Source organism: Helianthus annuus, chromosome 12 (genome assembly GCF_002127325.2).
Source record: "Helianthus annuus cultivar XRQ/B chromosome 12, HanXRQr2.0-SUNRISE, whole genome shotgun sequence".
NCBI classification, from domain to species: domain Eukaryota; kingdom Viridiplantae; phylum Streptophyta; class Magnoliopsida; order Asterales; family Asteraceae; genus Helianthus; species Helianthus annuus.
The window spans coordinates 16,130,138-16,202,226 of NC_035444.2; the positions used below are offsets into that span (position 1 = coordinate 16,130,138).

The 72,089-nt window shown below is 39.5% G+C and overlaps 3 protein-coding genes across 5 annotated transcripts; 2 read left to right on the forward strand and 1 right to left on the reverse strand.

The window, feature by feature from the left end:
• Window positions 1-612: 612 nt before the first annotated feature.
• LOC110916113 lies at window positions 613-3,963 on the reverse strand. 2 transcript variants are annotated; one of them, XM_022160871.2, is made up of 3 exons: window positions 3,852-3,957; window positions 1,115-1,727; window positions 613-1,006 (listed from the first exon to the last, which is right to left on the reverse strand). In XM_022160871.2, the coding sequence occupies exons 2-3, from the start codon at window positions 1,698-1,700 to the stop codon at window positions 927-929; spliced, it is 666 nt and encodes a 221-aa protein (XP_022016563.1). In that variant the 5' UTR covers window positions 1,701-1,727; window positions 3,852-3,957; the 3' UTR covers window positions 613-926. The 2 variants fall into 2 exon arrangements, with proteins under 2 accessions (XP_022016563.1, XP_022016562.1); XM_022160870.2 differs by having other exon boundaries at window positions 613-1,727; window positions 3,852-3,963.
• A 25,316-nt stretch (window positions 3,964-29,279) lies between these two features.
• Window positions 29,280-31,676, forward strand: LOC110916707. Of its 2 annotated transcripts, none has more exons than XM_022161394.2 (2): window positions 29,280-29,421; window positions 30,891-31,676. In XM_022161394.2, exon 2 carries the CDS (start codon window positions 30,919-30,921, stop codon window positions 31,594-31,596), a length of 678 nt encoding a protein of 225 aa, XP_022017086.1. In that variant the 5' UTR covers window positions 29,280-29,421; window positions 30,891-30,918; the 3' UTR covers window positions 31,597-31,676. The 2 variants fall into 2 exon arrangements, with proteins under 2 accessions (XP_022017086.1, XP_022017087.1); XM_022161395.2 differs by having other exon boundaries at window positions 29,283-29,392.
• Window positions 31,677-50,768: 19,092 nt separating this feature from the next.
• On the forward strand, window positions 50,769-51,605 carry LOC110919047. Its single transcript, XM_022163324.1, has one exon. It carries the CDS (start codon window positions 50,769-50,771, stop codon window positions 51,603-51,605), a length of 837 nt encoding a protein of 278 aa, XP_022019016.1.
• The last annotated feature ends 20,484 nt before the right edge of the window (window positions 51,606-72,089 follow it).

Consider the following 72,089-nt stretch of genomic DNA (forward strand, 5'->3'; position numbering starts at 1 on the left):
TTTCGATTTCATTATAAAAACGTCATCTACAATTGATAATGTTAAGACTTACCAAGTATGGTGCCGTTGGTAGAGCTGTAGAGGGGTCAATGAGCCGACGGGTTATTTATTTTAAAAAAATAGCAGTAATCATTATAGTAGTAACGGAAAATTAAAATAATATACAGTGTTTATCCATTAGGGTTATTTATGTAAAATAGTTTGTAATAACTACAAATTCACTGATTAGACAATTACCTTCAGATATTAATAACCATATATTATGTAATCCTAAGAGTTACATTTATCAGATATCATGATTTATACTTGAACAAAACAATTCATCATACACATCAACATTTTTGCAGACTTGTACACAAACAATTTAGATCTTTTGTACGCGACAATTCATTTTCGTGAAAACTTTAAGAAAATGAAAGACTGGGCACATGATAAGTGGTTTTCTTCTAAGAACTTTAGGCTTAGTTTCATTTCGAGTTTGACCAGGCTTGAAGTCAACTCATCAGCTTTAGACCAGCCCAACCCAAATAAAATTCGAGCTCAACAATCAGCATAAATATACATACTTACTTTAAAATGAACCCATAAAGTTCTACAAGTAAATCAAAATGAAAATCAGCGAAGAAAACAAAACTTTAAACAAAATAAAATACAAAAACAGATCATCAAAGTACCTGTATACTAGCAGCAGATCTAAAGACATCTGACATTACTTACATAGGATTCAAACAATATCTGACCCAGAATAACCCAAGAGAAATCAACATAAAAGCTAAGGCGGGTTTGAGCTAAGCTCATGGAACTCAACCAATGTAGTTACCTATTCTTGACGGTTATGTGAACTTGGTGAACTTTTTGATCTCTGTCTGACATGTGTAGGGGTTCTGCTTCTTGTGGTTCGGGCATTCTCTCTTGACATACTATATTCACGAATCACTGTCTGATTCATCTGAAGATGAACTATCCGGCATGCTATACAAAAGATGCCAAATCCGAGTGGTGTCGACTGAAGATAAATCAAACTCAGATAAAACATTTTCAAGATTTGCTTCTAAAGTACCAACAAATATCGCGTAATCAGAATCCCAACTCGGGAGAGGGAGATCAGGCTTACCAACAATGACTTCAGCGGCATCATCCGACTCCAACTGCATACTGAGCAGGTCTTGTTGCACCATATCCTCTTCCAACCTTCTCCACTCAAGTTCGCGTTCAGGGTCTACATCTGTTGGCCTAACACCTGGGTGTACACAGCTGGCATGTTCTGTTAGTTGAGAATAATTTCCAACAAAATCACAGGTACCAACTGAGCAATTTCTTGTTTTCGAATCCATGAATTGCCGAGCAGGGTCAACCACAGCCCACCCGTTGATTTCACCCCTACATAAAGGGCAAGCAAGCTTAGCTTGTTGTCTCACCTTATTCACATTTGACTTGTGAAACTGGTTAAGACAATTAGAGAGTTGGGGATCCGTGTCACACATGTAGGGGCGGCATCCTTTGTCAAAAGAAGAACAAAGTAGAAGTACCGCATTGTGTGGGTGTTCCATACAAATAGGGCATCTAGCTTCTTCACATTCACTTTTATCTTCAATTTGTAGGGAGTGAGATTTGGGTTTCTTTATATCGACATTTTTGTCGTCACAGGAATAGGGAGATGCCCTACACCTACCAGACGAAGATCTTCTATCTTTGGGCATCTTCAAGGCTTCACAAATCAGAAGTGCCTGTTTATCAACAACAACATGAGGAAACCATGAGATTAAACATGAGTATTCTGAACAATCTAGAAGTATATCTACAAATGGTTCTCATCACAGCATTGATCTATAATATTGTACAATATTGTATGGTGAAAACAATGAAGCATTGTCTCAAGAGTTAAGGATAAATAAGGTATTCAATGTTTCTTTAACATCATGAATGATTAAATGTTCGACCATAGCCCAAATTCAACTATTCCACCATTCTCACTAATTTGAAAAGCGTATACACAAAGATCATTTACACTAGGATGTGGAACGATTAAAAAGTCACAAAAATATATAATTCTTTACTATAAAAATTACGGTGGAAAAACAAATCAACGTTCACAATTCACAAATAAGATAGCGAAAATGGTTCATCTAAATCACCAGTACAATATGGCAAGTTGGCAATCAATATAATTCCATCTGTAGGTATATGACATAATAGACCATAAATTCAAGGTTAAAATTAGTATCATAGCTAGTTAAGTAAGAAATCTAAACTGATTCGCACAAACTACAATACAAGGCCGGAAAAATAGAGCCGTAAAACATAAAATTAGGGTTGCAAAGCATTGATCAATTATATTGTAAAATCACGATTCAAATACTGTATAGTGAAAACAATTAGGCGCTGTCTCAAGTATTACAGATAATGTTGCATTCAATGTTTGTTTAACTTCATGAATGATTAAATGTTTGACCATAAGCCCAAATTCAACTATTTTACCATCATCATTAATATGAATTGCTTATACACAAAGATCATTAACACCAAGATGTGGATGATTAAAAAATCACATATATGTTGAAAAACAAATCAACATTCCCGATTCACAAACTAGATAGCGGAAATTTTTCATCTAAATCACCAGTACAATATGGCAACTGATATAATTCCATCTGTAGACATATTGACCATAAATTCAAGGTTCAAACCAGTATCATAGCTTATTAAGCTACAAATCTGAACTAATTCACTCAAACTAATTCAAGGTTCAAACTAGTATCATAGCATTGATCTATTATATTGTACAATCAAGATTCAAATATCTTCTCAAGTGTTATAGATGACACGGTACTCAATATTTCTTTAACTTCATTAATTATGTAGTGTTCGATCGTATCCCAAATTCAACTATTCCACCATAATCACTAGAGTATATGCCATTGTCACTAAAGATCATTAACATCAGGATGTGGGATGATTAAAAAAATCACATAACTATCCAATTACTTTCTAGAAAAAAAAGAACTATGGAAAAACAAATCTACATTCACAGTTCAAAAATCACAAACTAGATAGCAAAAAATAACCAGTACAATTTGGCAACTGATATAGACCACAAATTCCAGGTTAAAATTAGTATCATAGCTTATTAAGTTGGAAGTGTGAACTGATTTCGCAAGAGCCGTTTGTAATATTAGGGTTTCACAGCATTGATCTATTATAAATTACATATAATACAACACTGAATCTTTCTTTAACTTCACAAACGGTTAAATGTTCGGCCATACCACAAATTCAACTATTCCATCACTATCACTAACATATACACAAGGATCATTAACATCAGGATGTGGAGTGATTAAAAAATCACATAAACATCTAATTCTTCTTTACAAAGAGAAATGGTAAACGCTCAAAATTCACAAACAAGATAGCAAAAATTGTTCATCTAAATCACTAGTACAATATGGAAAGTTGGCAATTGATATAATTCCATCTGTAGGTATATAAATATATAATATAGACCAAGAATTCAAAGTTAAAATCAGTATCACAGCTTATTAAGTTAAAAAAATCTAAACTAATTCGCTCAAGCTACAATCATATCACATAAACATAATCTTAGGGCCGGTTTCACCACCTAAATTATTCATCAACCATATCACATAAACAACTTTCGTAACAACATTCACAGATTTCACATGTAACATCTAGATCAAGAAACGAATCATAAATCACCAGATCCTGTTAAAAATATCTAAACATCATCATACAAAACCTAATTCATTTCAAATACGACATATTCGAGAATTTAACCAGTCAAAACACTAATCAAAGCTTTGATTGATGAATCTAAAAGGTAGAAATGAAACCTGATTGCTAATCGAAGAACTGGATTTTGAAATTAGGTGGTTGAGTTTGTGCAGCCTCGTTGAGTCCTTACAGTGCGTTTAAGAAGGAAGATGTGTGTGATTTTATTTGTTTTTGTAAGCGCGCAGAAAAGCATGCATTGTAATGAGGGTCATCTTGGGCCGACCTCTTTTCCAAAACTTGGGCTTGATTCACCAATATGAGGAGTACAAAAACCGGTTTTGGGCCAAACCGAATCGTTTTATTAATGTGCCAAACCGGTTCGGGTTATAAGCTGATTTGAGGGTTTAAAATCCCAACCCACTAAAGCTGATTTGGATAGTCTTTTTATTGGATCGGGCCAATATCAATTCAGGTTGGATCGGTTCTCAATACAAAAGTCCTGAACCTATGCCAAACCGCTGGGTTGGGCCGTGGCTTAAACCGGTTTGGCCCAAAGTTGTTTTTTAGATTAGGCCGGGTTGAAAATCAGTGTATTGGCCCCACCCCGGGTTTTTTTACACCTCTATTTAGTATTGGGTCGGGTTTTAGTATTTCAAGCCCCAAGTTATTGAACTCACCCTTAAATTTTCATTTTTTACATGGTTATTTAGATACATATATTTTATTTAGTTATATGTTTCATGTAATTATTTATAATATTATATATGGTTAAGAGATTGTTTAGATATGTTATTTTTCCATTTCTAGTCCTATTACCTAAAATAAACTAAAAATATGTTAGCTTAGGTGTATCCGTGATAAACTAAAAGTATATCAAATGTATACAATGCTACAAAAAATTATGGTTAAGAATAAAAAGAAAAATATGCTATAAAAAAGTAAAATGAAAATATATAAACATCCATATGAAACCACTCTACTTAACATTTGATTAACAAATATTTGGAAAAATTATGGAACTCATAAAGAAATTGTGCATAACAAGAAACAAAGACATGAAAATGATGTTTAACTACTCGAAGATCTTCGAAGCTAAATACTTAATAGGGTATGCTAGATGATATTGTGTAAAAAAATATGGTAAAAAATCCAAAAAACCAATATAAGGAACATATGAGAAGACCGGGGGTTCATTTCTCACAAAATCCAAGAATTTTAGGTTACAAACCTAATATAGGTGAAGTAACCGAGATTGGGGACTCACTAATATCAAATTCCAAAAGTTTTGTTGAAGAACAACACGTGTGGGGGACGAATTAAATGAAGATGGTCAACCTAAATTCATGGTTAGGCTAGATAATTTAATAAAGGTCAACTTTAAATCCATTCAAGTGAGAGGTTAGCGTGAAGTTACAAATGTACCTTTTGGGATCATATGATATGTGATATATGTGATGACTTAGTTCAATCTTAGCCACACATGAGATTTCATTCTATACTTAACCGATATATATATTCGTTCCTCCATCCACTCAGCCCGCTCCTTCTCCCAAGCCCTCTCATTCCCTTTCAAGAAAGCCCATGCATTCTAAACAAGAAAAACAATAAGAAGGCATGCATATCTAAACAAAAAAAAAAAAAAAAAAAAGAGGGGTAGGAAGGGAGGAAGGAAAAATCATACCTCCCTCTCTAAGAGCTCCTGCTCAGCGCTCACCACCCGACACCAGACCTCATCAGCAACAGTTTGAGAAGTCTTTAGCTCACTCATCAACCCCTCATTTTCATCCCTCAAAGATTGGATCCGCTGCAGCATACCAGCACCCCTAAAAAAGCCCTCACAAATGGACAAACTGTATTGATCATCAAAGATCTCTGAGTTCAGGGCAAAATTCATGAACCTATGTGAGGGAGGGGGGCATGGATATTTGTAGATGATACTGTGTAAAAAAATATGGTAAAAAATCCAAAAAACCAATATAATGAACATACGAAGACCGGGGGTTCATTTCTCACAAAATCCAAGAATTTTAGGTTACAAACCTAATATAGGTTAAGTAACCGAGATTGGGGACTCATTAATATCAAATTCCAAAAGTTTTGTCGAATAACAACACGTGTGGGGGACAAATTAAATGAAGATGGTCAACCTAAATTCATGGTTAGGCTAGATAATTTAATGAAGGTCAACTTTAAATCCATTCAAGTGAGAGGTTAGCGTGAAGTTACAATATACACTTTTGGGATCCTATGATATGATATGTGATATATATATTATAACTTAGTTCAATCTTAGCCACATATGAGATTTCATTCTATACTTACCCGATATATAAATATATATATATATTTACACATATATATATATATATATAGGGTAAGGTTCATGCGAGAACAACCTTTATTGCGAGAACCGCGAGAACCAATGTGAACACAACCTAAAATAGCTAAAAAACCCGAGAAAAACCTAACCCCCACCCCCTCCCCCCCAAAAAAACCTAACCCCCAACCCCCCCCCCCCCCCCCAAAAAAAAAAAACCCTAACCCCCCCCCCCCAAGCTAAATGCTAAAAACTAAAACTCTCAAAAAACCTAAAAAAACCCAACCCCCCCACCCTACACCCCCCCACCCCCAAGCTAAAATGCTAAAAACTAAACCCCCCAAAAACCTAAAAAATCTAAAAAAAAATTTTGTTTTTTTTATATTTTTTATGTTAAAATCGCTACTTTTAGTAGCCAAAAAAATTTCTTTTGAGTGTTTTTTAGCTATTTTTAGGCATTTTTGGTTGTGTTCACATTGGTTCTCGCGGTTCCCGCAATAAAGGGTGGTTCCTAACGGATCTTTGTCCTATATATATATCAGGTAAGTGTAGAATGAAATCTCATATGTGGCTAAGATTGAACTAAAGTGTAGGAGTTGGCTACAAATCCATTTTTTCCTTACAAAGTGTAGGTACATGTGACAATTGGAGTTTTTAATCAAAAGGGTATTAAGGTAAGTTGATTATTATTTTAATTATGGATTATATTAATAGATTAGCTAACTAACCAGATAATTAAGGAAACTAAATATCTCATTAAATCAAATCGACGGTTTCGTTTAAATTATACAATTGATACAACATATCCAAGAGCATTCGTATTGCATCTGGTTCTTTATAACATCTTTACTGATCAAAATCATGGCGTCAAATGTTATGGCTGATTGCGGTGATGGTAAAGTTTTATGATATGCATAAACTTGAATTTTTGTTTGATGTGTTGTAGCAATTTTATGATTTATCTAACAATGATTACCATATTGAATTAATACTGAAGGATTTCTTGACATTGTGTTTTAATCGCAAGCAGATAACACCGTTGTGTTTTAGCAGCAAGCAGACTAATACCGTTGTGTTTTAGCAGTTTATCATTGGATTAAGTAGAGGATTTTTTGTCGTCGTGTTTTAAACATTCACAATGTAACATGTGTTTTACCGGCTGCAATTCTTCATGAACAATTTCTTGACGATTTGTTTTACCAGCTGCAATCCTTCATGCATAATGTAGGTCCCTCGGAGGATGAGGTTAAACCTTATCCTTGTTATGTTTAACACCCTAGCAAGTGCAGAATCCAAGCTAGAGTGCAAACCGAGATGAAACAAGCACATACAAGACACACACAATATTCACCGATTAACACCACTTGTATTAATACGAATGAAAGGTTCGGTTACAAGCTCAATGTTTACAAATCTATTTTGCAAACTCTCTCTCAATGTGTGTTCTCTCACAGAATGCTCTCTTTGTTCTGCTTGCTTCTCTAAAAAAGAAGTGAACACATTACATGGGTATATATACCCAACACAGATCGTCTGGTCGAAGGATCAGATAGATAGACTGATCGAAAGATCATCTATCGATCTGAAACCTGTCGAAGGATCTACATATACCTCGAAGGATAATCTATCGAGGTCCATCAACATCCATCGAAGTTTTATCTTTCGAGCTCATCGAAGGATCTAAACTATCCTTCGATGACTCATCCTTCGACACAAACATGTTACAATCATGTACTAACTGTTTGTCCAAGTCAAACCAGGAGGATGGTTGACTTGGTCAAACTTACAGGACTAACAAAGGACATCGTTTTCTATCATGACAAAATACAGACAAAGTACAGACACAAGTGCACCAACAAACTCCCCCTTGGCTGTAGCTTTGTCTCGATCTTCGTGTCTTCAAGTCTCTGACGTCCTTTCAAGTCTTCAATGTCGGAGGATCTTTAAAGTCTTCACGTCTTGAAAGCAGAAAGTGTATCAACAAACTACCCGTATCATGTAGGAAGTGTGTTGACAAACTCCCCCTTAACATAAGCTCCCCCTTGAGTTATGCTCGTGAATGACTTGATCTTCAATGCTTGAGATCCTTGTGGTGTTGATGATGGTCAGCGGCAACTCGATCATCTTCATCATTTGAGTGCCTTCACGTCGTGTCTTCATTCCGAAGCTTGTCGTCGACTATGTTCTCCTTGCCTTTAGAATCTGCACATGCAAGAAATCTAAACGCGTAATGAGAACAACTGCTTGGAATATAGTTAGCATAAACAAATGACACACGTATGACCATGTCTCAATCAAACACCGTCCGACAGTTTGAAAGTTTAATAAATTTGTCAGTTTTAGTTTCTAACTTTCAAAACTTGCAAATTTCAACCGTTTATGAAGATTTAGTCAATTCGGTTTTCAGTCAGGTTTCAGGTAACGAAGACTCGAGATCCAACATCGTACAATCGAAAATAAAGTAGAAATAAAATCTTTTTGGCTTTTATAAAGTTTATATTAAAACACACCTAAAATCTTTTTGGTATTATATTTTTTTTTTGAATATTTCAAATGTAAAGACTGAAAGCAGTAAATAAATATATACAGACATTCTTTTTGCGAGTTTCGAGGGTAAGAGAATCATATCAGTGTACGGTCATGCCAAAACGCTCTTGTTGTTCAATTAGTTAACATCAAGATAAGCATCCTACAACAGTTATCGGTATTGTTGTCCACTTAAGCTCAACTTATCAGATGTAATCATGGCGAGGGGATACGTTAAGGTATGATTTATACTTACCGACCGGTGTTCATCCACATCACGACACATTCCCGTATCAAGGTATGCACGAGGGTTCATCTTACCGGTGAGAATACCGATTATCATCTGTTTGACCGTATATGATGTGAGATTCTCACTTATTTTGATTTGAAAACAAGCCCTATGTGATAGAATCACTTATTGATGAGGAACTTGATTTTCATATGCATGAGGGCACAGGAGCAAGTCCGTGAACAGGTCAGTACTTCCGTACAGCAGAGAGACGAACTTGACTCCCGGATAAATGTGATATTTTATCACTTATTTGTTTGGACATGTGATTGTTGATCACTTATTGAGGTCGAATGCAATATGTACACGTATGTATAGTATCATGGAAGAACTAGACTTGCGTCCCCGTTATTTTTCGGTAAAAGATACAACCATGATACCCAGATGATAAGCAGCATAAAGACCGAATATCTCAGAACCTCGGCAATCTATCAAACGAAATTTCGGTACTAAGACCATATGCCAATGAATGGTTCCCACCTGGTCTTCAGTCGATTAAGATTTATATCACCCTGCACACTTTAAAATGATTGTGAGCTTACCGATACATCTTATATAGAGCTGCTTATCGTTTTTCATTTAAGGTTTAAAGAGGTTTGGATAGACCACTGATGTACTATCATTTTCTCTTTTGCTCGCCAGGAAACCCATTTCTGTTTTTCTATTGTTTTTGTGTTTTTGAAATTTTTCGATGTTTTTGGATTTTCAGATTTTGGATTTACTCCCCCTAAAATCAATAAACTAAGATAAAATTTAAAAACACAAAGGTATTTACAAAAATGATTTTCCGATGTTGGTTTTACTCTTGCTTGACCTTAATGCCGTTTACCAATAATAAAAAGTCAAATCTTGATTTGTCAAATGCTTTGGTAAAAAGGTCGGCACGTTGGTCATCGGTGTGGACCTTAACAACATCGATTAGCCTTTTCTCAAAGCAATCACGTATGAAGTGATATTTGATTTCGATGTGTTTGGTCTTTGAGTGCTGCACAGGATTTCTAGTGATCTGTAAAGCAGCAGAATTATCAACGTAAATAGGAGTAGTTAGGAATTCAAAACCGTAGTCGCGTAATTGTTGTTGGATCCAAAGAACTTGGGAACAACAACTCGAAGCAACAATGTATTCAGCTTCGCATGTTGATGTAGCGACGCACGTCTGCTTCTTGCACTGCCATGTGACTAGGCGATTTCCTAAAAACTGACATCCAGCCGTTGTGGATTTGCCATCGATTTTGCATCCGCCAAAATCAGAATCACTGAAAGCGACCAATTCAAAGTTATTATCCCTAGGGTACCATAGACCGGTGTCAGGGCAACCCTTCAAATAACGAAAAATCCTTTTTACAGCTGCAAGATGTGAGGCCTTCGGGTTGACTTGATATCTGGCAAGCAGGCACGTTGGGTACATTATGTCTGGCCTTGATGCTGTGAGGTACATAAGAGATCCGATCATTGCGCGATAGTATGAGGGGTTAACAGCTTCACCCTTCAAGTCTGGAGTAATTCCGTGATTTTGTGGCAGTGGGGTACCAATGGGCGTTGCATCAGACATTCTGGAACCGGCTCAAGATGTCACCAACATATTTAGTCTGATGGATGAATATCCCAGACTCAGTTTGTTGCACTTGTAGGCCCAAAAAGAAAGTCATTTCCCCCATAGCACTCATCTCAAATTTATCCTGCATAATGCGCTCGAAATTCCTACACAAGACATCATTAGTAGAACCAAAAATAATATCATCAACGTATACCTATACCAGAAGAAGATCTCCATCTTGTTCTTTGATGAAAAGAGTACAGTCAATAAGACCTCTTCGAAAACCGTTCTCCAGCAAATAGTTAGATAAGGTTGCATACCAAGCTCGCGGTGCTTGATGTAGACCATAGAGAGCTTTGTTGAGCAACCAAACCCGATCGGGATGGATAGGATCTTCAAAACCTGGGGGCTGTTCGACGTACACCTCTTCTTCAACCACACCATGTAAGAATGCACTTTTGACGTCCATCTGGTAAACCTTGAATCCTTTGAATGAGGCATAAGCCAGAAAGATCCGAATTGCTTCCAGACGTGCAACAGGTGCATAGACTTCGTTGTAGTCGATTCCTTCTATCTGACGAAAACCTTGAACGACTAAACGTGCTTTGTTCCGGATAACAACTCCGCGGTCATCCTTTTTGCATTTAAACACCCAACGGGTACCAATCTTCTTGTAGCCAGCAGGTTTCTCTACGAGTTTCCAGACACCAAGCTTCTGGAACTGTTGCAGCTCTTCCTGCATTGCTTCAACCCAAGAGTTATCTTTCATTGCTTCTTTCCAAGTTCTTGGCTCTTCCTGTGAAACATAACACGCGAAAGACCAATCGTTTTGTTGCCCGGATTCTCGAATAGCTGCATACAGGCCTGCATTGTTGTTGTTTCACAACATGTTTCTTGTTTGAATGCCACTTTGCACATTTCCGATGATGTTTTGTTGAGGATGGGTATTATGAATCCTTGTTTCTGGATTATCTGGAACTGGAATATTTATACCCAGATTGTTGAAATTGAGATCAACAACTAAATCAATGCCCGGAATTGACGAAGAGGATGATGCAGTAGCTTCAGCTGTTCTATGTGCATCCACTGGAGGAGTACCCTCTGAAGTACCATGAACTGCTGTTGTTGGAGCTTCTTGATCTGCATCTAGAAATTCATCATCCTCTGAAGATTCGTTCAATTCGGTTGCATCATGAAAATCCTCATTGTCGAGAGTATTATTGTTCACCGAAGATGGTTCTTGATTGACAAGAATTGGACGCACCACTGGTGAAACTGTTGCATTGTCACTCTCGAAAAACATCCTTGCCGCAACACTTTCTTCAACGGCTTCAACATTGATCGAATTGAAAAAGTCATCGTACTCAAACATCCAAGGCTGGCCAGGACATTTGACTGGCAAAGTGTGCCTTTGTACTCTGACCTCAGACCATTCCTCGACCCTTTTAGCCTCTAGATTCTAGACTCGTAAGTTAGGGGTGGCATACCCAAGAAAGTATCCATCAATTGCTTTTGCCCCAAACTTTCCATTAGGATCGATGATTGTACATGGAGCTCCAAACGGTTCAAGATAAGACAAATCTGGTTTCCGTTTTTGAAGAAGCTCAAAGCAGGTCTTATTGTGCCTTTTGACTGTAAGGACTCGATTCAATGTGTAACATGCAGAGGCCACAGCTTCAGTCCAGAATGGAATGGGCAACTGCGACTCTACCAACATTGTCCTAGCAGTCTCGATCAATGTGCGGTTCTTACGTTCAGCGACGCCATTCTGTTGAGGAGTATAAGCTGCACTAAACTCATGAAGAATACCCTTTGAAGTGCAAAACTCCGCCATGGCATGATTTTTAAATTCAGTACCATTATCGCTACGTATCCGCCTAACCTTCAACTTATACAAATTCTCAATCTGAATGATCAAGTTTTTGATAATACCAAAGGTTTCACTCTTGTGTGCCATGAACGCCACCCAAGAAAATCTTGAATAATCATCAGTAATCACGAGGCAGTATTGATCATTCCGAATACTCTTGTGCTTGACAGGACCGAACAAATCCATGTGCAAACGTTCAAGAGGAACTGCCACCGTGTTGATCTTCTTAGAAGGATGTCGTTTCTTCGTTTGTTTTCCTTTCTGGCACGAAACACAGACGTCTTGAAGATGGAAGTTTTTAAGAGGAACACCATTCACCAATTCATTTGAAACCAAATGATTCATTTTGCGTAAGTGAATGTGACCCATTCGTCTGTGCCAAGAGATAGAGTCTTTTTCTGTGGCTTTGGAAACGAAACAAGTTGCTTGTGCAGACGTAGTAATACAAAAGTCCTGAACCTATGCCAAACCGCCGGGTTGGGCCGTGGCTTAAATCGGTTTGGCCCAAAGTTGTTTTTCAGATTAGGACGGGTTGAAAATCAGTGTATTGGCCCCACCCCGGGTTTTTTTACACCTCTATTTAGTATTGGGTCGGGTTTTAGTATTTCAAGCCCAAAGTTATTGAATTCACCCTTAAATTTTCATTTTTTACATGGTTATTTAGATACTGATATTTTATTTAGTTATATGTTTCATGTAATTATTTATAATATTATATGGTTAAGAGATTGTTTAGATATGTTATTTTTCCATTTCTAGTCCTATTACCTAAAATAAACTAAAAATATGTTAGCTTAGGTGTATCCGTGATAAACTAAAAGTATATCAAATGTATACAATGCTACAAAAAATTATGGTTAAGAATAAAAAGAAAAATATGCTATAAAAAAGTAAAATGAAAATATATAAACATCCATATGAAACCACTCTACTTAAGATTTGATTAACAAATATTTGGAAAAATTATGGAACTCATAAAGAAATTGTGCATAACAAGAAACAAAGACATGAAAATGATGTTTAACTACTCGAAGATCTTCGAAGCTAAATACTTAATAGGGTATGCTAGATGATATTGTGTAAAAAATATGGTAAAAAATCCAAAAAACCAATGTAATGAACATACGAGAAGACCGGGGGTTCATTTCTCACAAAATCCAAGAATTTTAGGTTACAAACTTAATATAGGTGAAGTAACCGAGATTGGGGACTCATTAATATCAAATTCCAAAAGTTTTGTCGAAGAACAACATGTGTGGGGGACGTATTAAATGAAGATGGTCAACCTAAATTCATGGTTAGGCTAGATAATTTAATAAAGGTCAACTTTAAATCCATTCAAGTGAGAGGTTAGCGTGAAGTTACAAATGTACCGTTTGGGATCATATGCTATGTGAATATATGTGATGACTTAGTTCAACCTTAGCCACACATGAGATTTCATTCTATACTTAACCAATATATATATTCGTTCCTCCATCCACTTAGCCCGCTCCTTCTCCCAAGCCCTCTCATTCCGTTTCAAGAAAGCACCTGCATTCTAAACAAGAAAAACAATAAGAAGGCATGCATATCTAAACAAAAAAAAGAGAGGGGAAGGAAGGGAGGAAGGAAAAATCATACCTCCCTCTCTAAGAGCTCCTGCTCAGCGCTCACCACCCAACACCGGACCTCAGCAACAACAGTTTGAGAAGTCTTTAGCTCACTCATCAACCCCTCATTTTCATCCCTCAAAGATTGGATCCGCTACAACATACCCGCACCCCTAAAAAAGCCCTCACAAATGGACAAACTGTATTGATCATCAAATCTGGGTCAGGGTAAAATTCATGAACCTATGTGAGGGAGGGAGAGGATGGATATTTGTAGATGATAATGTGTAAAAAATATGGTAAAAAATCCAAAAAACCAATATAATGAACATACGAAGACCGGGGGTTCATTTCTCACAAAATCCAAGAATTTTAGGTTACAAACCTAATATAGGTGAAGTAAGGACTCATTAATATCAAATTACAAAAGTTTTGTCGAATAACAACACGTGTGGGGGACAAATTAAATGAAGATGGTCAACCTAAATTCATGGTTAGGCTAGATAATTTAATGATGATCAACTTTAAATCCATTCAAGTGAGACGTTAACGTGAAGTTACAAATATACTCTTTTGGGCACATATGATATGTGATATATATGATGACTTGGTTCAATCGTAGCCACATATGAGATTTCATTCTATACTTACCCGATATATATATATATATATATATATATATATATATATATATATATATATATATATATATGTAGGAGACCACTAGAATGAGAACCACCACGAGTTGTAAGAACCGCGATAACCACACCATCCGGGTCGCCGTTTACCACGATTTTTTTTCCAACTAGATGTGTGTATTATAAACACAGCCGTAAAAAAAAAAATTTTAAACGCCCCCCCCCCTAGGGGGTAGTTTTTTACACCACAAGTTTGGTGTTTTTATTTTTTTTTCTTTTTTCTTTTTTCTTTTTTCTTTTTTTTTACACCAAACTTGTGGTGTAAAAACTACCCCCTCGGGGGGGGGGGGGGGGGGCGTTTAAATTTTTTTTTACGGCTGTGTTTATAATACACACATCTAGTTGTAAAAAAAAATCGTGGTAAACAGCGACCCGGATGGTGTGGTTCTCGCGGTTCTTACAACTCGGGGTGGTTCTCATTTTAGCGCAATTCTATATATATATATATATATATACACATATAGGGTAAGGTTCATGCGAGAACCACCTTTATTGCGAGAACCAATGTGAACACAACCTAAAATAGCTAAAAAAACCTAACCTCCCCCCGGATAGTCCCTAGAGTGGATGGTGTTTAGTTTTCTCCGTTAAGTCCATTTGAAATTACAAAATTACCCTTGCTTTTATTAAAGTATAAGAAAAAATATTCACACACACATATATAGCTACATAAACACACACATACACTCACTCTCTCTAAAACACACACCGACTATCTCTACTCTCTCTAAAACACACACCGACTATCTCTACTCTCTCTCTCTCTCTCTTTCTCTCTCTCTCAGGCAAACCCCCGCCACTTGCCGCCACTAGCACCACCACCTGCCACCATGGCGCCATCCAACCCCACACCTGCACCACCACTGTCACAGCACCACAACCACTGTCCACCTCTGCAAACTCCACCATAACCGTTCGTTTTGGAAGATGCAAACTAAGATCAAGATCTGGAAGATGCAACCTCGTTTTGGAAGATGCAAACGAGGAGCCACCGGCACCGGAACAACGAGTCGGTTTATGGTCGGAGTCCCCATTTTGGAAGATGCAAACGAGGGAAACCGATGTTTTGTTGAACAAATTGGGGTTTTGTGTTGTTGTACAAATTGAATTTAGCCATTTTGGAAGATAACATGACTATTCGATTGAAGCTTTTTAAAAGTTGGGGAAACCGTATGAAATTTACATCTTAATGTGAAATCAATTGTGTGTTGCTTACGAAGAAGTGGGTGGTGTGGGGGGTGGAAGTGGGTGATGGCAGGCGGTGGTGATGATGACGGGAGATGGTGGTGGGGGTTTGACCTAGATATATGTATGATATAATATATAATTCATTTAGTAAGGGTAATTTTGTCTTTTTACATCAGCTTAACTTAACTGGGAATGCTAAAGGACATCCACTCCAGGGACCATCCGAGTAACAAAAAGTAAACCACAGGGAGCACCGGTGTAATTTCCAAAAGTTAGAGACTATAGGTGTTACTTAAACCACAGGGACTATCCGTGCATTTTACTCTTTTTAAGAGGTAAAATGTCTGCAGTCTGTGGACCATATCTACAGACATCTGTAGAAGAAGAGGTGGACCAAACCTCTACAGTCTGCAAGAAGAAGGCTGCTTGTTTTTTAACATATGTAGACTTCTAAAATAAACTGGTGGTGGTGTACAGATGGTGGTGGTGGGTGGTAGTGGTGGGTGGTGGTGGGTGGTGAACGATGGTGGTGGTGGTGATGGACGGTGGTGGGTGGTGGACGGTGGTGATGGACAGTGGTCAGTGGTGGACGATGGTGATGTTTGACCCTCTGCAGACCTTAGAAGATCTTAGAAATGGTTGGGCCAAGTCTGTACCAAAAAGAGCTCGTGCGAACGTTTTTTAATGAAACGTCTTTGGAAAAACAAACAGTCAGCAGATGGCAGTGTCTGCGCGGCGCACATAGAAAAGTCTGCGCAAATATTTTTTAGAAAAACAAACACCACCTTAGTATAGCAACCAAAAAAGAGAAAAAGGAATACTAGTATTGATACCGATGCTGTTCATATTATAGCTTATGAAACAAAAAAGATACTCTGTTACAGATACTACTCAAGTTTAAACGTAATTTATACTGGAAACCATAAAAACGAATGCTGGTTTCGGAACCAAAGTTGTTCTAACTGTATCAGTTCAATTTTCCACGGTATAAATAAAAAAAATCAATTATGTTTGACCCATTCAATTTTCAAAAAAGAAACTTTTATTAAATTATATTATTAGAATAACAAAAGATGGTTTATGGTATCACTTTATATAATTTTTGTGTAGCTATAATAACATGTATGTTTGTGCTTCGGTTACTTGTACATTACTACTAATAACTCGGTTTAGGAAAAAGTTTATATCGAGATGTAAACAAAAAATAGACACGTCACAACAACATAAACGAAAAGGGTAAATGATGTTATTTTTCAAAAAAAAAAATGATGTAGTTTTGATAACATTTAGGTTTATGCTTAGATTGTTTGTACACTACTACTCACAATTCAGTTTTAGAAAAAGTTTTTATTAATACGCAGATAAAGATAGGTACGTCGCAATGACATACTTGGAATTCTATAAAATATTGTATCTTAATAATTATAAAAGAAAACAAAATATGATGGAGATTAATTATATTAATAAAATAATAAAAAAACCAACTTATGAAAATAGATACATGTATGCTGTGGTGAAACTAAAAACTAGCATGCTATTTATATAATGTTAATTTACAAGGTTTAAGTGCATTGTTGGCTCTACCTTGTGCTTTATAACGTTTACTTGCTTTGGTTTGGTTGTTTTTTGGGCTTTTTGGTTTGTACCTTTTTGGGTCGGTGGGGGTTTAAAAGGTTGACCTCTCATCGCCTCTTTCTCCTTTACCCCTCTCTACACGCGGATTACTTTAGTTGAGTTTTCTGGTGATTTTCCGGTAACTTTAGGTAAGTATTTTTTTTTGTTTGTTTACGTATGTTGTGGGATCGTGTTGTTTTTTTGGGTATTATTCTTTAAACAATTTGGTGTTTTGTCTTTTTGTCTTATTGTCAGCGAATATTGGTAAGTATTTCGTTTCTGTCTTGCCATATATTGTAGGGGTGAGCAAAAAACTCAAATAATCGAACCGTAACCGAAATAATCGAAAAATCCGGATCGAAAAAGCCGAATCAAAAAAACCGACGGCTCGGTTTTTGGATTTTTAATAACCAAAAATTTCGGTTCGATTTTCGGATAATCATTTTCAATAACCGAACCGATAAGTTATAATAGTATGCCAAATCTATATATTTTTTTATGTTTAAGTTTAAGTTGTTTAAGTGTAAACCCATGCTACTAAGAATTATTAATTTTATTCTTCTTTCATGTAATTATTTTTTTATTTATCTCTTTTATTAAATAATAATAACTAGGATTAAGACCCGTCCGCGTTGCGGCGCGGGTACATCGTAAACATTGAATGGATTAGTACAAACGTTATATGATGTATTAACCATATGAAATCACGTATTTCGACGTATCCAGTTGAACTCAATGTAACTTGTATAAGCATTGTGATTGGATCAAACGTAAAGTAAATCAAATTTATATCTCAGAACCTCGGCAATCTATCAAACGAAATTTCGGTACTAAGACCATATGCCAATGAATGGTTCCCACCTGGTCTTCAGTCGATTAAGATTTATATCACCCTGCACACTTTAAAATGATTGTGAGCTTACCGATACATCTTATATAGAGCTGCTTATCGTTTTTCATTTAAGGTTTAAAGAGGTTTGGATAGACCACTGATGTACTATCATTTTCTCTTTTGCTCGCCAGAAAACCCATTTCTGTTTTTCTATTGTTTTTGTGTTTTTGAAATTTTTCGATGTTTTTGGATTTTCAGATTTTGGATTTACTCCCCCTAAAATCAATAAACTAAGATAAAATTTAAAAACACAAAGGTATTTACAAAAATGATTTTCCGATGTTGGTTTTACTCTTGCTTGACCTTAATGCCGTTTACCAATAATAAAAAGTCAAATCTTGATTTGTCAAATGCTTTGGTAAAAAGGTCGGCACGTTGGTCATCGGTGTGGACCTTAACAACATCGATTAGCCTTTTCTCAAAGCAATCACGTATGAAGTGATATTTGATTTCGATGTGTTTGGTCTTTGAGTGCTGCACAGGATTTCTAGTGATCTGTAAAGCAGCAAAATTATCAACGTAAATAGGAGTAGTTAGGAATTCAAAACCGTAGTCGCGTAATTGTTGTTGGATCCAAAGAACTTGGGAACAACAACTCGAAGCAGCAATGTATTCAGCTTCGCATGTTGATGTAGCGACGCACGTCTGCTTCTTGCACTGCCATGTGACTAGGCGATTTCCTAAAAACTGACATCCAGCCGTTGTGGATTTGCCGTCGATTTTGCATCCGCCAAAATCAGAATCACTTAAAGCGACCAATTCAAAGTTATTATCCCTAGGGTACCATAGACCGGTGTCAGGGCAACCCTTCAAATAACGAAAAATCCTTTTTACAGCTGCAAGATGTGAGGCCTTCGGGTTGACTTGATATCTGGCAAGCAGGCACGTTGGGTACATTATGTCTGGCCTTGATGCTGTGAGGTACATAAGAGATCCGATCATTGCGCGATAGTATGAGGGGTTAACAGCTTCACCCTTCAAGTCTGGAGTAATTCCGTGATTTTGTGGCAGTGGGGTACCAATGGGCGTTGCATCAGACATCTGGAACCGGCTCAAGATGTCACCAACATATTTAGTCTGATGGATGAATATCCCAGACTCAGTTTGTTGCACTTGTAGGCCCAAAAAGAAAGTCATTTCCCCCATAGCACTCATCTCAAATTTATCCTGCATAATGCGCTCGAAATTCCTACACAAGACATCATTAGTAGAACCAAAAATAATATCATCAACGTATACCTGTACCAGAAGAAGATCTCCATCTTGTTCTTTGATGAAAAGAGTACAGTCAATAAGACCTCTTCGAAAACCGTTCTCCAGCAAATAGTTAGATAAGGTTGCATACCAAGCTCGCGGTGCTTGATGTAGACCATAGAGAGCTTTGTTGAGCAACCAAACCCGATCGGGATGGATAGGATCTTCAAAACCTGGGGGCTGTTCGACGTACACCTCTTCTTCAACCACACCATGTAAGAATGCACTTTTGACGTCCATCTGGTAAACCTTGAATCCTTTGAATGAGGCATAAGCCAGAAAGATCCGAATTGCTTCCAGACGTGCAACAGGTGCATAGACTTCGTTGTAGTCGATTCCTTCTATCTGACGAAAACCTTGAACGACTAAACGTGCTTTGTTCCGGATAACAACTCCGCGGTCATCCTTTTTGCATTTAAACACCCAACGGGTACCAATCTTCTTGTAGCCAGCAGGTTTCTCTACGAGTTTCCAGACACCAAGCTTCTGGAACTGTTGCAGCTCTTCCTGCATTGCTTCAACCCAAGAGTTATCTTTCATTGCTTCTTTCCAAGTTCTTGGCTCTTCCTGTGAAACATAACACGCGAAAGACCAATCGTTTTGTTGCCCGGATTCTCGAATAGCTGCATACAGGCCTGCATTGTTGTTGTTTCGCAACATGTTTCTTGTTTGAATGCCACTTTGCACATTTCCGATGATGTTTTGTTGAGGATGGGTATTATGAATCCTTGTTTCTGGATTATCTGGAACTGGAATATTTATACCCAGATTGTTGAAATTGAGATCAACAACTAAATCAATGCCCGGAATTGACGAAGAGGATGATGCAGTAGCTTCAGCTGTTCTATGTGCATCCACTGGAGGAGTACCCTCTGAAGTACCATGAACTGCTGTTGTTGGAGCTTCTTGATCTGCATCTAGAAATTCATCATCCTCTGAAGATTCGTTCAATTCGGTTGCATCATGAAAATCCTCATTGTCGAGAGTATTATTGTTCACCGAAGATGGTTCTTGATTGACAAGAATTGGACGCACCACTGGTGAAACTGTTGCATTGTCACTCTCGAAAAACATCCTTGCCGCAGCACTTTCTTCAACGGCTTCAACATTGATCGAATTGTAAAAGTCATCGTACTCAAACATCCAAGGCTGACCAGGACATTTGACTGGCAAAGTGTGCCTTTGTACTCTGACCTCAGACCATTCCTCGACCCTTTTAGTCTCTAGATTCCAGACTCGTAAGTTAGGGGTGGCATACCCAAGAAAGTATCCATCAATTGCTTTTGCCCCAAACTTTCCATTAGGATCGATGATTGTACATGGAGCTCCAAACGGTTCAAGATAAGACAAATCTGGTTTCCGTTTTTGAAGAAGCTCAAAGCAGGTCTTATTGTGCCTTTTGACTGTAAGGACTCGGTTCAATGTGTAACATGCAGAGGCCACAGCTTCAGTCCAGAATGGAATGGGCAACTGCGACTCTACCAACATTGTCCTAGCAGTCTCGATCAATGTGCGGTTCTTACGTTCAGCGACGCCATTCTGTTGAGGAGTATAAGCTGCACTAAACTCATGAAGAATACCCTTTGAAGTGCAAAACTCCGCCATGGCATGATTTTTAAATTCAATACCATTGTCGCTACGTATCCGCCTAACCTTCAACTTATACAAATTCTCAATCTGAATGATCAAGTTTTTGATAATACCAAAGGTTTCACTCTTGTGTGCCATGAATGCCACCCAAGAAAATCTTGAATAATCATCAGTAATCACGAGGCAGTATTGATCATTCCGAATACTCTTGTGCTTGACAGGACCGAACAAATCCATGTGCAAACGTTCAAGAGGAACTGCCACCGTGTTGATCTTCTTAGAAGGATGTCGTTTCTTCGTTTGTTTTCCTTTCTGGCACGAAACACAGACGTCTTGAAGATGGAAGTTTTTAAGAGGAACACCATTCACCAATTCATTTGAAACCAAATGATTCATTTTGCGTAAGTGAATGTGACCTATTCGTCTGTGCCAAGAGATAGAGTCTTTTTCTGTGGCTTTGGAAACGAAACAAGTTGCTTGTGCAGACGTAGTAATAGCTTGGCTCATATCAAGGACGTACAAATCATTTATCCTTGGAGCTGACAAGAGAATCCATTCTTTTGGAATTTTGAAGCCTGGTTTCAGCATATAACATCCATTAGCATCAAAGTGTACTGAGAATTGCTTGTCACAAATTTGAGAAACACTAAGAAGATTGTGATCAAGTTGTTGCACAAAGTTGATCTTGTCAAAGCTGACAATCCCGTTGGATATCATTCCTTCACCCGTAATATAACCACCCTTATCTCCAGCAAAAGCAACATAACCTCCTCTAATAGATTTGACATCGTAGAGAAGCTTCATGTCGCCTGTCATGTGCCTGGATGCCCCACTATCAACAATCCAATGACACTACTGATAGTTCCTCCTGGAACACCCTGCACATGAACTCAATCAATTAGTTGGAGATGGGGACCCAAGCCATTGTGGTCTTGGGTCTTCCATTTTCATCAATAACAATAACTTCTTGTCTTTGATGATTGGTAAATTGTGATGATCCCCCTGATTCAGTAACCGTTTTTGGTTTCCAGGTCTGTTTTGTTTTACCAGTGTTGTTCTTTAAGATTTTAACTTCATGGTTGTTCGAAGTTTTTGAATTTTCTGGTTTGACAGAAACAGATGTTTTGTTAACCACATCGGTTTTAATTTCCTTTTCAAGTTTCTTGACCTGTTGGCGTTTCTGTTTCTTTTCCCTTTCTTTTACAAGGCGGGGATCTTGTTTTACAGAAACAGATCGCTTACGGTCAGTTTGGTCACGGGGAACATCAACCTTCTCTTTTTGTTTATGAAGATATGGACAATTTCGAATTATATGTCCAATTGTACCACACTCAAAACATGATCTTCGTTCAACAAACCCCGAAGTATCATGTGATCGTCTTGCCGATGATGATGAACATTGTGATCCTGAGGTACTAGGTTTTGAACTACTTGATTCATTTCTTTTCAGTACTTTTGATTGTTTAACAAAATCCAAGTTAGATTTGTTTTCAAAAGTTTCAATTTTGTCCGTTCCCTTAGATTTCACAAAGTTCACATTTTTGTTCTTCTTTTGATTCGGCTTCTTTTGTGCTTGAGCCGGTGATTTTCCTTTTGGCTTGGTGTGATTTTGCTGTTTTTGCACTGTTGGTAGTTTCTTATTGCCATATTGTTTTCGAATTTCGGCCTTTGGAATAGGAGGACACTGTGTAACTGTAACACGTGGTCCAGTCTTTCCTAAAAACTTACTTGTCGAATTTTCAAAGACTTTACTTATTAAAGATTGATTAACATTCTTAATAGGAAAATCTTTGTCAGAGTAGATTTTATCATCACCAACAAGAGTGTACAGCAAGTTCACACTCTCCGACTCTTTTGCAGACGAGGACTCGATTGCAACAGTCTTAGCGGGTTTTGCAGGAGGATCACATAGAATATGATTCTCAAGAGGTATGTCCTCTTCTTTGATTTCCGCATCAGACTTTGCTGGTACAGTATCATCGGATTCATCATCAGAAGAATCAGCATCCTCAATAATAACTGGAGGGTCCTGATTCAGTTCAGCAGAAGACACACATGCATCTGCTGACACGTCTGAATCTGATGATACTTCTTTCTTGTATCCAAGTCCTGTTGCAAATTCTTTAACATCTAGAGGAACAGATGGTTCAAAGAACACTCTATCCTCCTCGTCAGGCATTGCATCATAATTGTGTCTCACTGGTGGTGGACATTTCTTGTAACCTATGCATGTGACATCCCGCTTCTCTTTCTGAACGTCAATGATGTGATCCAACACATAGCTAGAGCTCAAATAACTGTCTAGCTTAAGTTGGATCGCCTCACTTTCGGTTTTCACACAAGCCATCTCTTTTTGCATAATCTCAAGGCGAGATATATACAAATTAATGTCAGTTTGTTTTCTGGAAACCATTTTAGTTAGCTCGGTTTTATCTTTCTTTAACTTTTCAATTACCGATTTAAACTCCTTTTCATGGTTTTCATAAAACATATTGGCTTCAGTGCATTTTGAAAGATCCACGGTCAACTTTTGATTGTGGATGAATGTCACATCATACTTCTCTTGCAAAGCCTCGTGTTTGCTTTGCAATTTACACCACTTGGCATTCAAAGAAACATGTTTGTCTTGCAAGTCAAACAAACTAGCTTGTAAAGCATCATGTTTGCCTTGCAACTCAGACATGTTTGCCTCTAAATCAGCACATTTAGCATGCAAACTATCACAATTATCACAATTAATAGCAGTGGGTTCATCGACACATACCTGACTTGATGAACTGTCGACATTAGCCATAAAGGCTGAATGGAGAGAAGACGAAGAATAAGCAGCTTGATCCACCAAGATAGATCTTCTCTGAGTTCCTGCTGCAGCTTCCTCCAAAAGCTCATCAATATCTGCATCGACTGACGCATTTAATGTCTCACCCACATGATCATCGCCTGAACTTGAGGATTCTTCATCTGAACTCCTGCTATATCCCGAAGAGTCTTCATCCTCAGAAGATTCACCACCATTGGCGGAAGATTCTCCACCACTGGTGTGAACTAAATCCTTAACCACTTCAGCAAAACATGCTGTTCCATCTGGAGCATCACCACTCAACTGGATTGACCAGTCACAACCTTCATCCACTTGAACCACAAGTGCCCGGTTGGCATTTGATGTTCCAGCTTGGCTCTGGTTGTTGACAGGTATTAATGTACGCTCATTGTTCCTGTTCTGGTTCTGCTGGTTGCCTTGGTTTCTGAAGGGATTCTGGTTCCCATGCTGTGCTGGCTTTGTACATTCCCTTTTAAAGTGACCCCGTTCACCACAATTGAAGCACTTTACTGCCTGTTTGTTTATCGAACCCATACTTGGTGTCTTTCTTGCTTTCCAAGCTGGTTCTGCCAGTACTTTCCATGAAATCCTTTGCCCTTCTTACAGCACTAGCAAAGGCCCACTTGATATCCATCAAGTCCATCTCTTCCTTGTCAATCTGCCGATAGTCTTCTTGTGTCAGATTAATGTTGCCAATCTGACCTTCCACTAACCCACAGTACGCGCTCACTAAAGTGTTAAGCAGCTCCATGTGTTCCCTTGCTACTTCTACACTGACCTTAGAGAAACTTGAAGTGTCGAGCTGTACTGTGTTTGGTTTTGATTGCTGACCAGCAGATGATGTCCCTCCATAACACGCTTGTTGTTGAGCAGGAGAAGATGGTTGTAGAGGATTTCCATACATGTCTGTGGTGGGAGCCGGCTTAACAGGAACTTATACTGGATTGCCATACATATCCGTGCTTGTGACAAATGCCGTTTGAAGTGGAGCATGTGGACCGGTTCTTGCAGACGAAGAACTGGAAGTTCCATAATACATCTCTGGATTTTGTGGCACTGGAACTCTTTTTGCCTTTAAGGTTTCCTCCTGATCCTTGTTTTCTAAAAGCTGCACGAAGTCGTTGATGTTTGTAGTACGCAAAACTCCGTTATATTTCAAGATTTCCAAGAAACTATTCCATTGGGGAGGCAATGCATCAGCAAACTTCTTCACCACCTCTGCTGTAGTTGTCACTACTCCAGAATTGTTCAACTCTGTAAGTAAGTGATAAAACCGGCTTGTCATGTCTCCCAAAGATTCCTTATCCATACACGTGAAGCCATCGAATTCTTTCTTGAGAAGATCATGACGCAATTGACGTGTTGCTTCATTTCCTACCCCTCTGGTCTTCAACGCGTCCCACAGTTTCTTCGTTGTCTTGAAACTGACAAACTGATGGTAAATATCTTTGCTTAACGCCTGAGTGAGAATGGCGTATGCTTTCTTTTCCAGATCATACGTCTTCTTTTTATCTTCAGGAAGATCGGCAAACGTGCCGGCAGATGAAGCGACAACCTCTATTGTTTGATCGAAATCTGTGGTGAAACGTAACCACAATTCTGTATTTTGCCCTAGCACGTAAGTGTAGAACCTATCAGCCCATCCCGGATATTCGTTTAAGTGCATCAACTTTGGAGGTCGATTCAAACTTCCGGTTTCGCTTTCGCTCAATAAGATACTTTGAATGCTCGGAGTTTGATTTGATACTAATGCCCATTGACCTGTCGATATGGCATTTGCTTGCGAAGATGTTGACACCGGAGACTCGGCCCATGAAGGAGATAGACTTGTATTCGTGTACTTTCCACTATCTGGAGCCGGTGTACCCCACCATGAGGGAGTTGAACCTGTACTTGTATATTTTCCACTATCTGGAGCCGGAGTTCCCCACCAACTTGGATTCATGTTTGATAAGAAAAATGAATTCTATATTAATATCTCGAAAGATGACAGCCAGCCGAAGGATCCCTGATCGAAAGACAAGACAAACACAAACTTGTTAAACCTAAACAGACTAAGATCGAAGGATCAATAATTGTTCGAAGGATCAACAGTGTTCGAAAGATCACTATTGAATTTCGAACAATGATTTCGAAAGATTCACAATTGAAAGATCCTTATCTTTCGAATATATATCCTTCGAAAAGATTCCCTGGATCGAAGGATAAGTATCAGACTTCGAAGGATGTTCGAAGGATGATTATCTATCGAACTCTCTTTGATCGAAAGATGATCTTTCGACTTCGAAGGATATCCTTCGATCTCTACTGACACAGCTGACACGAAAAGTGACAGGTTGGTGAAAAGGTGATGGGTTGGTAGAAAGCTTTCGGCAGAAAGTATGTTCAGACCATACTTTCACCAAACCAGGATTTGACCAATAAAATATTGCTTAAAATGGAAAGATCTTATCCAGAAACCGGTCACCGGAGTAAGCCGGAATTTGGCCGGAAATGACCAAAACTCTTAAAAACAAATTTTTAAGTTACCCAACCCGTCCTTTAACACACCCGGTTAGCTTAGAACACGTTTTTATGTCAAGAAATGCGAGAAAAACACTAAAAACGGGTGCTAAACCATGTGAGTTTTGTCCAAACACTCCAAAGTCTTGTATAAACTCGGTTTTTTAACAAGGAAAAGAGCCACGGCTCTGATACCACTTGTAGGTCCCTCGGAGGATGAGGTTAAACCTTATCCTTGTTATGTTTAACACACTAGCAAGTGCGGAATCCAAGCTAGAGTGCAAACCAAGATGAAACAAGCACATACAAGACACACACAATATTCACCGATTAACACCACTTGTATTAATACGAATGAAAGGTTCGGTTACAAGCTCAATGTTTACAAATCTATTTTGCAAACTCTCTCTCAATGTGTGTTCTCTCACAGAATGCTCTCTGTGTTCTGCTTGCTTCTCTAAAAAAGAAGTGAACACATTACATGGGTATATATACCCAACACAGATCGTCTGGTCGAAGGATCAGATAGACTGATCGAAAGATCATCTATCGATCTGAAACCTGTCGAAGGATCTACATATACCTCGAAGGATAATCTATCGAGGTCCATCAACATCCATCGAAGGTTTATCTTTCGAGCTCATCGAAGGATCTAAACTATCCTTCGATGACTCATCCTTCGACACAAACATGTTACAATCATGTACTAACTGTTTGTCCAAGTCAAACCAGGAGGATGGTTGACTTGGTCAAACTTACAGGACTAACAAAGGACAACGTTTTCTATCATGACAAAATACAGACAAAGTACAGACACAAGTGCACCAACACATAATTTCTTGATGATGTGTTTTACCAGTTACAAGTTAATTCACAGTGTGTTATAGCAGCTTATGTTTTAGGAAGGAGATGTATTTTGTAATTATTAACGTGTTTTTAGGAAGGAGATGTATTTATAATTTCCTGACAATGTGTTATACCAGTTACAGGTTAATTTACAACGTGTTATACCAGTTATGATTCACAAATGACATGTCTTTTGTGGTTTCTTGACGTTGTGTTTTATAATTTTTGGGTTATTCACGATGTGTTATATTGTATAACACACCATACAAGTTAAATGACGTTGTGTTATATTATATGATTCACGATATGTTTTCTTGGGTTTCTTCACGATGTGTGATATTGTATGATTCACGATGTGTTTTCTTGAAGTTGTGTTTCTTCATGAAGGAGAGAAGGAAGAGCGAGAGAGGGAGAGAGAGAGAGAGAGAGAATCGCGATAAATGTGGAGTGGTTTATGGGATGACCGCTATTTCCATATTTAAAACAAGCTAAATGACATATCTTGTCACACCCCAACTGATCGGTGAGAAGAAAACGAGATTGCTAGAGACTTCATAACACTATTTTGCGACAATATTTAACAACACCGAATTTCATTTCATTGATAACACTCTATTACAACATTTGAATCAGAAATACAACAAGTTCAAGATACAATACAACAAATACATGAAACAACTACAACAACATAATCTAGGTTTCTAAAGTGTGTTTCTAGTCAATCCTACTAGATTTCATCATCATCGTCGTCATCATATTCCTGCAACACATTTCAAAGTACAGTTCAATACAAAAAGTATTGACGAGTATACAAGTTTATCTACTAGCATAAGTGTAAAATGTTTAAACAATCCACATGGCAAAATTTGTTATCTAAAATTAACATATGACTGGCATGCAACTATAAATGTCAACCCAAACATTACCGCTAGCGTAATCTTATCGTAGCAATGATAAGACCGTGCACCCCTGATAGACGGCCTTGTATATGCGGTGCAGTTATGTTGAAGAGATTCTCCTTGAAATTGGGGTCATACCAACACCTGAGCTTATTAAAATTGACAGCTGACTGATGGCAGAAAAATTGAAGAAAAGCAACTTGATTTGGGAAACTTAGATCTAAAGATTCACATTTTATGAAGTTCTCAATACTGGCCGAAAGGTAAAGATCTCATAGAAAAAGTTTGTAAGATATAGCTGCTTTCTTTGGAGGTCTTCAAATCTGGACTGGTTAAACCTCTAACGGCCCGTTTTCATCAAGCAAGTCATTTGAGTAGACTGTTAGGATTGAATCAGAATGATGATGGGACAAGAAATTGGGATAAAATGACCGGAGTGATAGCATTGGTGCTCAATTGGGGCAACATTGGCAATGTTGGATCTTGGTCAAGAACGAAGGAATGGCTAATGAATAAGATGGTGTAAATGATGGATACGTTGCCGTAGAGAGGGGAGAAAAAGATAAAAAGCTTGAAATATGAAATTGATTTTTTTACTCTAAAATGCTTGTAAACAATTACATTAAATCGTCTGCAACTCCAAAACGATCAACAATATTCATCGCTTTATGTCATTTGTTCGCTTCCCAGCCTTTTAAATTACAGTTGATTCATTCTCTTGATACTCATTCAATCACCGGCTTCAGAGAGAATGTTGGTTATGTTCTTCCGAAAAAGTAATTTGGAGTAGGGATGACAAAACAACCTGAACCCCGACTGGTATAACCGTAATCCAAATCATTCAGGACGGGTATACGGGATACCCAATGGATATGAAACCGGGTATGAGAGATTGGAAAAAAAAAATATTACAGGGTAAGTTAGTGGATTTTGAGTGGGAGTAGACGGGGTACTCATGAGTTCAATAAGTTTGGGTATGCAATACTTAAACCTGACCCAATACTAGTGAATGGAGCCCAAGTTTTGGAAACATGGTTGGCCCAAAATGACCCTCATTACATTGCATGCTTTTCTGTGCGCTTATTCATTATATAAACGCCACGAGGCTGCACAAACTCAACCACCTAATTTCAAAATTCACTTCTTCGCGCACTGTAAGGACTCCCCTAGGGTGCACAAACTCAACCACCTAATTTCAGAATTCACTTCTTTGATTAACGATCAGGTTTGATTTCTACCTTTTAAGTTCATCAGGTAAAGCTTTAATCGGTGTTTGAAGTGTTCCAATTCTTGTATATGTCGCATTCGTCATGGATTAGGTTTTGTATGATGATGATGATGATGATGTTTAGATCCTTTTTTTAATAGGATCTGGTGATTTATGATTCGTTTTCTTGATAGAGATGTTACAATTAGAATCTGTGAATGTGACTATGAAAGGTGTTTATGTGATATGATTGTAGAATAAGTTGGGTGGTGAAACCCTAAGATTATGTTTATGTGATATGATTGAGCTTGAGCGAATTAGTTTAGATTTTTTTAACTTAATAAGCTGTGATACTGATTTTAACATTGAATTATGATCTATATTATATATTTATGCCTACAGATGGAATTATATCAGTTGTCATATTACCAGTGATTGAGATGCACAATTTTCGCTATCTAGTTTGTGAATTGTGAATGTTGATTTGTTTTTCCACTGTTTTTCTTTCAAGAAAAGAATTAGATGTTTATCTAATTTTTTTAATCATTCCACATCCTGATTTTATTGATCTTGTGTATAAGCAACTCATATGATTACTGATAGTGGTGGAATAGTTGAATTTGGGCTATGCTCCAACGGTTAACCATTCATGAAGGTAAAGAAACATTGAATGAGAGCAACTAATTGTTTTCACCATACAGTATTTGAATCTTTATTATACAATATAATAGATCAATGCTTTGTTTTACGGCGTTGGGTTGTAGTTGGAGTGAATCAATTTGATTTCTTAACTTAATAAGCTATGATACTGATATTATGTTTTACGGCTCTATTTTTATGGCGTCGGATTGTAGTTTGAGCGAATCAGTTAAGATTTCTAATGGAATTATGGTTTATTATACTATATACGTACAAATAGAATTGTATTAATTGCCAACTTGCCATATTGTACTGGCGATTTAGATGAACAATTTTCGCTATATTGTTTGTGAATTGTGAACGTTGATTTGTTTTTCCACTATTTTTCTTTCTATAAAAGAGTTAGATATTTTTGTGATCTTTGTGTATAAGCAATTCATATTAGTGATAATGGTGGAATAGTTGAATTTGGGATATGGTTGAACATTTAATCATTCATGAAGTTAAAGAAACACCGAATACCATTTCATCTGTAACTCTTGAGACAATGCTTAATTGTTTTCACCATAGAATATTTGAATCTTGATTGTTGTACAAGTACAATATAATAGATCAATGTTGTGAAACACTAGTATTATGTTTTACGGCTCTATTTTTACGTCGTTGGATTGTTGTTTGAGCGAATTAGTTCAGATTTGTAACTTAGTAAGCCATGATACTAGTTTTAACCTTGAATTTATGGTCAATTACTTTATATACAAGATTTGAATCTTGATTGTACAATATTATATATCAATGCTGTGATGAGTAGATATATTTTGTATCAGAATACTCATGTTTAATCTCATGGTTTCCTCATGGTATTGTTAATAAACAGGCACTTCTGATTTTGTGAAGCCGTGAAGATGCCCAAAGATAGAAGATCTTCGTCTAATAAGTGTAGGGCATCTCCCTATTCCTGTTACGACAAGAATGATGATAGAAAGGAACCCAAATCTCCCTCCCTACAAGTTGGATATGAAAGTGAATTTGAAGAAGCTAGATGCCCTATTTGTATGGAACACCCACACAATGCTGTGCTTCTACTTTGTTCTTCACTTGAAAAAGGATGTCGCACATACATGTGTGACACGAATCCCCGCCACTCAAATTGTCTTGACCAGTTTCACATTTCAAATATGAATAAGGTGAGGGAACGAACTAAGCTTGCTTGCCCTTTATGTAGGGGTGAAATCAACGGGTGGGCTGTGGTTGACCCTGCTCGCCAATTCATGGACTCGAAAACAAGAAATTGCTCACTTGATACCTGTGATTTTGTTGGTAATTATATTCAAATAGAAGAACATGCCAGCCATGTACACCCATGTCTTAGGCCAACAGATGTGGACCCTGAACGTGAACTTGAGTGGAGACGTTTGGAAGAAGATATGGGGGAACAAAACATGCTCAATATGCAGTTTGAGTTTGATGACGATGATGACGATGATGGTGACTATGTTTTATCAGAATCTGATCTGGCTTCCGACAATCTGTTGGATGATTCGGATAGCATGTTTGACTTTTCATCTGCAGATGAACAATAGATTCGCGGATCAAGTAGGTCAAGAGAGAATGCCCAAACCACAAGAAGCAGAACCCCTACACATGTCAGACAGAGATCAAACAGTCAACCAAGTTCACATAACCGTCAAGAATAGTTAACTACATTGGTTGAGTTCCATGAGCTTAGTTTTTATGTTGATTTCTCTTGGGTTAATCTGGGTCAGATATTGTTTGAATCATATGGAAGTAATGTCAGATGTCTTTAGACCTGTTGTATACTGGTAGTTTGATGATCTGTATTTTTTTAATTTTGTTTTGTTTGAAAATTTGTTTCCTTGGCTTAATTGCATTTCGATTTACTTGTAGAACTTGTATGGATTCATTTTAAAGTAAGTCTATATATTTGTTGGGCCAATCGGGGAGTGCCAGGCAGCTGCCTGACACTATTTCCCCTGCCGCCCATTTAATCCAATAGCCGGCTGGCACTATTGCCGCCGACACTTCCTTTTGTTGTTGTTGAAAATGTATTGATGTGGTATTGGCACTTGGGTGGTGTTTTTTTTAAGAGAGTAATTGAGTAAAATGCACGGATAGTCATTGTGGTTTTGTAAAATAACACCTATAGTCCCAAACTTTTGGAAATTACACTGGTGCTCCCTGTGGTTTGACAGTTTATTACTCGGATAGTCCCTAGAGTGGATGGTGTTTAGTTTTCTCCTTTAAGTCCATTTGAAATTACAAAATTACCCTTGCTTTTATTAAAGTATAGGAAAAAATATTCACACACACACATATATATAGCTACATAAACACACACATACACTCACTCTCTCTAAAACACACACTGACTATCTCTACTCTCTCTCTCAGGCAAACCCCCACCACTTGCCGCCACCAGCACCACCACCTGCCACCATGGCGCCACCCACCCCCACACCTACACCATCACTGTCACACCACCACAACCACCGTCCACCTCTGCAAACTCCACCATAACCGTTCGTTTTGGAAGATGCAAACTAAGATCAAGATCTGGAAGATGCAACCTCGTTTTGGAAGATGCAAACGAGGAGCCACCGGCACCGGAACAACGAGTCGGTTTATGGTCGGAGTCCCCATTTTGGAAGATGCAAACGAGGGAAACCAACGTTTTGTTGAACAAACTGGGGTTTTGTGTTGTTGTACAAATTGAATTTAGCCATTTTGGAAGATAACATGACTATTCGATTGAAGCTTTTTAAAAGTTGGGGAAACCGTGTGAAATTTACATCATGTGAAATTAATTGTGTGTTGCTTACGAAGAAGCGGGTGGTGTGGGGGTGGAAGTGGGTGGTGGCAGGCGGTGGTGATGATGACGGGAGATGGTGGTGGGGGTTTGACCTAGATATATGTAAATATAATATATAATTCATTTAGTAAGGGTAATTTTTTCTTTTTACATCAACTTAACTGAGAAAGCTAAAGGACATCCACTCCAGGTACCATCTGAGTAACAAAAAGTAAACCATAGGGAGCACCAGTGTAATTTCCAAAAGTTGGAGACTATAGGTGTTACTTTAGAAAACCACAAGGACTATCCGTGCATTTTACTCTTTTTAAGAGGTAAAATGTCTGCAGTTTGTGGACCATATCTATAGACATCTGTAGAATAAGAGGTGGACCAAACCTCTACAGTCTGCAAGAAGAAGACTGCTTGTTTTTTAACGTATGTAGACTTCTAAAATAAACTGGTGGTGGTGTACAGATGGTGATGGTGGGTGGTAGTGGTGCTGGACGGTGGTGGTGGGTGTGGACGGTGGTGGCGGTGGTAGACGGTGTGGTGGGTGGTGGATGGTGGTGTTGGACGGTGGTGATGGACGGTGGTGATGTTTGACCCTCTGCAGACTTTAGAAGATCTTAGAAGTGGTTGCGCCAAGCCTGCACCAAAAAGAGCTCTGTAACAATCCTTAATAAAACCGACACCCTCATAGTTTTTCCGACACCCTATTATATTTTAAAACATCCCAATATGTCTTTAAATACACCCCGTATGTGAAAACCGAGCCCGAAGTACAATGTAACATTAAAAATAAAATAAAAACAATACATATTAAGTTGAGGCGGGCCGCGTAGACCCACCCCAACCTTTACGCGGGCGGTATGAAGGTTTAAAACCTGATCTCGTTGATTTCTTTAGTTTAGGCGGGCCGCGTAAGCTTAAGCTTACCCTTACGCGGGCCGCGTGAGATCAAAATGGTGGCAAAACCCGGTGCGGCCACGTGGCCTAACACCCGGCGGACCTACATGCTGAACCAGCTAAGCTACTCGTTGACCCAGGGTTGACGCGGGCCGCGTAAGGCTTTGCCTTATCTTACGCGGGCCGCGAGAAGGTCGAAGATCAGCCCTATATAAAGGAGGCATCGGGCCTTAAGTCTGCTTGTTCATTTTCTTTTCCTCAATCTTAATTTCTGAATAGTGGGCATTATACCCGAGTCTAATATCCGGGTTTCGGGATCGAAACCGTGATTATCATGATTATGTTCAAGACGGGAGAGATTAGAGATGATAAACAAACAACTTTGTATTAATCCGGTAGTAAAACATTACAAGTCGGCCCGATTACATGATAACCGAACTAATACCAAAGGAGTATACATCCGGGGAGAGACCAAGTGGTGATCTCTCCCGGTGAGGTCTCAAACCTCCTCTAACTTCCTTAGTTTTGCAAATGACAAAGGGTTGGTATTTATACCCAACACAGGTTGTATGGTCGAAGGATCTAACAGACCAATCGATAGATCATCTGTCGATCACAAAGCCATCGAAGGATCCACATATGCTTCGAAGGATGGCATATCCTTCGAAGTCCATCTGTATCCATCGAATGATATCTTTCGAGCTCATCGAAGGATATACACAATCCTTCGATGCCTTATCCTTCGACACAAACATTATACAACCATAATCTAACTGTTTGTCTAGCAAAACCCACACGGTCAAACATATAACCCTCTCGTTTGACCACTTCAAACGAGCGGGTCAATACACATTCGTTTGACCGTTTCACTAACTATTACAAATTCAGCGTAAAATAATAACTAATCTATTCGACAAGCATCGGACACAAAATCTGCATCAACAAATTCCCCCTTGTCCGTTGCTGTCGAATGCTGAAAATGCAACTGCAATCGATCTTCAGTCAAGTATTCATCTTCTCTGTGTTAACAAATTCCTCCTTGACCGATGATCCAGGTAAGTAGTATCTTGATGCTCCTTGTATAATATTTCCCCCTCAAAGTACGCGTATCCGTGTTGGGTGTTGTGCAATTTCCTCAAAGGCTCAATTGACCGATCTTCCGCTGATCTTCCAATACTCCAACCGGCATTTGATAAGGGTTCCATTCTTTAAAAACTGCATCAAGTCTTGATTTTCAAGCATACTACATTGATAGAGATTTCTGGTGAACTGTCTTCTGTAAACCGTCTTTGTGGAATCGACCAAGTAATGCACTTTAATCTTCAGCATCAACACTCAGGAAAGTCAGCTAGACCAAGTGTATCCCTTGCAAGCTCAACCAAACAGCACGCTTAGTTGAACTACATCCAGATCTCATTGTCTCGCCTTTGTGAAGTTGACCACGTAATGCACTACGGATCTTCAGCATCAGTAGTACTCAGGAAGTCAGCTTGACCAAGTACATCGTTTGCAAACTCAACGAATTGAGTTACCCCCAGATCCCTGTAAAATCCCAAAGAAGCATCAAACCCAAAACCGAATCCTGCAGGTCTTCAGCCTTGAACTATCAACTTTCATAAGGATTCCCCCAGGTCTTCAGTAAACAGCGCTTTGACACTACTGTCGACTTTAGATACCTGTATGTTTCCGTGCAAAACTCTTCACGCTGGCTGGAGAATTAATTAAAATCCTTAAATATGTGTCTGTGCAAAACATTCCACGCAGAACCGTTTGTATCATCAGAAAATCACAAACTCTACCACCTGTGATTGCGTTTAGAAATTTACCGAAGAAATTCAACATATGAAAATTTTTATCCCCCCATTTCTTTGGTAAAATCTCTAAACCTTAACAGATTCTTTCCACTTCAAAGAAACTGTCGTCAATTTCACATAACAAATTCTCTCCACTGAGTAGAATTTATCTTCAAATGTTCACCAATTCCCTCCACTGAGCGGAACTGTCATCAATCTTCATTGAATGTTCTCGGTTCCGAAAAATCACGAAAACGACTTTCTTCTTTGCATATTCTAGTTGAATAAGAACGTCCCCTAGTACCCCGTAGGATCCGACTTGTATCCCTCCAAAGACTTTGTGAACTCGTTAGGACCGGTATTGACATTCTAGGTTCATTCATTCGTTACCAAATGCGAGAATATGACAATAAACAAAAATATTTCTTCGTTGCATATTCTAGTTGATAAAGAAATTTCGCCTAGTACCCCGTAGGATCCGACTTGTATCCCTCCAAAGACTTTGTGAACTCGTTAGGACCGGTATTGACGTTCTAGGTTCATACGTTCGTTTTCAAATGCGAGAATATGACAATAAACAAAATGCTTTCGAACATTTACGAATAACCGGTAACAATCATAAATATTGACCTGCGGAAGTGAACATACCGTGTTGTTTTTGGCCCATAGTAGTCACGTCACCATTTTTGACATTTTCATCGGTAACCGTGACTACCCCACATTTTTCAAAAATCAAGTTTTCAACATCTCTTGTTTTCATCATGCCGCATCACCCCTCGCGCTCCCGAACCCGTAAGGATTTGGCGTTGACATTTAGAAGCGCGATTCAACTAAACTTCGCGAACACCCGACCAATTATGAGAAGTAATCCATCTATATGTTAAAACATATAATTCGCCCACTTTGTAAAAGAATTAATGGCATGAACATTCTTTGGATTAATTCTCATAATTGATTTCAAACGTGACCACTAAAGTCGACTTTTAATGCCTGGTGCCTTCAAAGAATTATCTAATTTGTTGGACTTCATTTACTAGATTCTAGCACAGGCCCACACAATTAATTTAAATCTTAAACTAATAGTGGGCTGAACTAATAGTGGGCTGAACTAATAGTGGGCTGAACTAATAGTGGCCAACATAAATTGATTTGTTGCATTCATGTACACATTCAACCAACAAACCCTAGCTGCAAACAACAGCCGTCACCCAACTCTCTCTCACTCTTTGTTTCAAAGAGGTTCAGCTGCTGCTGATGTCTATTTACCACTGTTAAGCCGACATCAGATATCAGGAATCGTGCACAGCAACACATCAGACCTTCAACTCTTCTTCTTCTTCTTCTTCGATACACACAACTCCGGCAGCCCTTTTTCTCTGGATCCTTCGAAACATCCTGATCTTTCGATTCTGGATCCTTCGAAATCTGTTTCGTGCCAAGAACGAAAGATATATCTTTCGAAGTTGTTGAGGTCCTTCGAAATCTGTCTCATCTTTCGAAGTTGATGGGGGTAAAGTTGATCTTTCGAAGTTGTTGGGGTGACCCTTCGAAATCTGTTTGATCTTTCGAAGTTGTTGAGATGACCCTTCGAAATCTGTTTGATCTCTCGAACATCCCTTACATCTTTCGAACTATGAAGCTGCCAAGAACATCAAGAACACAGCCTCTGTGTAAATTTATAGATTTGACGAAAACACTCATTTGATGATGAAAACTTGAAAGACATGGTGTAAAACATAATACATAACCCTCTGATGCATTTCGTGTAAGGTCAGACCCATCTATTCGAGTCAGATCTGGGTTTTCTTGATTTTCACCTTTTTTACATCTTGAACAAAAAGCACAAAAATCACAGATCTAGAGCACATGTGACTTAGTAAACGATTAGATTTACTAAATCGGGCACCATGGCTCTGATACCAATTGTAGGTCCGGGTTTGGGGATCGAAACCGTGATTATCATGATTATGTTCAAGACAAGAGAGATTAGAGATGATAAACAAACAACTTTGTATTAATCCGGTAGTAAAACATTACAAGTCGGCCCGATTACATGATAACCGAACTAATACCAAAGGAGTATACATCCGGGGAGAGACCAAGTGGTGATCTCTCCCGGTGAGGTCTCAAACCTCCTCTAACTTCCTTAGTTTTGCAAATGACAAAGGGTTGGTATTTATACCCAACACAGGTTGTATGGTCGAAGGATCTAACAGACCAATCGATAGATCATCTGTCGATCACAAAGCCATCGAAGGATCCACATATGCTTTGAAGGATGGCATATCCTTCGAAGTCCATCTGTATCCATCGAATGATATCTTTCGAGCTCATCGAAGGATATACACAATCCTTCGATGCCTTATCCTTCGACACAAACATTATACAACCATAATCTAACTGTTTGTCTAGCAAAACCCACACGGTCAAACATATAACCCTCTCGTTTGACCACTTCAAACGAGCGGGTCAATACACATTCGTTTGACCGTTTCACTAACTATTACAAATTCAGCGTAAAATAATAACTAATCTATTCGACAAGCATCGGACACAAAATCTGCATCAACAGGCATTATACCCGAGTCTAATACCCCCTAAATAGCGAGGTTCTGCTACGATGTAAGTATTATAACCCCTGGAGACGTATTAGATACTCTGCCCGATTGATCTAGGGTTCCGTAACGGCTGTCGTGGTTCTGCCCGACGTAGTCGTTGGAATGCCGTCTCGGGGAGGGTATTACTAATGTTAAAATGGGTTATCATACTAACACACGTGCATTTGTGTAATTTATAGATTATTCCCAGGAAATCCTTACTGAAAACCCTAAAACAACAATGTGAGTTGATCCACTTTTTGTAAACCTATTTGTGAACTGTTTTTACAAAACCTTAAATATCTTTCCATGCGAATAACAGTTATTGAGTATTTGTAAGAATACAATTACGGTCGGTAAATTTGGGGTTTTGTATACAAAATTTGTTACCACCTGGTAAAGGAGTAACATGACCATAAGTCGGAACGACATTACCGTGTGGTGGTAATTGATATAACTTGGAAACAAATGTAATTGCGGATGCGCCCTCAATACTGTTCACTGTGACTTTTTATTTAAACTTGATTAAACTGGGATTCACTCACCAGTATTTCCCACTGACAAAATGTTTTTAAAACACGTTTCAGGTAACAAAATGTGAAAGCCAAATAGAAGCCAGCTGGACAGCACTGAAGGCTTGGAAAAGTGGCAATAAAGTTACCTAAAAGAAATAGATGTTTTTATTAAATAAAAATAGGATTTATTCCTATGAAAAGTGTGTACTGAAAACTTGGGTTTTACCCATGCGTTTAATGTTATGGAAATGTGGTATTTTACTTTAATTAAACATTTCCTTACTATGGTCCTGATGAAATTTCCGTTGCCAAATTTGATAATAACGAGATACCACCAGAACTGGCTCACGGCCGCCCGCTCCCGGGAATTTGGGATCGGGGGTTGTGACAAGCTCGCGCAAACGTTTTTTAATGAAACATCTTCGGAAAAAACAAACAGTTTGCAGATGGCAGTGTCTGCGCGTGGTCTGCGCGACGCACTAACACGTGGTGGAAAACCGGTGCTTGTAATTGTTTAATTTTATGTTTTTACGCAAGTTTTAATTTCGAATAGCCTACTTTTGATTAGATACATGTTTTGCAGGTCTAACAGAGTTTAAGGGCTTTTCAGGAGCTTTACGGGTCACCGGGACGAAAAACGAGCGACCGGGAAGTGAAAACGGGTCAACCGGGAGCAAGGAACGCGAAAAACAGAGAACGTGGTTTCTAAGCACCGTCGCCGACGGTCGGTGTATGTGTTCGTCGCCAGAATGTCCGTAGACAACAAGATAAGCCGTCGCCCAAGTGTAAAAATCCACATACCGTCGCCGACGGGGCTTCAGGCCGTCATCGACGGTCTCTAAATCTTGCCGACGCGCAAATATTGACTAAGGGGTTGGAGAACGAATAAAAACATATGTGACCAATCAATACGGGAGTTACACTTTTTTTTTTGAAGTTTGAACATCATCTTGGAGCCACAATTCATCACCTATCATCTCCAATCGATCCATCATTAACAACATCATCCGAAATCATCATCAAGATCATCAATCACCATCTTCACAATCAATCATTCCATAACCCTAATTCTCCATATCATCATCCTTCACAAAACCTTCACCATTCACCATTCCTCCATCTTTCAAGCTTCAAGATGATCTTCATCAAGTTCCAATCATCCGGTGATCAAGCTTCTTCAACCATGAGCGGCTAATCATCTCGATTTCACCCCAGTGTAGGTAGTTGTTAACTTTAGTGTTTCGAATTGTTCTTGTTTCAACTTTGTGACAATTTGTGTTTGATTTTTGAAACCATTGACAATAGTTTACATTTGTTTCGTATTCGTAAATTGTTGAACGATGTTAAAAGTTATGACTTTACGAAATGGTTATGTGTAGTTATGCATTGTCGTGGTTAGGTTTTACTTGTGTTGATCATAAAGTGTATTCTTGTCCGTTTTTCAAAACGTTGATAGTTATTAGCACCTAAGTCACGGTACACTAAATCCGCTAATCATACGCAATTGAGTTGAATCTATAAAACTTGTAGAAACCCTAGGTTGGCAATTACCGAAACCGGGTGTGAACCCTTTTTCTCATTATCGTTTATTAATCAAATTTTTGTGCAATCGTTAATTTTTAGTTGTCAATCAATTACACCAATTTCTTTAGATTAAATTCACATCTCTCAGTTAAACAAAAATACAAAAACATTCTAGTAAGCTTCATAAATTGTGACATTTGTTTTAATTCAATCGAATTCACACACAAACCACATACTCTTCGTGGTTCGACACCTTACTACCACTAACACATAGTTAAGGGTAATTTGGGCTTATAAATATTGTCTTTGACCGGAGCGCGACACTCCGATCAAATTTTGGCGCCGTTGCCGGGGAGTGCGTGCGCTTTGTGTTTGGATATTGTTTGAATTACGTGATTAACTGTTTAAGTTGCATAATTTCTTTTCTTGTACTTGTCTTTTTCCTTGTTACGCGGGTTGTGTTACTTGTGCAGATTACAGGTAGTGCATGCATACAAGGAATTCCGGGAGGAGTTCACCATTAGTCTACGAACCGAAAATTGAAAAAGTCGCAAGAAGAAATCTAGCAAGCCGGTTAGAAGCAACTCTTGCTTCTAATCAAACCAACCAAACACCACAACTCACACCGACCATTGAAACCGATTCAATGGCAAACCAAAACTCCAATCACCCAAACCTCAATCAGAACCAATTCCAATCCCGAGGAACCTTTCACCCCGCTCAAAATGTCCAACCTATACCTCAAGAGCAACCGGGTGGCAACATAACTCTAGACCACCCACACCACCTTTCCGCACCCAAAACCCCAATAACAACCAACGAACACCCCAACAACAAAACCTTCACCGACATAACTCCTTACCCAATAACCTCGATGATTGGAATGTCAACTCTGATCGTAGAGGTAATCGAGATCGTGGCAATCCCGTGAACGAAGACCCGTTTTTCAATATCGATGATTTGAGAGATGCTATCCACGATGATGAGTGTCACACCCCCAAATTACCACCTAGGGTATGTCCCTATTGGAGATGCAACGATCCAACAAAGAGCCACCAATCATATCAAACACAAGTTATAATGTATTGAAATACCCAATTGAAATAAATATAACGTCTGAAAAGTTAAACCAAAACCAAAGTATTGAGCGGAAGCATAAAAGTATAAATGTATAAATGTGTCGAAACCCAATCAATATAAATGTTTATCATGACCATAACCACTCCAGCAGCATCAGACAGCAAGCTCCCAAGTTCCTTCAATAATTACCTACAAGCATGTAAACAAGTGTGTCAGACTACGCTGGTGAGTTCAAGGTTTTGTTAACAAGTTATGTTACCATATGTATGTTAATGCGATTTAATGTTGCGTTACGATGTTGCTCATGTTAGATACCCTAGGGAGTGTGCCCATAAGTATCCGGGGAGTGGGTACCCCTTAACGACCGTTTGCTATGTTGCCTTCGTTAGATACCCTAGGGAGAGTGCCCATATGTATCCGAGGAGTGTGCCTCTAACAACCATAGCCATACCCAGATAATTAGTTCACGCCCGTCCTTACGGCCCGGTGTGAGGTTTCCCACCTAATAGCGCTATCAACTAATCACCCCCATTGCCCTCCAGGCAATAACCAAAACCGATTAAGTTATTTACCCAATGTTTCCCTTCCAAATGTTTACCAGTTGTCCCAAACCACCGGGACACATGCTTGAGAAAGTGCAATGAACTCACCTTTGGTTTGCTCGGTAAGATTTAGTTAACTGCTTAATAGTTGATCACAGGCGTCCTAACATGATTACCGACAACAGTTAATTCTTAGTTGCACATAACCCACATCTTACGCGTACAGTTAATCTACATATTCCATGTTTACATAATACACTGTATTCGTTCGCATAATTCACTCATGCAATACAAACCATAATAGTTAAACCAGTACCACTACATAATCACTTAGCACGTTCGGCCTAACGACCCAACAGGCTCGTTTCACTTGTTTGTAAACTAATCGTCCCAATCCAAATGAGTGTGTATGAACCCCAAAGGTCCCAACCCAATTACATAAACGAAATCAGTTAAACATCCGACCTAGATCATATTCAATCATGTGACCCATTTAAAAGTGTTGTTTGGAATACATATTTGGGCTTCATGTGGTCTAACCGAGATATGATAATCTGCAACACCAATTTATGCAGCACCACTTGTTTCAAATGGATATCCCCATAATCCATCGGTTCCCCCTTATCCTCTATATTACCACCGACTAACACATTTATAAATAATGAAATGTTTAGACCAATTTACAACATCAACTAATTATTGTGGCCATCTAAATCACAACCGTACTTACAACATCTGACAATTGCTTCATGATTCATATTCAACCCAAATCAAATAACATAATATCTTTCTCAACAACTATTCATCCATATTTAACTCTAATCCCAAATTGATTTCTTTTATAAAAATCTCTCACTCATAATAACCCTGGTATATCACATGGATATTTGTGCTCTGTTTCATGTCACCAGTTTAACATAATTACCCTCATTGAGACCCTTATTAAATTACTATATTAGTTACATTACATCAGCAATCACATCGGCCTATGTTGATCACATCATGCACATAATCAAATCATCACCACATCCAATAATCATCATCACCTAGCATCAAGAATGTTGATATCCGGTTTTTTTCTAATTAACATGTATTCCAATTATTACCTAACAATAGTATATATGCAAGCAATCCCTTTATGAAAAATACTAGTATTCACAGCACACACATGAATATATTAACATATTGCACACAACCAATACAACTACTAGACTCAACATGGACAATAATAACACTAACCGAATGGTGAGGGTGGTGCTCGAATACACAGACTTCGAAGGGGAAGGGTTTCTGTCGCCGGCCACTGAGTTGCAAGAGAAGTGCCCTAGGGTTTTTTTTTTATTTCTTGTATTATAATCCACAGAATGCATGGAATTACATGCATATATCGAATCGGAACAAGTGTGGGCCAGCCCCACTTGTGTTTGTTTATTTCATGCTTGGGCTTTTAATAAATACACATTGATAATAGTGTGGGGTCTTAGAGTGTAAGCATGTGGCCCGGTATTATAATCATACAACTTCGCGGCCCATTGAGATTTTAATATGTCATATAGTTGTCGGCCTTTGCATGTGAGATATTGTGTGGTATGTTAGATTAGTCTTCAGCCCATGTCAGCATATTGATTCCAGTTCAGTAATCATAGTCAACATAAACACTACTACACTAAACATTACTACACTTAGCCAAATAATTACACATCACATGGACAAATTATGATCAACACAGGGTTATCAAACAAGTGATTCATAGGAAAGGGACCTTGAAATCTTGGGATGTCACATCATCCCCAACTTGAAAGAAATTTCGTCCCGAAATTTGATAAGTGATCCCAAATGGCAAAATGTTAACTCAAAATGACTGTGGATTTTCCGCGCGGGTACCACATCATCCCCAACTTGAAAGAAATTTCGTCTCGAAATTCGTCAATGATATCAGAAGTTGAAACAACCGTTAGAACAATCGAGGATACTAAAGCTTACTCCGATCATTACGTTCCCGCGTGAACTCCGGTCCACGTCTTGAGTTCCGACAAACTCTCACAATCGGAATTCGGTTGTGTTTACGCACCTTGACCTCCTGGTCCATGATCTCTATGGGTTCCTCGACAAACTGTAACTTGTCGTAAATTTAAGTTTACTGCGCTTCCAAGCGTACCACACCCTCCTAGGGTGAGACTTTCAACATGATACAATCGCCCACTACGAACTCCCAGTGTTTCCTAAGCTTATCATCCTTTCTGGCCGTCACGCGTTATGGCCAAATGATTTTCGATCTAAACAATCTTCAAGAGTTTCGAGTACAAGTCCTGGGTCTGTGATTCGGTTGTCACCCTCCTTAGCCTAACAAGAAAATTGGTACTATTATCCAGGCAACACCCCAAACAGAGCTGTTTGAATACTAGAAAGGTAACTGCCGCTGTAGAACTCAGCCAAAGGTATGTGTCCTTCCAATTTCACCAAGTCAATCACACACATGCCCGCAACATGTCTTCGCGTGTCAGGATGGTTCGTTACTCTGCCCGGTTGTCCTACAGTGACAAGTAATGCTCAGGTCTAGAGGTGAGTCAAGGGTGTTGTGTAGTGCCTATCATAAATCAGGTATAGCTCAAAATCAAAGGTAAAAGGAGTTGGCATCTCGTTCCTAACTGGCCGCCTCTCTCAGAGGAATAGCCACAAGCTGTGAAGACTCGTCAGTTTCCTTGATTGCAAGAGGTTGCGCTGGTTACGTGAGGTAGTCAACGATCGCCCAAGTGATATTGTTTCCATTCTGAGTTCTTGGGTAAACCAGCGACAACTCCATGGCTGTTCGTTTTCATTTCCATATATGTACTCTGATTGCTAATATCCCACCTTGACCTTCCCACATGTCAAACATCGTTCCCATGCGTGGCTATGTGGGCCTTCAGGCCCGGTCATTCGTACATGGTCTTCAGGTTTCAATACATCCAATCAAAACTTTAGATGAATAGAATATCGAGACTCGTGTGCTTCGCCTGCACCAGTTCCCTAAGGTTGTTGTATAGTGAGGTCCATATTCGTCCCATGAAGTAGCAAATATCGTCCGACTTGCCAAAGGTTGCTTCCCTATGCCCCGCATGGATCAATCTTGAAAACTCTCTTCCTTCAGTTCTTCAGTTTGAATAGGGCGAGTTTGGCCAGGTATGTTAAAGTCGATAGCAGGCTGCAAAGCTCGTGCACGTCTAGGTTTCACGGTCGTATTCATCCAATAGCTCCATCCAGTGGTGTCGTTACATGTTTAGCTCCTTCGAGACAAGGGTATACGGGAGGCCCTTGTGATCGGTCTAGGTAGTGCATTTGGTACCGTCCAAGTAATGCCTCCAACTTAAATCCAAAGATTAGGGCTTCCACCGCAGGTCGTGACTCGTGCAGTTCTTCCTGTAAGTCCATTACATAAGTCATCACTTTCTCGTGTTGCGTCGGGGTGTAAACATTGCAGAGTTGGGATTCGAAAGCTGAAAAGACGTCCTCCTGTTTTGTCTTTCACGAACACAGCACCCTACTGTGCTAAAGAGATTTAATCTGCGCGATCTTCGAAAATCTTGTGGTGAATCTGCGATAGAGTCTAGTGTGACCAAGAAATTGCTGCATCCTTGAAGGGATCTTTGGTTTCGAACAAGATTTAACGAAATGGGTCTTTAGCGAGATCCACGTGTATCCCCACTTCGTTGATCATATGATTAAGAAAGTGTACCTCCCAAATCCTGAAGTCACACATAGGTAGACTTCACGTGGAGTTGCTCCTCCCCTAGGAGCTCTAGGATAAAATACAGGTGTCGCTCATGGTGTTTCTTTCTCCTGGAAATGATTTATGATATCATCAATAAACACGGTCGATTCATGTGGTCCACAAAGCTGCTGGTGTGTTGATCAATCCAAAGGTCGGGGAATACGAAGTTGTAATGGCCGCATAGCGTTCGATATGTCGTTTAAGAACATTCTCCTCTTGGTTTTCCGTCACTACATGATCGTGGCAAACAGTTCTTGATCGTCACCTTGTTGAGTTCTGGATAATCGGTACACATACGAAAAGGCGTATCTCCACAAATATAACTGTGGCTCCCCAAAGTGAAAACTAGGTCCTACAAAACTCCTCCCCAACTGTTTCTGTAGTTGATTAGACAATTCTTGCAACCATCCTGGTGCAAGATGGTAAGAGTGCGCGTAGTCAGGGCTGCCCCTGGCGTGAGATCAGGCTGAGATTTCGCCTAACAGTCGTTGAAGTAAACCCGAAAGTTCCTTGGGTAGCACACCGAAAGGAATCACGGATGTTTGGTGGATCATCGATCCTCTATTCCCTTAGCCCTAACATCAGTAACGGTTGCTAGTATAGTGGCGTAATCCCTCCGTAGACACTTCTGGCCTTCATAGCTGAAATGGCGCTATCCTTTGTACCACTCTGACGCTTTAGAACAAATAACGATTTTCCACACAAAATTTTGTCCTCACTGGTGTATCTGAGCGATCTCTGGATAACCAATCCACACTAACTACTATATTGCAACCACCAAGGGTAGTAGAAGGAAGGTTGACGTCGAACACTTGTCCCACATGGTCGAGTTTACATCGCAGCGGACATATGAGGTTTCATTTGACTTATCATCCCTTACTGCCACAACAAGTTCGGTTTCAAGAAACATCAGGGCAAACAGATCGGAGACGAAGCGAACAGCTACCCATCCAAGCTATCGTGTTGCTATTACGCCTGGTATAGTCTATGCCAATACCAAGTGTCCTTCCATGAGCTTCATTTCCAGTGTTGTGTTCGTCACGAGAATTTCCAGTACTGCCGTCGTTCCCTTGGTTGTTGCTGTCTTGATTGACCAACGGCCAATCCATGTGGTAAACGTTTTTCACTCCCCTAGTGAGGACTACTATTACGAGTACCCTGATGTTGTCGTAACTGTTACTTCTGCTTATTGTTTCATGAAGCGGAGTCCTATGATCCTCCACTGATAGGGTCCATCTTCTACTGTTCTGTGCCACGTTCTAAGATGCTACTCATTGTGCTGACAGCGGTGCATTCCACACCGTATTCGATTGTCATTACTTACGTTCCGAGTGATTCGTAAAAGCTGACTCCCATGAGTCGCTGGCAGAGGTTAAAGAGTCGATTGTATTCTATTCGTTGGTGTTCGCTGCCGGTCATCAGAGTCGTCCAATGTTTGAGGTTGGTGAAGCACTACATTTACCCTCCCATCCAACGATGTTGCAAGTTGTCTATGTATTACACAGTCTGTTGCGAGGGCGTTACAGAAATGGTCGTGATTCGAGATTCGAGACGTCAATATGTCAAATTCCAACAAACGAAGAAAAATGGAAAGATATAGATCGTTCATCGTTGTGCATCACCCCACTCAGGGATGTTCGTATAAGCACCTAGCACTCTACACAGTCCACTAAGCGTTCAGTTAGGTGTTCAGGTAATACTCGATAGCATCGGAATTCGAAAGGTTTCAAAGGAAAAATGGAAAGATCACATTCGTGTAGGAGACAATCTCGACTATTTCTCCTATAGGTTATCAGGTTTCGCATCGATCAAATGATAGTTCAGAATGAGAAAAAAAAAAATCAAGTGTCACCTTAAAGTCTACAACTTTCAAGTTCACATACAGTAGGGGAGATTCCCTCTTGCACTCGTTAAGCCTCATTGGGAATTGCATGCACCACGCATTATTATTATGTGTGCACCCATGATAATAAGGCGGTTTGCATGCTCCTCTCGACGCTTCTTAACTTATGTTCGAAGTTTCTCCCACTCCAATCAACACAGGTATGTACTAACAGCAAAACTAGGATTTACAAGATGCAAGTGTTGTGTTATGCTATCGACATGTTATGCTATCGATATGTCATAGATGTGTCTACTAAACATGTGATGTATACTGTAACGAGGAACGAACCTTGCAATCTGAAGCTGAGTGTCATGGTCATCGTTTGGATCAATTCGGTTATAGTCTGGTTTTATGAAAACGTTTTAAAACCGAGTTCTCTATAACCAGTGGCTCTGATACCAAACTGTCACACCCCCAAATTACCACCTAGGGTATGTCCCTATTGGAGATGCAACGATCCAACAAAGAGCCACCAATCATATCAAACACAAGTTATAATGTATTGAAATACCCAATTGAAATAAATATAACGTCTGAAAAGTTAAACCAAAACCAAAGTATTGAGCGGAAGCATAAAAGTATAAATGTATAAATGTGTCGAAACCCAATCAATATAAATGTTTATGATGACCATAACCACTCCAGCAGCATCAGACAGCAAGCTCCCAAGTTCCTTCAATAATTACCTACAAGCATGTAAACAAGTGTGTCAGACTACGCTGGTGAGTTCAAGGTTTTGTTAACAAGTTATGTTACCATATGTATGTTAATGCGATTTAATGTTGCGTTACGATGTTGCTCATGTTAGATACCCTAGGGAGTGTGCCCATAAGTATCCGGGGAGTGGGTACCCCTTAACGACCGTTTGCTATGTTGCCTTCGTTAGATACCCTAGGGAGAGTGCCCATATGTATCCGAGGAGTGTGCCTCTAACAACCATAGCCATACCCAGATAATTAGTTCACGCCCGTCCTTACGGCCCAGTGTGAGGTTTCCCACCTAATAGCGCTATCAACTAATCACCCCCATTGCCCTCCAGGCAATAACCAAAACCGATTAAGTTATTTACCCAATGTTTCCCTTCCAAATGTTTACCAGTTGTCCCAAACCACCGGGACGCATGCTTGAGAAAGTGCAATGAACTCACCTTTGGTTTGCTCGGTAAGATTTAGTTAACTGCTTAATAGTTGATCACAGGCGTCCTAACATGATTACCGACAACAGTTAATTCTTAGTTGCACATAACCCACATCTTACGCGTACAGTTAATCTACATATTCCATGTTTACATAATACACTGTATTCGTTCGCATAATTCACTCATGCAATACAAACCATAATAGTTAAACCAGTACCACTACATAATCACTTAGCACGTTCGGCCTAATGACCCAACAGGCTCGTTTCACTTGTTTGTAAACTAATCGTCCCAATCCAAATGAGTGTGTATGAACCCCAAAGGTCCCAACCCAATTACATAAACGAAATCAGTTAAACATCCGACCTAGATCATATTCAATCATGTGACCCATTTAAAAGTGTTGTTTGGAATACATATTTGGGCTTCATGTGGTCTAACCGAGATATGATAATCTGCAACACCAATTTATGCAGCACTACTTGTTTCAAATGGATATCCCCATAATCCATCGGTTCCCCCTTATCCTCTATATTACCACCGACTAACACATTTATAAATAATGAAATGTTTAGACCAATTTACAACATCAACTAATTATTGTGGCCATCTAAATCACAACCGTACTTACAACATCTGACAATTGCTTCATGATTCATATTCAACCCAAATCAAATAACATAATATCTTTCTCAACAACTATTCATCCATATTTAACTCTAATCCCAAATTGATTTCTTTTATAAAAATCTCTCACTCATAATAACCCTGGTATATCACATGGATATTTGTGCTCTGTTTCATGTCACCAGTTTAACATAATTACCCTCATTGAGACCCTTATTAAATTACTATATTAGTTACATTACATCAGCAATCACATCGGCCTATGTTGATCACATCATGCACATAATCAAATCATCACCACATCCAATAATCATCATCACCTAGCATCAAGAATGTTGATATCCGGTTTTTTTCTAATTAACATGTATTCCAATTATTACCTAACAATAGTATATATGCAAGCAATCCCTTTATGAAAAATACTAGTATTCACAGCACACACATGAATATATTAACATATTGCACACAACCAATACAACTACTAGACTCAACATGGACAATAATAACACTAACCGAATGGTGAGGGTGGTGCTCGAATACACAGACTTCGAAGGGGAAGGGTTTCTGTCGCCGGCCACTGAGTTGCAAGAGAAGTGCCCTAGGGTTTTTTTTTTTTTATTTCTTGTATTATAATCCACAGAATGCATGGAATTACATGCATATATCGAATCGGAACAAGTGTGGGCCAGCCCCACTTGTGTTTGTTTATTTCATGCTTGGGCTTTTAATAAATACACATTGATAATAGTGTGGGGTCTTAGAGTGTAAGCATGTGGCCCGGTATTATAATCATACAACTTCGCGGCCCAATGAGATTTTAATATGTCATATAGTTGTCGGCCTTTGCATGTGAGATATTGTGTGGTATGTTAGATTAGTCTTCAGCCCATGTCAGCATATTGATTCCAGTTCAGTAATCATAGTCAACATAAACACTACTACACTAAACATTACTACACTTAGCCAAATAATTACACATCACATGGACAAATTATGATCAACACAGGGTTATCAAACAAGTGATTCATAGGAAAGGGACCTTGAAATCTTGGGATGTCACAATGAGCCATTTAGTGTTCCCGGTTACCAATCACCAGAACATGTGAGTGTTCACACGGAGTACTCGGACGATGGGGGTAATTATGATGATCGGGTTAATGACGATGAAGATTGGGGATACGTGAATAGGGGAAATGTCTACAATGCAAGAGGCTTTGAAGATGACGAGTTCGGCTATCAAAATGCCAACTTTGTGGGGGATGCTGATTATGGGTACGGGAACGTGAGAAATGATGGTTACGGAAACAACCGCCAACCACGAAACAACAACCAATGGAACCGGAATGATGGGTTTTACAACAACAATAACAATGCAAACCCTAACTGGATTCCTCGTTTCTTGGGAGGGGGTAACCAAGGTGGAAATCGAAGAGGTAATAGGAGAGATAATCAAAGGGACAATAGAAGGCCGGTCGATCAAGAAGTTAATGGTCCACAACATCGTCAACAACCTCCACGGGGAGTGAATGACCGTTTTCGACCGGTAGTTACCGAAAATGACTCACCGATAGTGTGCGAACGGAGAATGTTTGATTGTAAACCGCATTACATCAATATACTTCCCCACTTCAATGGGAGGTCTAATGATGAGCCGTATACGCACTTGGCGGAGTTTTCTTCCATTTGCAACATTATTGGGGGGCACAACTTTGCACTAGAGGGGGTCAAACTTCGCTTGTTTCAATTTTCGTTGAAAGACAAGGCAAAGCAATGGTTTCTCACACTTCCGGCAAATAGTATCCGGACATGGGGTGAAATGCAACAAGCCTTTTTAGACGAATACTATTCGATGGCGAAGACCGACGACGCTAGGGATGAAATAAGGTCATTTCGGCAACTATCGAGTGAACCGTTGCATGAAGCGTTCCCTCGATTTAAAGAATTGATGAGGAGATGCCCACATCACCAAATAGAAAAGTGGGAATTGGTGAAGTGCTTTGTACGTGGTTTGGATGACGCGACATGGAATCGTCTCGAGTCAACGAGCAACGGGACTCTTTTGAGCAATCATGAAGATGACGATTGGGAATTTCTTGAGCGGATCAGCAAACGGTCAAAGGAAAAGGAATCGGCCGACCGAGCCAAGGAACATCCTGTTTCCCGATCACTACCCGACCTTGATTCTAAGGATCGGATTTCCACTTTAGAACGGGAAATAGCGCATATGAAAAAGAAAGAGGTAAATGCGGTCCAATTCACGGTATGTGAGGATTGTGGAGATATTGGCCATAGGACCGATCAATGTCCAACGGGGCCGGGTGAGTACACCGAGGAAGTGAATCAAGTGTCCGGGGATAGAAAAAATAATGACATGAATTCGAACACCTATCATCCCGGATTGAGAAACCATCCCAATTTCTGATATGGGAATGTCGCGAGTCAAATGAACCCGAACTTTCAACCGGGTAATCAAAGCGGGTCATCATATCAAAATCGCCAAGGTGGTAACCAAGGAGGTTACCAACGCAATTACAATCAAGGATACCAAGGTCGAGATAACAATTATCAAGGGGGGTATCAAAGCAATTACAACAACCAAGGCGGTAACGGAAGTGGGTCAAACAACCAAGGGGGTGGTAATGATTTGAATGCAAAGATGGATGCGATGCTTTCGGTGATGCAAGAATCCAAGAAGGATTGAGATTCGAGACAAAACACATGAGGCATTAGCAAAACAAGTAGGCCAACTCGCGGAGGAAATGGCTCAAGGGAGAGGAAGCTCGGGGAAGCTTCCAAGCGACACTCCCGCTGCTAAATTGATAATAACGAGATACCACCTGAACTGGCTCACGGCCGCCCGCTCCCGGGAATTTGGGATGGGGGTTGTGACAAGCTCGCACAAACGTTTTTAATGAAACATCTTCGGAAAAACAAACAGTTTGCAGATGGCAGTGTCTGCGTGTGGTCTGCGCGACGCACACAGAAAAGCCTGCGCAAATATTTTTTAGAAAAACAAACACCACCTTAGTATAGCAACCAAAAAAGAGAAAAAGGAATGCTAGTATTGATACCTACTCAGTTACAGATACAACTCAAGTTTAAACGTAATTTATAATTTATACCGGAAACCATAAAAACGAATGCTGGTTTCGGAACCAAAGTTGTTCTAACTGTATCAGTTCAATTTTCCACGGTATAAGTAAAAAAATCGATTATGTTTGACCCATTCAATTTTCAAAAAAGAAACTTTTATTAAATTATATTATTAGAATAACGAAAGATGGTTTATGGTATCACTTTATATAGTTTTTGTGTAGCTATAATAACATGTATGTTTGTGCTTCGGTTACTTGTACATTACTACTAATAACTCAGTTTGGGAAAAAGTTTATATCGAGATGTAAACAAAAAATAGACACGTCACAACAACATAAACGAAAAGGGTAAATGACGTTATTTTTCACAAAAAAAATGATGTAGTTTTGATAACATTTAGGTTTTTGCTTAGATTGATTGTACAATACTACTCCCAATTCAGTTTTAGAAAAAGTTTATATTAAGTAGCAGATAAAGATAGGCACGTCGCAATGACATACTTGGAATTTGTAAGACCGTGTTTCGAGACCGAAACCGGATTAGTGTGAGATTAGTTCAAGACGGGAGAGATTAGAGATGGATAAACAAACACTTCTTTGTATTAATTGGTAGTAAAACATTACAAATCGGCCCGATTACATGATAACCGAACTAATACCAAAGGAGTATACATCCGATGAGAGACCAAGTGGTGATCTCTCCCCTACACAATAGAACTCACATGGAACTCTCAAATGAGCTCACCCTTTCTCTAACTCTCTCTAAGTTTTGCAAATGACAAAGGGTTGGTATTTATACCCACACCCACTTGTCTAGCAAAACTGACACGGTCAAACATACAACCCTCTCGTTTGAGCACTTCAAACGAGCGGGTCAATACACATTCGTTTGAACGTGTCACTAACTATTACAAATTCAGCGTAAAATAATAACTAATCTATTCGACAAGCATCGGACACAAAATCTGCATCAACAAATTCCCCCTTGTCCGTTGCTGTCGAATGCTGAAAATGCAACTGCAATCGATCTTCAGTCAAGTATTTATCTTCTCTGTGGTAACAAATTCCCCCTTGACCGATGATCCAGGTAAGTAGTATCTTGGTGCTCCTTGTATAATATTTCCCCCTTAAAGTACGTGTATCCATGTTGGGTGTTGTGCAATTTCCTCAATTGACCGATCTTTCGCTGATCTTCCAATACTCCAACCGGCATTTGATAAGGGTTCCAATCTTTAAGAACTGCACCTGTCACACCCCGATTTCCACGTGTCTCACCGGTGGGCCCGGTGGGGGATTACCGTGACGATGTTGGCAACAATATAGTCAAACCACACAATTATATAAATGCACAGCGGAAGCATAATTTAAATATATAAATTTCAACCTCTGATCATAATATCAATGTATTACAGAGTTGAATATCCACAGTGGATCGAAAATAAAGATAAAGTATTGTTCCATTAGATACTGCAATCAAGCTTGCAAGGCTTATCCCGACGCTAGGGAGCTAATACCAGCCAATTACGTTTAGGTACCTGCACTTAATCTTTTTGGGGAAAATACGTCAGTTTACACTGGTAAATACATTCAACTGACACATTTGAAAATGTTTATTAAAATTGATTTGAATGCACGAGGCACAAACTCTTTTATAACTTGGGAAAATTCATAATGATCTTGTGAACGTTTTACATGTTCTTTTATGCGTTCAGTAGCCCGGGTCGTGCCGGGTTAAAGATTTATAGACACACCACGTTCGCGTAAAACCGTAGTACAGAAACCAACGGCTACGTCTTTTAGTTTTAATGTCGACACTTTATACCGGGTGTACGCCTACACCGGGATGTCGATGGTCGTGGCCATTTCGTAAAATGATGCCGAGGATATCCGGGACAACGGTCATTAAACCCCCCAAAGGCTTATAAGCAACAAAACTGTTTAAATGAGCCAATCATATTTAATCAATTAACCACCTAAGCGATGGAAGTATATAATGCTCAATCAAGCGGTATTAATATACCGTAACCCAAGCCCATATAGGGGAAATAAGTCAAAAGTATTTACCTTTGCAAGTATTAATCCTTAATTTAGATCAAGTCACCGATAGCTTTTACTGGGGCTCCTAATCTGGAACGAAGGTTTTAATTAACCTCTTAGAATCCTAACGGTCCTTGTATTAGCCGTAGCTTAAACCGGTTGATTCCGATATTTAGATATGGTTAATTCGCACGAAAGGGCGAAAACCGTGAATGGAGTATGATTTGGACCCAACAAGTTCAGAGACTTGTTTTATATGGGTTTATAGTTCATACTCTGGATTTTGGGGTTCAAATAGTATACTTTGACCCATATCGGCTATTGCACGAAAACTAGTTCCGTGGGCCGTACCGTGTGCGCAAATAGGCGAAACGGTTAACCATAAGAGTCGTACGCTTATTTCCTAAGTCAATATGCCTTAAAGGTATTTTGGTATCAGTAGGATACCTTCCGTAATGCCCGTAACGAGTTTAAGTTTATATTATGCCCCGTAGGGGCTTTTCGGTCATTTAAAGACTTTAAAAGGGATTTTCGAGTTCTACAGGAAATCTGAGTTTCCCGAACAGCTTATAAAGCTTAAAATACTTTATTTATTATTTAAAACCAGTAGCAACTGGAATCGGGTCAAAAGACCTTGTAGAACTCCCGTTTTGGCCAAAAAGGGCATATTCGATATTTACCGAACCGTAGCCATAACCGCAGGTTATGAGCAAGGTAAAAATTATTAAAAATCTTTAAAATTCCCAAAATATTATTTTACCACAGTGGGTAAAAGTTTTGGTGACGAAAACTTGGGTTAGATGGGCGTTATGCTAATTGCGCCGTTAATTACAAAACTTTCTTAAAAGTGCGCCTTTTAGCATAACTCTCATTCTAGACCTCGGATTGACGTGAAACTTTAAGGACATGCTTATAATTTAACAAGCAAGGTTTTGGTCCGTTCACGTGTCCGAAATACTCGTTTAAATTTTAAAAGGCCGTTACGGTCAACTTTTAGGCGAATGACGGAAATGCGCTAAAGACTCGGATAACTCATGAACCGATCACAGAGGCTTATACCAACATGTGACCTGGTCCTAAGAGAGTCCTAAGGTATATTTATACCTCACTAAAACGGGTCAGAACTGAAGTCAAAGCAAAAGTCAAACTTTTGCGACTTTCGGCTCCGAACCGGTTCTATATAGTAAATGATCGATTCAAACGAGCGCAAACATGTTTATATACTTATTATCATGTTTTATGATTGTCAAAACAGGTTCCATAACATATATATCACAGATTATGCTTAAATTGCTAAAATAGCTTTCTGTTGACTTTTTAACCGCACGTTTGACTCGATAATTGACATAGTTAGAGTGGTGATCAGGGGGAACCATTTTAGAGGTTTAATACCCACATAAATACCAACTCATAACCATTTTTGATTCGTCATAAGACTGAATCATTTGCGAGTTATTGTAATGACAACCGTTAGTTACGACGGTTGCGTTTATGAGCTATAACTATGGAAATGCAAGGCCAAATTGGTTATGAACGACTTACAGAAGCTAACTCTTGATTGGAGAACAGAAGAGAATGCTAGGGAGCTCTTGAAATGATCAGTTGTAAGTGTTTTGTGTTGTGTGATTTGTTATGCACAAGGTGTGGCTATTTATAGCCAAAGGAAGCAACTTATGATCATTACAAGCACTACAATCAGTCCAGAGCTGATGGGTAGATGTCCCCTAAGTGTATGGGTTGAGCATAGGGTGCCCATGCCCCATAATTATGTGCATGATCGTTCACAAGCTCCAAAAGTCAAGAAACTACAACTTTCTGCATCTGGGCGTCGTACGCGACCCGCATGGACATTCCATGCAACTCTTACGCGGGTCGCCTGGGATCAGAAAATCAGACGCGTAATAGAGGAGGCTCGCGGCCCGCCTCAACTTATGTTTAAACCTTACGCGGGTCGCCTAAGGTTATATTTTCTGAATTTTTCAAATCTTTTATAATGATTACAGAATCGGGCCATTAATAACGAAATCTTTCGTAATGATTTGCCTGACCTTTCGGATTTGAAGGGGTAACTTTGCGGTTTGGCCCTCGGTTATTTACCGATAGGGGCCTCGTGTTATTTACCCGCGTTATTAAGTCCCCGGTTATTTATTAATTATATTGGAAAGCCTTAACTTTCACTGTTGACGCTTTTAACCCTTCTTCTACGAATTCGATCGTAACTTTCTCGTTTCATATCGAAACTTCGCGGAATTCATATATATTATTTTAGTGAGGGTTTAATACCGTTACAAAGTCTTTGGAACGTTAAAGGGTCACTCAGAGGTATTATTAAACATGTTGACACAGTTAACCCCTGTAGTTTGTAATCTCTCACTTTCTTCCGCGTTTTATTTTTGTACGATCTATAATTTATTCGTTTGAAGGTTTAAGCATTATTTAGGGATACTATACAGTATATTTACCCTTGTTGACATTTATAACCCTCGAATTTATATACTTTCAAGGTTTGTCAAAATTAGTCCTTTATTTATTATAGATGCCACGTGTAAACAAATGACACGTGTTAACACATCATTGGACACAAAATTTCGAGGTGTTACATCCTCACCCCCTTAAAATAAATCTCGACCCGAGATTTACTCAAATAAATAGGGGTATTTTTCTTTCATTGTAGCTTCGACTTCCCACGTATATTCAGGACCTCTACGAGCATCCCATTTGACTTTTACAATTGGTACGTGTTTTCTGCGAAGCTTCTTCACCTGTCGATCTTCAATCGACAAAGGTTTTTCTATAAATTTTAAGCTCTCATCTATATGCACATCTGTGTGTGGAATCACCAACGACTCGTCGGCGAAGCACTTTTTGAGATTGCAGATGTGGAACACATTGTGAATTCCATTGAGCTCTTCAGGCAAGTTCAGTTTATAGGCAACTGATCCGACTCGTTCAATGACCTCAAAAGGCCCTATGTATCTCGGACTCAATTTGCCCTTCTTGCCGAAACGCATCACCCCCTTCCAGGGTGACACCTTAAGTAATACTTTTTCACCCACTTCGAAGTGAAAATCCTTACGCTTTGGATCAGCGTAGCTCTTCTGCCTATCGCGGGCAGCCTTGAGACGTTCCCGGATCTGGACAATCTTGTCCGTTGTCTGGAAAACAATCTCTGGTCCCGATAATTGGACCTCTCCTACTTTCGCCCAACAAACAGGCGATCTGCATTTCCTACCATATAATGCCTCAAAAGGCGCAGCCTTTATGCTGGTGTGGTAGCTATTATTGTAGGAGAATTCGATCAGGGGTAGGTTTTTATCCCAGTTACCACCTAAATCGATCGCACATGCACGAAGCATGTCTTCTAGCGTTTGGATAGTACGCTCACTTTGACCGTCCGTCTGTGGATGGTAAGCCGTACTAAAGTTCAAACGCGTGCCCAAAGATTGCTGGAAACTCTTCCAGAAGTGAGATGTGTATCTAGTATCCCTGTCGGAAATAATAGACACAGGTATGCCGTGTAAGGCTACAATCTTATCAACATATAGTTGGGCTAGCATATCGGAGCTATACGTCTCCTTGATGGGTAGAAAATGAGCTGATTTAGTCAGCCTATCAACTATGACCCATATTGTATCGTTTCCTTTCCTGGTCTTGGGTAACTTGGTTATGAAGTCCATAGTTACGCATTCCCACTTCCACTCGGGAAGTTCAGGCTGTTGTAGCAAGCCAAACGGCTTTTGGTGCTCAGCCTTGACTTGAGCACAAGTCAAGCACTTTGCTACATGGGCGGCTACAGACTTTTTCAAGCCTATCCACCAATAATTTGCCTTTAAGTCTTGGTACATTTTATCAGCACCAGGATGGACTGAGTATTTGGAGCTATGGGCTTCCTGGAGAACAACATCTCGTAGTCCCCCATAAATCGGAACCCATATACGTCCATTCAGCCTAAGAATTCCATCCTTGCTAAGAGTCAACTGCTCCGCAGTTACTCCCAGCTTTTCATTAGGATAATTAGCTTCCAACACAGCCTCTCGCTGTGCAGCCAAAATCCTTTCAATCAAATTATTTTTAACTTCAATGCTCTTAGCATTGATTCGAATGGGTTTTTCCCTTTCTTTCCTGCTCAATGCATCGGCGACTACATTCGCCTTGCCGGGATGGTACCTGATTTCGCAGTCATAATCATTCAGGGTTTCCATCCAACGGCGTTGTCTCATGTTCAACTCCTTCTGGTTGAACAGGTGCTGGAGGCTTTTGTGATCAGAATAAACCACAAATTTAATACCATAAAGGTAGTGCCTCCACAACTTAAGTGCAAATACAACGGCACCCAACTCCAAGTCATGGGTGGTGTAATTCTTTTCATGCACCTTTAATTGCCTTGAAGCATAGGCAATCACCTTGCCCTTCTGCATAAGCACACACCCCATGCCTGTATGTGATGCATCGCAGTAAACTACGAATTCATCTGTACCTTCCGGTAATGTCAACACAGGTGCGTTGCTTAGCTTCTGCTTCAGTATTTCAAAGGACTCTTGCTGCTTCGGGCCCCAAATGTACTTTTCTTTCTTCTTGGTCAAGGAAGTCAAGGGCGCAGCAATCCTTGAAAAATTTTCAATAAATCTTCGGTAGTATCCTGCTAAACCCAGGAAACTACGGATTTCGGTAGGCGTCTTTGGCTCTTGCCAGTTCATGACTGCCTCTACCTTAGCGGGATCCACTTGGATACCACGCTCACTCACAACGTGTCCTAAAAACTGAACTTCTCGTAGCCAGAATTCACATTTCGAGAATTTGGCGTAGAGTTTCTCACGTTGTAGTAATTCGAGAATGCAACGGAGGTGCTTCTCGTGGTCAGCTTGATTCTTGGAATATATAAGGATATCGTCGATGAAGACTATGACGAATTTGTCCAAGTATGGCTTGCAAACGCGATTCATGAGATCCATGAACGCAGCCGGTGCATTTGTGAGCCCAAAAGGCATCACTAGGAACTCGTAATGACCATAGCGAGTCCTAAATGCAGTCTTGTGTACATCTTCATCTCTGACCCTTAGTTGATGATAACCCGACCTTAAGTCGATCTTGGAGAAGTAGCTTGCTCCTTGCAGCTGGTCGAACAGATCATCGATCCTTGGTAAAGGATATCTGTTCTTTATGGTAACTTTATTCAGCTCTCTATAGTCGATGCACAACCGCATCGATCCGTCCTTCTTCTTTACAAATAGGACAGGAGCTCCCCAGGGAGATGAACTAGGTCTGATAAAACCTTTCGCCAGCAGTTCATCCAACTGGGTCCTCAGTTCTTTCATTTCCGTTGGCGCTAATCTGTAAGGTGCTCTTGCTATCGGAGCTGCTCCAGGAATGATGTCAATTCTGAACTCCACTTGTCTATCTGGTGGCAAACCAGGTAGTTCTTCAGGAAAAACCTCGGGGTATTCAGAAATGACAGGAAGATCCTCGATCTTCGGCTTTGGTTCTTCAATTATCACTTGAGCCATGTAAATTACACAGCCTCTGTTCAAACACCTCGAAGCTTTCAGCATAGATACGTCTTCGGGCAATCCGTAATGCGTATCCCCTCGAATGGTAAGAGATTCACCACTCGGAGTCTTTAAAACTATTTGCCGCTTGCCGCAAATGATTTGGGCCTGGTTATGGGATAACCAGTCCATGCCTAGCACGATGTCAAAACCCGCAAGTTTGAAAGGAAGTAGAGATAAAGGAAAAGAATGGTTCCTAATGGATATTTCACATCCTTCAAGAATAGTAGAGACGGTTTCTATCGTGCCGTCTGCCAACTCTACTTCGTAATTTACGTCTAGGGTTTTGATTGGCATATTTAGTAGTTGGCAAAATTTCTGGTCTACAAAGGATTTGTCAGCGCCAGAATCGAACAGTACTCTTGCAAATATATTATTTACGAGAAAAGTACCTGTAAGCACATTGTCGTCCTTGACCGCTTCCTTTGCATCCAAGCGAAAAACTCTCGCGTTTGTCTTCTTAGTCTCTTCTGCCTTCTTGGCATACTTCGGGCAATTACTCTTTATGTGCCCCTTTTCATTACAATTATAGCAGGTTGCGTCCTTTATCTTTTTGCACTCCACTGTCTTATGCTCCTTGGACTTGCATAGCCCACAGGGTGGAGTCCTTTGTTGCGACTGCGAACCAGACGCAAACCTACACTTCCCGGAGTGAGGTTTCTTGCAGACCTTGCAGTAAGGTCTTCCATCAGCTTGCCCCTCCTTCTTTGCCTCCGACCCTCTCTTGCCCTCACCGTTTCCACGGTGCTTTTTCCCAGACTTTCATGAGGTATCATCCTCACGCTTTCGCTTTTCAGCCTCCTTGCTCCTTTGTGCCCTCAGACGGACAGCATCAAGCGTAAGAGACAAGGAGAGGTCAGTAACTGACCTGAAGGTCGTTGGCCTAGAAGCTTTTACGCTGGCCTTGATCGCCGGCTCTAAGCCCCCAATGAATCGGGCAATTCTTCTTGGTTCTGGTGTCACAAGATATGGCACCAGGCGTGACATAGTGTTAAAGCTTGTCAGATAAGCTTGACAATCCAGGTTTGTCATCACTAGTGAGACAAAATCAGCCTCAATCTTCTCAACCTCGTGCTGAGGGCAGTAGTTCTCTTTTATGAGGGTAATAAACTCCCCCCATGACATTTTGTACAAGGCAGACTTACCTGAAGCCTGCACCAGAGCTCTCCACCACGCCAGGGCCTCGCCCTTGAATGACTGGGACACAAACTTAACCACGTCCCTCTCAGCGCACCCGCTGATGTCCACAATCGTGTCCATCTCGTCCAGCCAGGTGATACAGTCAACCGCACCTTTCTCCCCTGTAAATTCACGGGGCTTACATGATACAAAGTATTTGTAGGTGCAACCCTTAGCACTAGACGCATCAGTATATTCTCTATCGCGGTGAACGCTGTGCTCAGTAGACGAATGCTTGTCGTCATCTTTCTTGGGTTCAGAGGGTGGTTTGGAGTGTGTCTTTGGTTTAGAGGGTGGTTTTGACACAGATCTGCCGTGAGACTCAGTATTTTGACGATCAATAGCTGCCTGGACAGCATTGTTGATCAGAGCCTTTAGCTGTGCGCCTGTCAAATGTACTGACGCATTGTCATAGTCATCTTCATTCGTGTGGCTGTTCTCTCCATTGGGATCCGCCATTGTAACTTGAATCTGTTACAGAAGATAACAAAATTTTAATTTAGGAGATTATTATGTGATTGTCTTTTATGACAATTTGTCAACCATGGTACAGAGACCATATTTGGTTAACTTTTTATTTCATTAAATATTAGGATTTGAATATATCCTATTTTAACTATATAAATAGTATGGGTGGCATAAAGCCTAATCACGATGATGTTTTATAATATTAGCCGAGATTCCAGAGAATCAAAGGCATAGAGAGTTGAACCGTAGTTCTTTTATCTCTTTCTGACAGAGAGTCATAGACTACTACTGCCTTTTGTCTTATAAGACAATTATTATGGCCCATAGGCACTACACCTCTAATGGATGTTTTGATAATATTGGCCCGTAGGCACTACATCACTAATGGATATTTTAATAATACTGGCCCGTAGACACTGCATCACTAATGGATGTTTTAATAATACTGGCCCGTAGGCACTGCATCACTAATGGATGTTTTTATAATATTGGCCCGTAGGCATTGCATCACTAAATGGACGTCTTTATAGTACTGGCCCGTAGGCATTGCATCACTAAATGGATGTCTTTATAGTACTGGCCCGTAGGCATTGCATCGCTAAATGGATGTCTTTATAATACTGGCCCGTAGGCATTGCATCGCTAAATGGATGTCTTTATAATACTGGCCCGTAGGCATTGCATCGCTAAATGGATGTCTTTATAATATTGACCACCTTCATTGGTGATTTAACCCACGATCTATATATCATTTAGTTGGGTTTTGAAATCCTCAAAGGATTATTGTATAAGAATGACGTGCGTGATTATAACGAATCACATCTGCCATGAATGTTAACATGCGTACAGAGGTTAACAGGGAATCAGAATCTTTTCAGCTAGGTCGTACCATCTTGACTGATCTTAAAAGACCCCAAGCTAGGTTTCACCCCCTTAAGATTCTTTATTAGGCAGATCAATATAAAAGGAATGGTTTTGATTTATTTTATATATATTAAAACAAAACTCATAACATACATTCCGAAATTTCGAATACAATTACATATTGCCCTAAACGGGTCTTTCAAATAATACATACCTGCAGAGAGGTTTAAAATAAGTGACAAGTCCACGCAGGGACTAGTACAAGATAGGTGTCCATGCAAGGACTAAAGATAAGTCCACGTAGGGACTGAAATACGATAAGTTGTCCACGCAGGGACTTATTTCAAAGTAGAAATTTCATTCGTACTACTATTAAGGGCTAGTGGTCACGTTTCTTCTTTTTGCCCTTTAGCAGATTCGCCAAGCCCTTGAGAAATCCTCGGTGGCTTTTCTTTTCTTCCTCGAACTCTCTCTCCACACGATCTAGTCGATGGAGTATTTCTTCCTGTTCAGGAGGAGAAAATCGTGGTTGTGGCGCTTGATGCGGAACTGGAGGTCTGGGAGGTATTGGATACCCATGAGCTGAGTAGTCCGGTGGTCCCATGTTTCCATGTGCTCCGTCAGGGTAGCGCGCATTATATCTAGCCGACACCACATATGGGTCGCGCTCATAGCCGTAGTTGTATTGTGCTTGTGACGGTTCAAACGGGTTGTAAGCCGTTGGACCTGTGTAAGCTGGTATGGGTTGGTCATACCCAAATGGTGGCGAATTTCGTGCAGTAGGTGCGGAGTTCGCTTCTTGTATAGGACTTGAAGGTCCTTCTTCATGTAGTGGCGGATAGTGGCTACTACTAGAATGTCGAGGAGTGCTGAAGTGGTTACCCCCTCCTCCTCGTGTAGACATACGTGCATTGGTCCTCCTACGCCTCGGCGGATCAGGTATTACTGGTTGTGCCGGTGGCGGAGGTGGTGGCGTAACTGCCTCAAAGCGTGAATCCTCAGAGGGATCCTGTGGATGTCTCGGTTGTTGTGTCTGATGAGATGGTGTGTTGTACCACTCATGTCGGTCAAACAAGGCCATAAAGCTGTCTGGGCCTTGATACTGCGGACCATGATATGAAGATCCATCAGATACTTCTATCGGATGCGTGGGCGTACCACGAGCTGGTTCAGTTGGATCCTCATCTTCCTCCATGGGATCTTCAGAAAAATGGTCTTGTGGTCCTAGTGGAACAAAACCTGAAGGTTCCTGTATGTAGTCAGCCGGATTAAACTGAGCTACGTAGTATGGACTAGGGTCGTCGTAGTTTCGGTGCGATACCGAACGTTGTAGAGGTATGAAGGAAGGTTGTGGGTTGTTGGGATTATTTTCTGAATCTGGCCCAAAGGAGTTCCGGTAGGCTGGCGTCGAGCTGTGCGAAGTGGAATGCCTCGCAGGTTCGTAAAGATCTCTTCGTCGTTGTGGCTCTTCGCTCCGTGTCATCGAAGGATGTCTTGTACCAGATGGTCCAGCTTCTTGATCGTGATGTGTCACGATTTCTCCTCGGCCTCTTCGTCCCCTTCCTCTTCCTCGGAATATAACAGGTGGCATTTTCCTGCTCCAAAACTTATTAAAAGTCAAATCGAAAATAAAGACAAAAAGGAGTATAATCCGAATTTGTCCTAAGTTCTTGTCTAGACTCAAGTATGTGCAATTGTGTCATTGAGATTAAACACAATAGGGTAGTGTTTAATTCACTCAATGTTGGCTCTGATACCAACCTGTCACACCCCGATTTCCACGTGTCTCACCGGTGGGCCCGGTGGGGGATTACCGTGACGATGTTGGCAACAATATAGTCAAACCACACAATTATATAAATGCACAGCGGAAGCATAATTTAAATATATAAATTTCAACCTCTGATCATAATATCAATGTATTACAGAGTTGAATATCCACAGTGGATCGAAAATAAAGATAAAGTATTGTTCCATTAGATACTGCAATCAAGCTTGCGAGGCTTATCCCGACGCTAGGGAGCTAATACCAGCCAATTACGTTTAGGTACCTGCACTTAATCTTTTTGGGGAAAATACGTCAGTTTACACTGGTAAATACATTCAACTGACACATTTGAAAATGTTTATTAAAATTGATTTGAATGCACGAGGCACAAACTCTTTTATAACTTGGGAAAATTCATAATGATCTTGTGAACGTTTTACATGTTCTTTTATGCGTTCAGTAGCCCGGGTCGTGCCGGGTTAAAGATTTATAGACACACCACGTTCGCGTAAAACCGTAGTACAGAAACCAACGGCTACGTCTTTTAGTTTTAATGTCGACACTTTATACCGGGTGTACGCCTACACCGGGATGTCGATGGTCGTGGCCATTTCGTAAAATGATGCCGAGGATATCCGGGACAACGGTCATTAAACCCCCCAAAGGCTTATAAGCAACAAAACTGTTTAAATGAGCCAATCATATTTAATCAATTAACCACCTAAGCGATGGAAGTATATAATGCTCAATCAAGCGGTATTAATATACCGTAACCCAAGCCCATATAGGGGAAATAAGTCAAAAGTATTTACCTTTGCAAGTATTAATCCTTAATTTAGATCAAGTCACCGATAGCTTTTACTGGGGCTCCTAATCTGGAACGAAGGTTTTAATTAACCTCTTAGAATCCTAACGGTCCTTGTATTAGCCGTAGCTTAAACCGGTTGATTCCGATATTTAGATATGGTTAATTCGCACGAAAGGGCGAAAACCGTGAATGGAGTATGATTTGGACCCAACAAGTTCAGAGACTTGTTTTATATGGGTTTATAGTTCATACTCTGGATTTTGGGGTTCAAATAGTATACTTTGACCCATATCGGCTATTGCACGAAAACTAGTTCCGTGGGCCGTACCGTGTGCGCAAATAGGCGAAACGGTTAACCATAAGAGTCGTACGCTTATTTCCTAAGTCAATATGCCTTAAAGGTATTTTGGTATCAGTAGGATACCTTCCGTAATGCCCGTAACGAGTTTAAGTTTATATTATGCCCCGTAGGGGCTTTTCGGTCATTTAAAGACTTTAAAAGGGATTTTCGAGTTCTACAGGAAATCTGAGTTTCCCGAACAGCTTATAAAGCTTAAAATACTTTATTTATTATTTTAAAACCAGTAGCAACTGGAATCGGGTCAAAAGACCTTGTAGAACTCCCGTTTTGGCCAAAAAGGGCATATTCGATATTTACCGAACCGTAGCCATAACCGCAGGTTATGAGCAAGGTAAAAATTATTAAAAATCTTTAAAATTCCCAAAATATTATTTTACCACAGTGGGTAAAAGTTTTGGTGACGAAAACTTGGGTTAGATGGGCGTTATGCTAATTGCGCCGTTAATTACAAAACTTTCTTAAAAGTGCGCCTTTTAGCATAACTCTCATTCTAGACCTCGGATTGACGTGAAACTTTAAGGACATGCTTATAATTTAACAAGCAAGGTTTTGGTCCGTTCACGTGTCCGAAATACTCGTTTAAATTTTAAAAGGCCGTTACGGTCAACTTTTAGGCGAATGACGGAAATGCGCTAAAGACTCGGATAACTCATGAACCGATCACAGAGGCTTATACCAACATGTGACCTGGTCCTAAGAGAGTCCTAAGGTATATTTATACCTCACTAAAACGGGTCAGAACTGAAGTCAAAGCAAAAGTCAAACTTTTGCGACTTTCGGCTCCGAACCGGTTCTATATAGTAAATGATCGATTCAAACGAGCGCAAACATGTTTATATACTTATTATCATGTTTTATGATTGTCAAAACAGGTTCCATAACATATATATCACAGATTATGCTTAAATTGCTAAAATAGCTTTCTGTTGACTTTTTAACCGCACGTTTGACTCGATAATTGACATAGTTAGAGTGGTGATCAGGGGGAACCATTTTAGAGGTTTAATACCCACATAAATACCAACTCATAACCATTTTTGATTCGTCATAAGACTGAATCATTTGCGAGTTATTGTAATGACAACCGTTAGTTACGACGGTTGCGTTTATGAGCTATAACTATGGAAATGCAAGGCCAAATTGGTTATGAACGACTTACAGAAGCTAACTCTTGATTGGAGAACAGAAGAGAATGCTAGGGAGCTCTTGAAATGATCAGTTGTAAGTGTTTTGTGTTGTGTGATTTGTTATGCACAAGGTGTGGCTATTTATAGCCAAAGGAAGCAACTTATGATCATTACAAGCACTACAATCAGTCCAGAGCTGATGGGTAGATGTCCCCTAAGTGTATGGGTTGAGCATAGGGTGCCCATGCCCCATAATTATGTGCATGATCGTTCACAAGCTCCAAAAGTCAAGAAACTACAACTTTCTGCATCTGGGCGTCGTACGCGACCCGCATGGACATTCCATGCAACTCTTACGCGGGTCGCCTGGGATCAGAAAATCAGACGCGTAATAGAGGAGGCTCGCGGCCCGCCTCAACTTATGTTTAAACCTTACGCGGGTCGCCTAAGGTTATATTTTCTGAATTTTTCAAATCTTTTATAATGATTACAGAATCGGGCCATTAATAACGAAATCTTTCGTAATGATTTGCCTGACCTTTCGGATTTGAAGGGGTAACTTTGCGGTTTGGCCCTCGGTTATTTACCGATAGGGGCCTCGTGTTATTTACCCGCGTTATTAAGTCCCCGGTTATTTATTAATTATATTGGAAAGCCTTAACTTTCACTGTTGACGCTTTTAACCCTTCTTCTACGAATTCGATCGTAACTTTCTCGTTTCATATCGAAACTTCGCGGAATTCATATATATTATTTTAGTGAGGGTTTAATACCGTTACAAAGTCTTTGGAACGTTAAAGGGTCACTCAGAGGTATTATTAAACATGTTGACACAGTTAACCCCTGTAGTTTGTAATCTCTCACTTTCTTCCGCGTTTTATTTTTGTACAATCTATAATTTATTCGTTTGAAGGTTTAAGCATTATTTAGGGATACTATACAGTATATTTACCCTTGTTGACATTTATAACCCTCGAATTTATATACTTTCAAGGTTTGTCAAAATTAGTCCTTTATTTATTATAGATGCCACGTGTAAACAAATGACACGTGTTAACACATCATTGGACACAAAATTTCGAGGTGTTACAGCACCAATTCTTGATCTGTCATAAGAACTTTATTTCATTCAAGCATACCACATTGGTAGAGATTTCTGGTGAATTGTCTTCTGTAAACCGTCTTTGTGGAATCGACCAAGTAATGCACTTTAATCTTCAGCATCAACACTCAGGAAAGTCAGCTAGACCAAGTGTATCCCTTGCAAGCTCAACCAAACAGCACGCTTAGTTGAACAGATCTCATTGTCTCGCCTTTGTGAAGTTGACCACGTAATGCAATACGGATCTTCAGCATCAGTACTCAGGAAGTCAGCTTGACCAAGTACATCGTTTGCAAACTCAATGAATTGAGTTACCCCAGATCCCTGTAAAATCCCAAAGAAACATCAAACCCAAAACCGAATCCTACAGGTCTTCAGCTTTGAACTATCAGCTTTCATAAAGATTCCCCCAGGTCTTCAGTGAACAGCGCTTTGAAACTACTGTCGACTTTAGATACCTGTATGTTTCCGTGCAAAACCCCTCACGCTGGTTGGAGAATTAATTAAAATCCTCAAATATGTGTCTGTGCAAAACATTCCACGCCGAACCGTTAGTATCACCAGAAAATCACAAACTCTACCACCTGTGATCGCGTTTAGAAATTTACCGAAGAAATTTAACGTATGAAAAATTTTTATCCCCCCCATTTCTTTGGTAAAATCTCTAAACCTTAACAGATTCTCTCTACTTCAAAGAAACTGTGGTCAATTGCACAGAACAAATTCTCTCCACTGAGTAGAATTTATCTTCAAATGTTCACCAATTCCCTCCACTGAGCGGAACTGTCGTCAATCTTCACTGAATGTTCTCGGTTTTTCGAAAAATCACCAAAACGACTTTCTTCTTTGCATATTCTAGTTGAATAAGAACGTCCCCTAGTACCCTGTAGGATCCGACTTGTATCCCTCCAAAGACTTTGTGAACTCGTTAGGACCGGTATTGACATTCTAGGTTCATTCATTTGTTAACAAATGCGAGAATATGACAATAAACAAAAAGATTTCTTCGTTGCATATTCTAGTTGATAAAGAAATTTCGCCTAGTACCCCGTAGGATCCGACTTGTATCCCTCCAAAGACCTTGTGAACTCGTTAGGACTGGTATTGACATTCAAGGTTCATACGTTCGTTTTCAAATGCGAGAATATGACAATAAACAAAATGCTTTCGAACATTTGCGACTAACCGTTAACAATCATAAACATTAAAGTGCGGAAGTGAACATACCATTTTGGTTTTTGGCCCATAGTAGTCAAGTCACCAAAATTTGACGTTCGCATCGGTAACCGTGACAACCCCACATTTTTAAAAAAAAAATCATCATCTGTTTTCGTCATCCCAAATTGATCTGGCACCCCCCGAACTCGTAAGAATTTGCCGTTGAAGCGCGATTCAGATAAGCTTTGCAAACACCCGACCCCCACTTTGCAACTCAGAGTAGAAACGAGTCCATGACTCCATGTCTCATCTAGAAATTTGGTCCATAATCCCAATGCCAAAACATGATTTTAAATTCAACTTTTGAATTTTAAATCAATAAAGTTGAATTTAAAATCAATAAATAGATAAATAGATATTATGATCACATGTCCCAAATATAAAAGAGATAATAGCATCTAGGGGTGTGCATGGGTCGGTTTGAATCGGTTTTGACCAAAAACCATAACCATAACTGCGATGTTGGTTATGGTGGTTATGGTTATTTGGTTTGGATGGTAATAGCGAGTCGGTTATGGGTGGTTAACCGTGTATTTAGCTTAGCAAAAATAGCTTAATTTTTTTTAACATGGAATAAATTGTTATTGCATATTTGTATATATTAGTATATTACATAATATTAAAAAAATATATATATAATCTATAATATTAATACCAATTACTATCGAATATTTAAATAAAATGATATGATACGTTCTATTAATTCAAATAAACATTCAACCAGAACCACAAAATGATATGAAAAACCCATAAGTACTAAAAATATACAGTCAAAAACACCAAATATAAAAAATATGGCGAAAAGTCCTAAATCCTATAAACATTTATTACATGTCGGTTCGGTTCGGTTATGGTGGGTATGGAAAAAATGATAACCATAACCGACCCGGTACTTTCAGTTTTCAAAAAAACCATTAACCGACCCACCGGTTTTTTATCTGGTTCGGTTTTTTCGATTCGGTTTTGTCGGTAATTCGGTTATGGTTCGGTTAATTCGGTTTTTTGCACACCCCAAAAGTCAAAGACCTTAGCTGCCAAACACATGATGTTGTCGACATCACCTTCTCTCTTATTCATTATCATTATTTTATTATTATTATTATTATTATTATTATTGTTATTATATTATTATTATTATTATTATTATTATTATTATTATTATTATTGATGCGTGTTAGTGTGTATATAATTTAGGTGTATATTTTAAGCTCTTTTTACACTTTTTAGCCAAGTTTTAAATTTATAAACACGATATTCACTAACACTAAACACATATGGGCAAGTGCACCCATCGTGGACGTAGTATAGTGTTGGTAAGATACCGAGGTCGTCCAAGGACACAAGAGCTTTTAGTACCGTTTTATCCTCAACGTCAAATCAAATCAAAAATTAGAAAAAAGGTTTTTAAAATAGAAAAATAAAACTAACTAAAATGCTGAAAATAAAAATAAAAATAAAAATAAAAACAGATAGACAAGATGAATCACTTGGATCCGACTCGTGTGTAGTGTAACCTTTGATTATTTTCGCACTTGTTTAAGAGATTATCTTAGTTATTGTAGTAGGCCCCTCTTTTGATGGTGACGTTACCCTCAACCCAGTAGTTTGAGTCAGCAAGGATACAATCCTAAAGGGTCGGATTATTGAAAGATAATTAATTAAGTTATTAATGCATAATGTGGTAGGCCCCTCTTTTGAAGGCGACGTTACCCTCAGCTAAGTAGTCTGAGTCAGCAGGGATACAGTCCTAAGTAGTCGGGTTAAAGTTTTAATAGTAGTTTAACTTATGAGGGGATCAAAGAGTTTGGACCCCCGCCATCCAATACCGATGGGTATTGAAGGAGGTCCTACTAAATTTGACCCAGGTCCTTTGCAGGATCTATACACTGAACAATGGGAAGACTCTTACCAAACCGTTCCCTTTACCCCCGACCAGGTAGCCAACATACCTCCATATAGACCGTGGAGATATGAATGGTGAAAATCTATTATTTTATATAGACAGTAAAATAATGCCAAGACACCACGGACAAACGATAAGGAAGAATCACCTTCAACATAAGAAACTAGTAATTAAAGTCATTAATACAAAACCAATTAAAAAGTGCAAAAGATTAAAATAAAAAGTATTACACTAAACACTTCTCTTCACCAAGTGATGTAAGAGACTTAGGCAAACATGGCCTTTGATTGTCAAGAACTCTTACGATCAGTCTTGGATCCTGAGACGACTCACACGCTCTATGATGGACAATGGATGATGGTGGTGGATGATGGTATTGTGATGGTGGTGCGTGGTGGGTGAAGTGTGAGAGAGGTGGTGTGACAAGGGATGAGTTGCAAGAGCTCCAAGCACTCCTATTTATAGTCTGAACAGAAGCTCGGGCATGGCCCTGTGTCCATTGGGCACGGCCCCGTGTCCATCCTACTCTCTTTCTTCATTAAATGTAGTTTGTCTGCATTAGTTGACCACGCCCCCGTGTCCGCTGAGCACGACCCTGTGTGCAGAAGCATATCTGTACTATCAAGATTTGCCTGGATTTCGCAAATCTTATAGTTGACCACGGCCCCGTGTCCGCTGAGCACGGCCCCGTGGTGGGCAATGGAAGCTTCTACCACTTTGTCTTTTCTGCTGACACTTAGGCACGCCCCCGTGCTATTGAGCACGGGGCATGTTCAGCCCTCTGTTTCCTTGTTTTTGCTTGGGAAGATGATGTCGGGGGGGTCGGGCATGCCACGTTTGTTCCTTTTCTTGTATTTGTGTTAGATTTAGTTGCCTTTTTGCTTCTTTTGTTCATTTGAGCTCATTTAATCCTGAAAATACAAAAGGAAGACAAAAGCACACTTTTGCCACAATTGATGTAAATTATATGTTGCATTTTGTGCACATCAAATACCCCCACACTTGAATCTTTGCTTGTCCTCAAGCAAAACTCTTTATAATGTGGCTTTTTCACTCCCAAATGGAATGGGTAGAAGAGAAGATTTTTTGGCTTGTCATAGAGTGTCGGGATTTCCAAGATTTTTTATTAAGTTTTATTTTTATTTATTTACAATCCTATTCGTCATGATTTATTAAAAACGTTTCTTAAGATAAATTACTTATTAGGGCATAACATGCCTTTTTAAAATTCCATTTATATTCAAGTTCACATACCTCACGGGGGATCACTCAACACTCGGCCGAAGGTGTATTTTTAGTGAATCACTCGAGAGCGGCATGGAACTTACTCCTACCATAAGCTTGCCAAGCAATCAATCCTCCTCCTTTTTAACTATATACCTTTGTAAATATCAAGAGGACTTTTTGGGTGAAGGGTTAGGCTTGGGCTA

What these genes read in the sequence shown, in the direction of transcription:
- LOC110916113 (XM_022160870.2), bottom strand. Translation starts at nt 1,700, where the DNA reads ATGCCCAAAGATAGAAGATCTTCGTCTGGTAGGTGTAGGGCATCTCCC.
- LOC110916707 (XM_022161394.2), top strand. Translation starts at nt 30,919, where the DNA reads ATGCCCAAAGATAGAAGATCTTCGTCTAATAAGTGTAGGGCATCTCCC.
- LOC110919047 (XM_022163324.1), top strand. Translation starts at nt 50,769, where the DNA reads ATGTTTGATTGTAAACCGCATTACATCAATATACTTCCCCACTTCAAT.